Source organism: Lynx canadensis, chromosome D1 (genome assembly GCF_007474595.2).
Source record: "Lynx canadensis isolate LIC74 chromosome D1, mLynCan4.pri.v2, whole genome shotgun sequence".
NCBI lineage: Eukaryota > Metazoa > Chordata > Mammalia > Carnivora > Felidae > Lynx > Lynx canadensis.
The window spans coordinates 63,965,080-64,037,168 of record NC_044312.2 but is presented as its reverse complement, the minus strand read 5'-3'; the positions used below and the strand labels follow the sequence as shown (position 1 = coordinate 64,037,168).

General features: G+C 36.9%; 4 protein-coding genes and 1 long non-coding RNA gene across 5 annotated transcripts; 2 read left to right on the top strand and 3 right to left on the bottom strand.

Moving 5' to 3' along the window:
• The first annotated feature begins 9,093 nt into the window (after window positions 1-9,093).
• LOC115525875 (olfactory receptor 2D2) lies at window positions 9,094-10,041 on the top strand. Its single transcript, XM_030333282.1, has one exon. It carries the CDS (start codon window positions 9,094-9,096, stop codon window positions 10,039-10,041), a length of 948 nt encoding a protein of 315 aa, XP_030189142.1.
• A 2,330-nt stretch (window positions 10,042-12,371) lies between these two features.
• Window positions 12,372-13,319, bottom strand: LOC115525681 (olfactory receptor 10A4). The gene has a single exon (XM_030332968.1). It carries the CDS (start codon window positions 13,317-13,319, stop codon window positions 12,372-12,374), a length of 948 nt encoding a protein of 315 aa, XP_030188828.1.
• Window positions 13,320-18,034: 4,715 nt separating this feature from the next.
• On the top strand, window positions 18,035-35,901 carry LOC115525621. The gene is made up of 3 exons (XR_003972407.1): window positions 18,035-18,054; window positions 20,394-20,399; window positions 35,817-35,901. It is a non-coding gene; the product is annotated as an uncharacterized LOC115525621 (long non-coding RNA).
• Window positions 24,609-25,571, bottom strand: LOC115525620 (olfactory receptor 10A2). Its single transcript, XM_030332871.1, has one exon. It carries the CDS (start codon window positions 25,560-25,562, stop codon window positions 24,609-24,611), a length of 954 nt encoding a protein of 317 aa, XP_030188731.1. The 5' UTR covers window positions 25,563-25,571.
• Window positions 35,902-41,567: 5,666 nt separating the features above from the next.
• LOC115525717 (olfactory receptor 10A5) lies at window positions 41,568-42,530 on the bottom strand. Its single transcript, XM_030333019.1, has one exon. It carries the CDS (start codon window positions 42,519-42,521, stop codon window positions 41,568-41,570), a length of 954 nt encoding a protein of 317 aa, XP_030188879.1. The 5' UTR covers window positions 42,522-42,530.
• Window positions 42,531-72,089: the final 29,559 nt, after the last annotated feature.

The following is a 72,089-nucleotide window of genomic DNA, read 5'->3' as shown; positions in this document are numbered from 1 at the left end:
GGACGCTCAACCGACTGAGCCACCCAGGCGCCCCTATTTCCACTTCTAAGTATTATGAATAGGGCTGTTATAAAAATCCTTGTACATACTTGGGGTGGATATAAATACTCATCCCTATAAGGTATATATACCACAGAGGAGTGAAACTACTGGATTATAGAAGGAAGACATATTTTCAAGGATAGTTTTCAAGGATATTTCCAAATGGACTTTTTGAACTGATTGTACCAATTTATGATCCCATCAACAATGTAAATTGCTCCACATCCTCAAACATTTTAATACATTTTTTTCTTCTTTTTTTTCTTTAAAAAAATTTTTTTAATGTTTATTTATTTTTGAGACAGAGAGAGACAGAGCATGAATGGGGGAGGGTCAGAGAGAGAGACACACACAGAATCTGAAGCAGGCTCCAGGCTCTGAGCTGTCAGCACAGAGCCTGACGCGGGGCTCGAACTCACGGACCGTGAGATCATGACCTGGGCCGAAGTTGGACGCTTAACCAACTGAGCCACCCAGGAGCCCCTTTTTAAATCCATTTTTATGAAGCTTAGTGGTATTTCACTGTGGTTTTTTTAAAAAAAAAATTTTTTTAATGTTTATTTATTTTTGAGACAGAGAGAGACAGAGCATGAACGGGGGAGGGGCAGAGAGAGAGGGAGACACAGAATTGGAAGCAGGCTCCAGGCTCTGAGCCATCAGCCCAGAGCCCGACACGGGGCTCAAACTCACGGACCGTGAGATTGTGACCTGAGCTGAAGTCGGACGCTTAACCGACTGAGCCACCCAGGCGCCCCTGTGGTTTTAATTTATATATTCTGGTGGCTAATTATGTTGTGTGCCTTTTCATATGCTTATTAGCTACTGGAGTTTTCTGACTTTTCTTATTTGTGGGATTTCCTTATATATTCTGGACATTAAGTCTAAAATTTAGCATCAGGTTATTAAAATAAAATAGTTAAAATGTTAATCATTGAAGAATTCATTATTATCTGGGACACATCATATTCACATTCTACAAATGAAGTTCCTCAAAATCATACATACATTATGTAATAGAACAGGGTTGCAACCTACAGCCTAGAAACCAAATACTTAATTGCAACAATAAAACACTTCCCAAAAGAGAATACAAGTAAGAAGAACTGGTTGATAATGGGGCCGATAAACAGAGATGTGAGTGCTAACTGCATGTTATTTCCTGTTCTCCTTATAACCATTTGGGAACCTCTGAGAGGAAACACAGCTCAAGATCCACTGTAATGATCCAGAATTCTCCCGAGCCCTTCAGTCACTCCAGAGACTGCTCATAGTATCCTTCTGTTGACCTCCTTTAAATGGAACTATGCACAGTATGCCTGGTAGACAGAACACATTTTCCATGTGGGGATTTCCCTTTCTGCCTTGTCCTTGATCTTGACTTGGAGATTTTACTGAGCTCTTTGACTCAGATGACTTATGACAAAATGCCCACTGTCTTGTAGTCTCCACTCTGCCCCTCCTGCAGCCAACACACCTGCAGCAGTTTCCGCCTCAACAGTGAGATGTTTTTACTGGCTTTGACATGCTAATTTGATCTTTTTTCCTCCACCTGATGAGAAAATGTTGGTAAGATTATTGAAGGGATGGAAAGAGAAGGTGCAAGTTGAAAAAAGTAATAACCTAGTATATTTTGGGAGTGGGTTGGTTTCAATCACTTCATAAATTTGATTTTTAAAATTCAACTAATTTTGTCCAATCAGATTCTTAGGGCTAAGTCTTCTGTAATAAATCTAGCCAAGGTTTTTCCCACAGTGGATCTACCTTATCAAACCACAACTACAATGTCAAATTTCCTGTGAAGAAGAATCATGGTCCTCATCCAGGGGAGACATAACCCGAACTTCCATGGAGTCAGTATTGATCCTTTGAGTGGGAATTCTTATGCCTCTGTTGAGCTGGGCTTGGAAGACTATAAATGGATATGGAGGGTAGGGAATAAGTGATTTTGAGCACAAAAGATCTAGGAAACAAAACTGAAACTTAGTATTTTTTCTTGGTTCCTATGGATTCCCTCAGAATCTTCTTCCTAAAAATAATTTCAGATTAGACACCACATGGCTCTGTGATCCTACCATATTGTTTGATTCATAATATATGTCACTTTTAGAGAAATGAACTTAAAAGTTGATGTCAAATCTAGGGAAAAGGCAGAATAAAGGAGAGGAAGTTTGACAATATAAACATGATTTTCTTTCAGAAGCTTCCTGACCCTGGGGGCAGATTCACAGTCACCTGGGGGAACATTTTCTCCTCCACATTTGCATTAGAGCATAATATGCTTTTAAAAACAAATCAAGAGAGGTCAGGGGTGTAGGCTTCTACTATGGTGCCAGAATCAGTGAAAGCTCCTATCTGACAGATCACAAGTCACACTCATCTCTGACTCACACTGACCTCTCTGTCTCCTGGTATTTTGGCTCAGGTCAAATTAGCTCAAAAGACATGTATTGTACACTTACTCTGTACCAGCATTTATCCTATTTTCTGTGAATAAAGATGAGTCAGATGTGGTCCCTGCCCTTGAATATCTTACCATCACAGAGAAAGAAAGTAATTTCAATGTAACGTTATTAGCTATGATGGAAGTAAATATATGATGGTGAAGGTACACTTATATATTTAGTTTGTGAATGTGTTTAGTTGTGTATGCCTATACCTATATGTGTTCAGAGTGAGTGGGAGTGGGGAATGGGAAAAATGTGTGGATCAGAAAGTATTCCCGGATAATATTTTTCTTGAATGTAATCTGTAAAAACATGTAGGTATAAGCCAGATGAAGCTATAGAAATCAGCAATATTCTGTAGCTGCCCTTTCATTAAGTCAACCACTGATTATAGGCATCACTTAAAACTTTGTGACAAATGTTTAGTTTTATGCTATTTTCATCAAAACTGAGAATATTTGCTTACCATTTAATTTTCCCTGAGATTTAGAGACATGCATTAATTTCTTCCCTGGGAAGTGTGTGAACTGTGGTAGAGAGAGAAGCAAAGTCCAAAGGACCTGGGGGAGACTCTAAGAACTAATCAGGTTAATACCTTCCACTAGATGGAGGTAATTCTGAAGTTACGTATCTTAAAATAGTGTGTGGTCTCAAAATGTATTTTTTTTAAGTTTATTTACTCACTTTTGAGAGGCAGAGAGGGAGAGAGAGAGAGAAGCCCAAGCGGGTTCCACATTGTCAGCGCAGAGCCCAACATGGGGCTCGAACTCACAAACCATGAAATCATGACCTGAGCGGAAATCAAGAATAAGATGCTTAACTGATTGGGTCACCCAGGTGCCCCTCAAAATGTATTTTTATGTCAGCTATTTTGGCAATGGACTACGTTTTTCTTTAGAAACAATTCTATATTAGTTTGATTTAAGTAATTGTTAGATAATACAGACTCACTTGGCCCAGTACATTCATTCATTAAACTATTATTTTCTGTGAATCTATGATGTTCCTGAGACCATATTGTCACTGAGGATAAAACATGACTATAGTTTGATTCCTCCTATCTGAGATTCTTTGGCCTTAGGAGCTTGGTTTGTTTGTTTTTTTCCCCAGTACCAAACGTGTTTGGCTAATAACATTTGGCCAACAAATAAGCTGACTGAACATTCAAAGTGTGATGAATGTTCAAGGAAAGTGATGCTAACTCTAGTAGTGGGCACACATTTGAATAAGGGGATGATGCCCTACAAAAATCAGTGGGGTATAAAAACACAGTGTGTCCTACTTATGTGGCAAGAAAAGTGGCTGGAAAGGTGGCCTGTGGTCACATAAGGGAACCATAAATGTGATTGTTTATATTAAGGATTTATTTATTCATTTATTCTTTCAGTGATGAATTGGAACCTTTCATCACTGACTCACAGACCTATCCAGATACCTAAGACTCCATTATCAAATTACATAGAATGTAATACTATCTTTTTGAGAAAACTGGGAATTTCTTTAGCCTAGGAGTTCTTAACTTAAACTTCAGAGTGTTCTTCAATTTAGATGTGAATGGTACTTCTTTATTTCTATTTTACTCTAACAGAAATTCAAATTTTCTTTCTTGTTTGAATGTTGGTAATTAAGCCAAACTATCGTTAGCAATATCTATGACTTTATCACCAACAGAAATTAGAGGTATTTTTATATCACATTGTAGTTGTTAAAGATACCTCAAAATATCCTTTAAGTTCATTATTTTGAAATTAAGGTGGTTATTAGACCTGTCACAACATTTTGAATTTTAATGTGTTAATAGGGAAGCACATGTGTTATTGTATATTTGCTTTCTAAAATGATTTTAATAACTGTACTTTAATGTACTTTAATGTCAGCATAATCAAGGTCCATCCATGTTGTTGCATATGGTATCATTTCCTTGTTTTTTATGACTGAATAATATTCCATTGTATATATATCACAACTTCTTTAGCCATTTATACATTACTGGACACTTAGGTTGTTTCCATGTCTTGGCTATTGTTTTTGTTTTTTTGTTTGTTTTGTTTGTTTGTTTTCAAGTAGGCTCCATGCCCAGCACAGAGCCCAAGACTGGGCCCAGTCAGGGGCTTGAACTCATGACCCTGAGATCAAGACCTGAGCTGAGACTGAGTTGGACACTTAACAGACTGAGCCACCCAGGCATCCCCATGTCTTGGCTATTGTAAATAATGCTACTATGAACATGGGGGTACAGATATCTTTTCAAGTTAGTGTTTTTATTTCCTTTAGATATATTCCCAGAAGTGGAATTGCTGGATCATATGGTAGTTCTATTTTATTTTTTGAGGGTCCTTTATACTGTTTTCCACAGTGGCTGTACCAATTTACAATCTTACCAACAGTGGATAAGGGTACCCTTTTCTCCACATCCATGCCAGCATTTATCTCTTGTCTGTTTTTGATGGCCTTTTTAACAGGCATGTGGTGATATGTGTCCCTGTGGTTTTAATTTGCATTTACCTAATGACTAATGGTTGTATGAGTTCTTTATATGTTCTGTATATTAACCCCTTGTCAGATATACAGTTTGCAAATATTTGTTCCCATTTCATAGGTTGGTTTTCACTTTGTTGGTGGTTTCTTTTGCTGTGCAGAAGCTTTTTAGTTAGATGTAGTCCCACTTGTTCATTCTTTTTTTGTTGATTATGCTTTAGGTGTCATATCCAAAAATTCATTACCAAGACCTATGTCAAAGAGCTTTATTCTTGTTTTCTTCTAGGGGTTTCATGATTTCAGGACTTACATTTAAGTCTGATCCATTTGGAGTTAATTTTTATGAGCGGTATAAGATATGAGTCTATTACATATGAATATCAATTATCTCACTGCCATTTACTGAAAACACTGTCTTTCCTTCAATGAGCATTCTTTATTCCCTTGTCAAATATTAGTTGTCCATATACATTTGGGTTTAATTCTGGGTTCTCAATTCTGTCCCATTGGTTTATTTGTCTGTATTTATGCCAGTACCATACTGGAATTGATGACTATAGCTTTTGATGACTATAGCTTTATCATATAGCTTTTTAGCTTGAAATCAGGAAGTGTGATGCCTTTTGCTTTGTTCTTCTTTCTCAGGATTACTTTGGCTATTTTGGGTCTTTTGTGGTTCCATATAAATTTTAGGAGTGTTTTATATACTTCTGTAAAAAATGCCATTGGGACTCTCCATAAGGATTGAATCTATAGATAGCTTTTTGTAGTATTGACATTTTAATAGTATTAATGCTTCCAATCATGAACATGGGATAGCTTTCCATTTATTTGTGTTTTTGATGTCTTTCATCAATGTCTTGTAGTTTTAATAATAGAGAATTTTCACCTACTTAGTTCAATTTATTCCTAAGTATCTTATTGTTCCTGATGCTATTGTAAGTGGGATTGATTTATTTGTTTTCTGGAAAATTTGTTAATTGTGTATAGAAATGCTACTGATCTTGTATATTAATTTTGTATCCTGCAACTTTACCTAAATTCACTGATTAGATCTAACTTTATTTTTAATTGAGTCTTTAGGATTTTCTATATGTAAAATCATATCATTTGCAAATATAGACAGTTTTACTTCTTCCTTTCCAATTGTGATACCTTTTATTTATTTTGCCTGATTTCTCTGGCTAGGATTTCTAGTACTATGTTGAATAGGAGTGGGCACCTTTGTTTTGTTCCTAGAAGAAAAGTTTTCAATCTTTCACCTGAGTATGATCATCTGAGTATGATGTTAACTGTGAACTTGGTCATACATGGCCTTTATTATATCGAGATATGTTCCTTCCATGCATAACACGTTAAGAATTTTTATAACAGTGTCTCTTCCATATGGCTATTCCTGAGTTATATCCTTTCATAATAAAATGGTGATCTAAGAAATAAAAAAAGAGTTTTTTTTATCACAAATGGATGTTGAATTTTGTCAAATGCTTTTTTCTGTATATATGGAGATGATCATATGATTCTTTTCTTTCATTCTATTAACATAATGGGAAATGTTCCACTGTCTGAGAATAGTTGGGTATGACTGCTTTCTCAGTTCCCTACCCAAGTGAGGGTGTAGGATGGGCTCTGTGGTTGCCTGGATTCTCTGGTCAGGCTTACTAGATGATCAGGTCTGGGTATTATATTCAGTAATAGTATATGAAATAACTTCCCTGCACTGGCAGGGCAGCAGGACAGAACCCACTGTACAACTCATTGTTTAAGGACCCCAATCAATCCAGAGTGTGCACTGAATTCCCTGGTCAAGTGAGGTCATCAGTTTTGCTCTGCAGATGAAAGAAGGCACAGCTGTGCTCTCTGCTCAAGTGCCACTGCATGTAGGGCTGTTGTATGGGCTATGCAGCTTTCAGCGTGCTCTGGTTAGCTTCTTTGGTTGGACAAGCTGAAAGCTATATTCAGTGATAAATGGGGCCACAAATTAGATTTCTTGCCTGAGCACAGTGAGAGAGCAGCTCTAAAGATGATTAAGTCTTTTGTTTGTTGTCTTTACATACCCTAAGTTTCCGGATGGAACAGACCCACCAGCCTCTGCTCTACAAACTCCCAGTTCTGCCCACCTGCCTCTTAGCTTGAGTGCCCCTGGACTGGACTGCTTCTAGGAGTTGTCACCAGCCCTTTCAGTGAGGTGGTGCCAGAAGAGACTCTTGACAGTGGGTGGGCTATTTTCTAGCTCTCCAGCCTGGGTGGGAGGGGAATGGCCCACTCAGGCTACTCTTAATTTCTCAGGCAGTCTCTTTAGTTGGGAAGGGCTGGAATTTACCTTCAGCCCAAGCTATGAATTAATGCCACTGCCTATATGTAGCACAAGAATGTTCCACTGGTATTGGCTTTGCTCTGGATGCAATCAGTTGTGCCCACCCACTTCTCAGCTTGAGTGCTGCTGGACTGTGCCACTTTCAGGAGTTGTCATCAGCCCTTCTGGTCAGGTGGAGCCAGAGGTCTCTCTTCACAGCAGGTAGGGTTGTGATTTAGCTCCCTTTCTGGGCATGAACAAACTAGGCTCTAGGGCCATCAAAACTCCTTTGAGAATCTGAAACAAGCAGATCTGCACCCACCTTGTTCTCTGGTCAGAATGTTCCCCTTATGTGGTTCTACAGATGAGCAAAACTGCTGGTTGGGATTAGTCTTTGGGCAGTGTAGGTATGAATTTGATCTGCCAAGATCTGTGTGCTGATTGTTGTGAGTCCCTCCTTCCTTCTCTATCACAATCAGATTCCCAATAGTTGAGCCCCACCGATTCCTCTGTAGTCCCTGTGGTGTGAGATCAGAGTAGGGTCTCCCTTATAAAGCAACCCACAACGTTGAGGTGGTGCAGACAGTCTCCCCTGGGTTTTCTTTTCCTACTAGAGGAATAGGAGGCTCAGGTGAGACCTCTTCACATGGTGCTGCGCTGGCCTGGGGGAAGGACAATGCAGTCAACAGGAAGCTGCTTCTCTTACCTTTCTAATGCCATCTTTCTTGGTCTCTGTGGTGCAAGGGTTGCTTCAGCCTCACCACTGTGTTCTAGGTTTCTCTCAGTGGTGTCTTATTCTTGAATAGTTGTTGGTTGTTCTTATTGCGAGGGGAACAAAGTCAGGAACACTCTATGTTGCCATCTTAATGACATGAGAATCTGGTAGGCTTTTTAAACAACTCTACCAAACCATATGATCAGATTATTTTTATGTACTTTAATTAATAATAATTGATCAAATAAATCCCTATGCTATGTCTTAAAAAGGGCACAAAAATGAAAAAGATATAGTTTTCAAAGGACTTTTTAATCTCTCGGAGGAATACACAGATAATGCAAGGCAATGAGAGAAGGTGGATTAGTGCTATTTAGTCTGAACACAGAAAACTAGCCAACCTGGTGGCTTCAGATGGAAGTGTTGTGATGGTTTGTCTGCTATTTTGGAAGTTTACTGATGTTTAAGATCGATATTTGGGAGTTCCAGCCAAAGCTTGGGATGGGATTGCCAAAGAGCTTATGGCACACCACTCAGTTACTCCTTGGTTTCCTGAGTGTTTCAAAAACAGGTTATTTTCTCCAAGAAAAATGTCATTTCTGCAAGGCACTTTGGCTCTTTTTGATTTCTTATACCTTAGTGACTGTCTTGTCAGGGAAGAGACAACAGGAAAAGTTGTACACCCAAAGAATTAAAAAAAAACAACAACAATCTATACCATCATAAGACGGGAGAAGTGTGTCAATAGCCACATAAGACTCAAGGGCTTTAGTTGATAATGAAGTGAAATTAAATGCCGTCACTTTATATACTAATTGAATCTTTTTTTATTATTAGAATTTTGATATTCAGAATAAAGAAGATGATTATTTTGATCTACTCTACATTTGCAGATGACACTAAAAATGAATGCACCATCTTAGAAGCATTAAGTTTTGCGACACTGAAAATGTTCCAACTAAAACAGCATGATTATCTATATAAAGGGGATGCTTGGAATGGCTGGTAGTGATTGAGGGCAATTCTGTAGCCCTCCAAATCTGAATTATATAGTTTTATAATAGTTATAAAACTACATGCTGAAAAAAGAGACTTCTTACTGAAAAAAGAGACAAACTATGAGAGAAACAAATCAGACACAGGTAACAGAATTCCTCCTTCTGGGACTTTCTGATGACCCACACACCCAGAAGTTGCTATTCATTTTATTCCTAGGTGTCTACCTCATCACTGTGCTTGCAAATCTACTTCTCACGTACCTTGTTCAGGTTGACTCCCGGCTTCACACACCCATGTATTTTTTCCTCTGCAACTTATCTCTGGCTGACTTCTGTTTTTCTACCAACATCGTTCCCCAGGCCCTAGCCCACCTGCTATCCCAGAAGAAGGTCATTTCATTCACACGTTGTGCAACTCAGCTTCTATTCTTCCTCATTTTTGGGTGCACCCAGTGTGCCTTTCTGGCAGTGATGTCCTATGATCGGTACGTGGCCATCTGCAACCCTTTGCATTACCCTAGCATCATGACTTGGAGGGTGTGTGTCCAGCTGGCTGCAGGATCATGGACCAGCGGCATTCTGGTGTCTGTGGTAGATACCACTTTTACACTAAGTTTACCCTACCAAGGCAGCAATAGTATTGCTCATTTCTTTTGTGAGGCCCCTGCACTGTTGATCCTGGCATCCACAGACACTCATACTTCAGAGATGGTCATTTTCCTCATGGGTGTTGTGATTCTCCTCATACCTGTTTCCCTAATTCTGGTATCCTATAGTCACATCATAGTGACTGTGGTCAGGATGAAGTCAGCTGTGGGGAGGCTCAAGGCATTCTCTACCTGTGGCTCCCACCTCATGGTGGTCATCCTTTTTTATGGGTCAGCAATTGTCACTTACATGACTCCAAAGTCTTCCAAAGAACAGGAAAAACTGGTGTCTGTGTTTTATGGAGTGGTGACACCTATGCTTAATCCCCTCATCTATAGCTTGAGAAACAAGGACGTGAAGGGAGCTCTGAGAAAAGTAGCCACAAGGAATTTCTCATGCAGGCTTGAAATCTTCCACTGACAGTGAGACCCTCTTGGCTCCCTACTTATAAGACTTGCTGAGTAGTTCCCTTAGCAAAACTGGAATATTGTAAGATCCTGGGGGCTTGTTGTGGACCCACCCTCCATCCTTCATCTAGCACTTCCTTTATAGAAGAGGAAGGACAATAATTCATGGAGCAATACAATGAGGGTCTGCTCCATTCTTGTTGTTGTTTGTTTTTGTTTTTTTTTTGGCATCTAAGAGTTAGGAAACCCTGCAAGAAACATTCACATTTTATAAACTCTGGAACCTGTAAAATCTGTCTTTTTTAAAATCATGTTTTATGTTACCAGCAATCTATCTCAGATCCTACTCCATCTCTTTTATCTTTTGAATCTCTCTGCATCATCAAATAATCAATAAATTAACAAACATTACTTAATCACTTACTATGAGCTAGGTGCTAAGTATATATGTGCCTGCACATGAGTCTGTATGTGTGTTTGAAGTGGGTAGTGAAGAGCATGGGTACAATGAAGCAGAATATATGAGTTCTGCTGTCCTTCTCACACTCTGCTCACACCCCTAATAAGGGACATGAATATTTTATCTATAAGATAAAGGTAAAGACAGGGTTTTGGAAGCTAACAAGAGATAGTGACATCCCAGGGCTAGGAAGAGTAAGAAAGAAGCTGGTACCAACCCTGGGCCTGAAGGACAATTAGAACTTGTAAAGGGTAGCTGTCTGAAAGCCACCAGACAGGAGCTGTGGGCTTAGATGTATGGAAGTGAGAAAACCACAAGAATAAATATTTCAAGTTCATTCTCTACCTATCTTCTGATTTCCTGTTACTGTATTAAAAAAAATCCAGGATCACCCCCCCCATCTGAAGATACTTATTTTAATTCTGTATGCAAAGTCCTTTTTCCTATGTGAGGTAATATATTTATAGGTCCTAGGGATTAGGACATGGACATCTTTGGGGGACCATTGTTCTGCCTACCATACAAGGACAAATAAAATAAATGTAAAGGAGCAATTAAAGTTTGGCTAAAACTGGAGATTATAAATGTATAGTGGTGTCAATCTACTTAGCCGTGTGAATGCTATTATCCAAACAGAACCCCATGATCTATATTTTCACTTGCAAATTCTTGTAGTAATAATTTAGAATGTGCTGCCTTTCTAGATCTCTTGCTACATGAGAGCCCTTGATACCTGTTACCCCCACAGCACACAGAGTTAGTTATTTACAGAGTTTGTGGAGAGGATATGTCTATGCACTGAATACTATTTTACTCTGTTAATTTCACTAATTAACACAAAGCTGTGGTGCACGCATCCCAAGTCTGCTATTTTCCTGGAATCCAGAGTTGGACTATGTTCACTGGAAAAAACCATAAAGACAGGCTGCTATACTGGTTGAGTGATATGCAAGCTTAAAAAGGACAGTTGATTTCACCCAATCACAAGATTACATACAAAATTTAGTAAACAAAGAATCTTTGGGTTATTCTCAGAAGTTTCCTAGAATTATGTCCATTTATACTCAACTTGGGATTCCTTTACACACTTTTTGTCAAGCAATTCTCATATCCAAGATGAATAATTTGAGATTGAGGCAGTGTCCATGTGGAGTAGTCTTTCTCCAGATACTGTACAGACCAATTATTGTAGTAGAGGAAGAAGTCCTAATTTGCTATTCCTCTGAACATGGGTACTTTCTAAGCCAGTAGAATTTTTTAAGTATTGCTTTATTATTTCGCTTTCCCACTAGAACATAAATTCCACAAGATAAGAAATTTGTCTATTTTATTCAGCAATCTGTGTTCAGAGCCTAAACAGAGTCTGACACATGCTGACTGATGAGTAAAAGTGCATTGAAATTTTGAGTTCAAACTCAAAGTTTGCTGAAAAAAGTGAGTGAAGGAATGAAACAAAACTCTATTATTTATTATCATCACTATCATAAATTTACCTTATAAGCAAAAAAGATCCTTGAAAGTTGCAGGTAGAGTTTTTAGACAAATAGAAAAATGTAAAGCTGAAGATTATAAAAAGATATGGGTGAAGAAGTTCAAGAAAAGTTAAAACAAGTAACGAATGGCAAATTGTAGCGATGTTATCAACCTCCAGATAGGCTCCTAATCTGTGTAAACTGGCGACATCCTCAGATGCATTGGTACCACAATCCCACAGAATCCAAAGAATCATGATCTTTCATTGAGAAATGGATCCTAGTAGAGTCCAAAATTCTAGTGGATAGAGCATCACTCCTAGACTGAAGAGAGACCAGAACCCATTTGAGGAATTATTTTCTCTCTCCTTTGTCCTTGCCTTCCACCCCTTCAGTTTCCATGTCAGTCAATCATAGTTTCTGAGGGCCCAGGGTCCTGCGGATGACTCGCCTCAGTGCAGACTTCACTTCACTGTTCCTTAAGCTGTAGATGATGGGGTTCAACATGGGAGTCACTACTGTGTAGGAGAGCGACAACAACTTCTTGCTCTCAGGAGAGGTGCTGGACCGGGGTCGGAAGTATGTGAGGATGGCAGTGCTGTAGAAGAGGGACACAACCAGAAGGTGGGAGGAACAGGTGGAGAAGGCCTTGCGTTTCCCCTCAGCTGAGGGCATCCTGAAGATAGTGGAAAGAATGCGGACATAGGATCCCAGGATCAGCAAGAAAGGAAAGAGGATGAATAAGACAGTGGCCGTCAGAGCCTCCAGTTCAAACAGAGAGGTATCAGCACAGACCAGTGCAATGACAGGGGGGCTGTCACAAAAGAAGTGGTTCACTCTGTTGGGGCCACAAAAAGGGAAGCTGAAAATCCATGTGGTTTGCACGGTGGCCACTGGAAACCCTGAGAACCAAGAGGCAGCTGCTAGCTGGGCACAGGCCTTGCGGTTCATAATGATTGGGTAGCGCAAAGGGTCACAGATGGCCACATAGCGGTCATATGCCATTGTGGCCAGGAGGCAACACTCAGCAGCCCCAAAGAAGAAAAAGAAATACATCTGAGAGGCACAGCCAAGGAAGGATATGGTTGTGTCTTGGATGATCAGAGTCCCCAGCATCTTGGGCACAATGACCAAGTTGAAGCCTATCTCCAGGAAGGACAAGTTCCTGAGGAAGAAGTACATAGGGTTTTGTAGAGCAGAGTCAGCTGTAGTGACCAGGATGATGAGAATATTGCCCATTAGAGTAACCAGGTAAACAGTCAAAAAAAGGAGAAATAGTAGAGCTTGTAGCTCAGAGGATAAGGTTGAAAAACTCACAAGGACAAACTCACTGACAATTGTCCAGTTTCCCCACATCATTCTTCTGTCCAGGATTTCATTGACATTCATGCTCCAGGAAGGTAGAAGTCTCCATATGTTATTTAGACTTCTATTATACCCTTAGAAAACCTCCCATGGCCCCATTCTCTACCTTTCTTGTTATACTTGTTGCAAATCAAAAGGTGTACTTTCCAAAATGTAAAAAAATAAGCCTGTCTATGGGATTCATAATTTTTGGAAGAATACTAACCTTTTTTTCAGATTGAACTGAGGCACACCATATACCTATATACCTCCTGACTTTGCTCTATAGAGATCAAAATCACAGCTTCATGTTGGGACTCCTACCTTATCTTTCTTCAACATTCAGTGGTACTAAAAAAGCAGCCAAGCCAAGCATTTCTGAGGAGAAGGGTTTTAATGCACAATGAAAGCTGATGAGGTGAGCCAGGGTATGTTTTCTGCAAAATGAAAGGGTAGGAAAGAGAAAATCAAGGAAAGTTACCAATGATCCTGAGGAAGAGAACTGAATGCATCGTAATCTCAAGCAGCCAACCCTCAGGATGATTTCAGTATATTGGAGGAATACTCAATATATTCTACATTCAATGTAAATATATTCATTTCTAAACTCAGAATATTGCAATTTATACAAGGAGACATGAAATATAGAGACTGTGGTTTATTTTGATCCCTGGGCTAAATATTCTCTGTGTAGCTATATGTGATCAGAAAAGGGAACACAGACTCAAGACAGGGTCAGACCATAGAAAGAATCTAGATGTATTGCACATAAACCCTTTCATCAGTTTCTGTTGGTTGACTTGCATCTTGATTTTCAAGAAATATCACTTCAAGTTTTACATGTTAATAAATAAAGACCAACTCAAATATGCAGACTAATAATATCAAATCCTGTGAGAAATAAGTAGAATGTTTCATCATGGCATCAAGAACTAAACTTCAAAACTGAGACCTGAAATTGTGATAAATATAAACTTAAATGAAGGAATAAATCTAAAGCACTTGCATGTAACTGGTACATAACACATGCTAACCATTGTAGTTATTATGAGATAATGCTAGATCTGTCTTCCAAAATCTACTTCTTATCTCCTTATCTACTGCCCAAACTCACTGAAGTCCCTACTTTTCAATCCTTAAGAGAAAAGAATAGTCTATTCAATGAATACTGATTATCTTCTCTGTGCCAGACACTGTTTTAGATACTAAAGATAATACATCAGTAAACATAACAAAAAAAAAATCTCTGCCCTCATATAACTCACTTTCTAGTAGAAAAGACAGACTGTAAACAAATCATGTAAATAGGATGTATAGTATGTTAGGTGGCTGAAAGAACAATGGAGAAGAATAAAACAGTGGAGAAGGACGTAGGCATTTGGGGTGTGGGGAGTGTCAGAGAAGGCTTCCCTGAACAGATAATATTTAAGTACTGAGCAAGTGCAAGACATGGTCAGGGTGGTGAAGGAAGGAGGGAAGTAAACAGCAAAAACAGCAAGAGGGGCATCTGGGTGGTTCAATCACTTAAGTGTCCCACTCTTGTTTTCAACTGAGGTCATTCAGCTCACATCATGATTTCATAGTTCATGAGTTCGAGCCTCACGTCAGGCTCTATGCTCACAGCCTGGATCCTACTTGGGATTCTCTGTCTCCCCCTCTCTCTGCCCTTCTCCTTATTCACTCTCTCTCAAAAATAAACATTCAGAAAAAAATAACAGTGAGAAAATGCTATTTAAATTTTTTTGCTGATTCATATTCATGTTTTTTTTTAAGTTCATTTATTTTGAGAGACAGAGAAAAAGAGAGAGAGAGATAGAAAGAGTGAGAGTGAGAGTGAGAGTGAGAGCAAGAGTAAGGGAGGGGCATAGAGAGGGAGAGAGAGAATCCTAAGCAGGTTTTGTGCTGTCAGCATGGAGCCTGATGTGGGTGTTGTCAGTGTGGAGCCCCATGTGGGTCTCGATCCTATAGTTAGTGAGATCATGACCTGAGCCAAAACCAAGAGTCAGGCACTTAACCAAATGAGCCACCCAGGTCCCACATGTTTTCTTTGAAAATTTTGATACTTTGTCAATTTCCAAGTAAGAGTTAACACTTAATGAGCACCAGGTAAGTGCCAGACACTATTCTAAGTGGTTTCCAAGCATTATGTTAAGTCTTGCAACAAACTAAAGATATACAGGTTATTAGTAGGTCCACTTTACAGCTGAGGAGGCACAGAGAGGTTGAATAATTTTTCCAAGTTACACAGCCAGCAAATGTTGGCATCAGGATATGACTCCTGCGCAGTTTGTCTCTGAGTCATGGCTTTACCCATCAGGCGACTCACCCACTCTGAGAATGGAAATGAGTCTAAGCTAATAGGTGAGAGCAAACAGGAGTTTTTGACATAAGATGTTAGTAATAGAGCAAAAAGCAAAACAAATTCTAGAGAAGATCAGAAAGTTTCAAGGTATTAGCAACACCCACTTTCATGGACCTAATATTAGAATAATTGTTAACTTATGTCTCCATCTCATATTTTAGATGGTATACTACTTGAAAGTAGAAACTGTGTAGAAAATTTAACTTTTTATCTCAATTCCTAGCAAGGTAGATGCCCATTAAATTGTGACCCAATAAATGAATGAAGAATGAACAAAATATAAAAAATAGTCATGGAAATATCTGTATAGACAGAGTGTAGGCACAGCGATCCCCATTCAGAAGGAATTTAGATGCAAAGACTACACACATCAATGATACAGCCTCATATAATTTACACAGATTTAAAGAGTGATAAGGGTTATAAATTACACCCATCATCTTCCACTACCCTAAGCCTCCTCCTTTTATCTAACTCATTTTGGAAAATGACACCACCCAGGCTGCGTGATGCAGGAGTTGGGACAAAAATCCTTTCATTTAACCCCCAAATTTATTATTTTTCCAAAACACCGATTCAGTGTCACCTTCTACATCACTACTCTTATCTTCTCTGGCCTGGAATATTGCAGGAACCTGATTCTAGTTCATTCTCTACAAACCATCCTTGACTTGTGTGTGATCTGATAGCAACCCCAATTAAGTTACTCATCTGCTTAATGTCTTCAGTCACTACCTATTATCCCTGGGAAAAAGTACAGTACCTTTAACAAGGTCTTTTTCTCTGGTATCTGCTTATTTTTCCAGGTCCAAATCCCCTACACAGTTGGTGCTCTGGTTACACAAAAATACTCTCTGTTCTGTGCATACCTCATATTCTCTTACCCCTTCTTGTATTGTGCATGTTACTCTCTGCTTTTGGAAACCTCTTCCTGCAATTATGTATAATTTCTTCTGGTCTTGCAAGTCTCAGCTGAAACATCATTTTGTTTGTGAAGTTTCCCTTCACTCCCTTAGCCTAATCAAGGGATTATTCCTTAAGTCTCTTATAACACTTTGTGTAAAACTCTATTAGAGCACTATACAATTGTGTATGTGTACATATATTTATATCATCTAATAGTTAATGCCAGGAGGGAAATCTATTCATCATTGTATCTTTTGCACCTAGCAGAGTGCTTAACTCCAAGTGCTTGGTAAATAATGTAGTCTAAGGTTTAATCATTTTTATAGCAGTTTGATGATGCTATTGGGTCTCAGTTGAGTCTACAGTTAAGACTTCTGAATGTGTGTGTGTGTGTGTTTTATAGGTTGTACATTTGGTTTTGTTTTCCAATATATATTTATTTAAAAATGTATTGCTATGTTCTGAGAAGATATTTTAAAAGCATTATTATAACAGCTTTACATCACTCACTGTGCCACAGATGTCCACTCCCCTGAAATATTTAATCAAAATGTTTCCTAGGACAGAGCCATGACTCTGGGGCACACCACTTAAGCCATATCCTAAAATGAGTTGGCACCAATTTTTTAATCTCTACTTTTTGGGCTATTCAGCAAAACTATTTTTTTTTCTATAAGTAACTTCAAATAATTTCAGACATGAGTTGGGTATAAATAAACAGTTATATGTACTGTTACCTGGACTATATCTGTTTAATGTAGTAACAAAGATCTCATGAAAAAGTTCATCAAGTGCCTTAGTGAAATTCAGATAAACCATATCAAATACTCATTCTTTAATCTAAGATCTAATGTCAGCTTCTTTGTGAAGCTTTTTCTGACAATCTCCTTCCCCAAATGGATAAATTACTATCTCTGTTGTGTTCCTCAGAGCATTTTAAAATACCCTTATTATATCAATGGTTTTATATTATAATTATTTTTATATTTGTCCTCTCCAGCTAATTGTGTACTCCTTAACATAAACCAAATGATATGCATCATTGTATACACATTACAATGCCTGGTACCTACAAAGTAATGATCAACATTTATTGAATCACTAAGTAACATTTATCTTAATGGCATTAGTTAATTGGTTTAACATGCTGATATTTATCTTTAAAAGTTAACTACGTTTTTAGTCATGAAATTCTTAGTGAATCCATGATGGAGCAAAGTAATCACTATTATTTTTTAAGTGTTTGTAAAAATATTTTTTCTTTTTTTTAAATTTTTTTTTTAACGTTTATTTATTTTTGAGACAGAGACAGAGCATGAACGGGGGAGGGGCAGAGAGAGAGGCAGACACAGAATCGGAAGCAGGCTCCAGGCTCTGAGTCATCAGCCCAGAGCCCGACCCGGGGTTCGAACTCACGGACTGTGAGATCGTGACCTGAGCTGAAGTCGGACGCTTAACCGACTGAGCCACCCAGGCGCCCCTGTAAAAATATTTTAAACAATGTTTTAAATTATTGTTTGGTAAGAGATGTGGAAATAAATGTACAATTATAAAACACTACACAAATTTGCATTCTCGCCATCACCACCACCACCATCATTATTATTATCGATATTATTATAGTCTTTATAGTTTCAAAAAGACTAAACCAAATCTTTTGGTAAAGCAGTTAGATAGAAAAGAATCCAATAAAGTGTAGCTTTGATAGTTGAAACTGGAGAAAAACGGCAACATAACATAGTTTGAGAATTTCCTAAGGATACAACCAGATGATGCTACTTAGACACTGGCCAATGTGTAACAAAAGGCAAGGACGGAAAATGGTCTCAGGTCAAAAGTTCAGATGTTATCAAAGAAAATCTCAGTTAACTGGGGGGCCTGGGTGGCTCAGATGGTTATCTGACTTCCTGGGTCATGATCTCACAGTTAGTGAATTCGAGCTCCAAGGCAGGCTCTGTGCTGACAACTCAGAAACTGGAGCCCCCTTCGGAGTCTGTGTCTCCCTCTCTCTCTGCCCCTCCCCTTCTCGTGCTCTATCTCTGTCTCTCCAAAATAAATAAACATTAAAAAAACTTAAAAAAAAGAAATTCTCAGTTAAGGAAGCTGAGAGAAATGCATATTCATAGCACTAGTTTTTATGACTTTTAAAGCAGAGATGACCTTCCCTTTTCTTTCAAACCACATCCTGCAGAGAATCTCAACACTTAAGTCCAAAGAGGATGAGTAAGGGCAGAGGCAGGGGCTCAGAGCCCCACTTGCTTGACTTTCACTTTTCTCTTCCCCTGAAAGAGCCCCCTAATGCTTCTTAGCGCCCTAGGGGTGCACAAAACAATATGAAAATGTGATTCAAAACCTTGCATCTGCCTCCCTCCCACAGTTGTAACTCCATATTTTCCTTCATTTGTTTTGATCCTTCTCTAACCATCCCTTTACATTGCCTTCTTTTGATGTAGCCTTTCCTCTCTTTCTCTTCCATCTCTTTCACCTTTCTCTTCATTTTTTAAATTTCTGTTTTCCCCTACTAAGCAGGGGAGAGATGGTGGAAGGGAGTTTGCTGGGATGATATTCTAAAGAACGGATCTTCCTGTAGCTCCATTAATGCAGGTGAGGTTGTCAGGATGTTATTGATGAGGTATAATTCAGCTACTGTTTTACTAATGGTCTTGCAAGCACAGAGCCTTGGATAAATGTAGTTGTGTTTGCAGCCATCAGAAGGGGAAAGAACTCTAGGGAAAGGGAAAGTATGCAGAAACCTAGCTGAGGTGGACTGGCCAGCTACACCTCTATCCAGAGTGTCTCCTTTCTGTGGTAACATATTGAAGATTCCATGCACGGTTTCAACAAGAAAGAACAAGATAGCATACTTAAGAAAACTTGTGAAAATCCCACCTAAATGATAGTTTGAGGCCACATAGTTACAATAGCAAGGACTTTAGAGTAAGAAATTCAGAGTTAAAGTTCTAGTTATTATTTTTTATCTGTGAGTCACAGAGCTACTGACATGACATTTTCTGAGTTAGGGTTTTCTCAACTGTAAAATGACTATTATTACAGATGCCCTATCCATCTGAAGGGTGGCTGTGGGTGTGAAATGAGATAATATATACTCAAGCGCTTTGAACATTCTAAAGCCTAATACATAATCATTGTTTTCCATCCTTTCCCAGATTACCTAATTTGTCAAAAACTTCTGGTTATTTACTTGAGACCTCTGATCTCCTTTCTTGTTTCCTAGAAATGTGTCAAAGGAGACATATTTTCTTTGTAATAAGCCATCATCCTCTTCACAAAAGAGTTCAAGTCTGTGCTCTGTCCACTTTGCTCTCTACTTACCTCCTGTGAATGAAATTGGCATCACATTCCAGAGAACCCCTGGTCTGTGTCAGCTACCCTAGGCTTAGACTAGACTATGTTTGAACAAGTGACTCCAGGGGAGTCCTAAAATATAGCTATATCTGTGCAAGTCACTTCAGAAAAGCCCTGGGCTGTGTCTGTGCCAATCATCCCAAAGGTACTCTGGGTGTGTCTCAGTCCTCATTGCTGGTGAACTCTGGGGTTCTGCCTTGTCACATTCTCAAAGAAGCTTTGTCCAGGGGTGTGCCAGACACCCCAGATAAATCCTGTCAGTCCCTATAAAGAAGTTCTGAGTTGTGCAGCATTAGTCACTTCAGAGAAGCTCTGGGCTGGGCCTGTGTCAATCACTCTAGAGGATTCCAGGCTGGGTCTCAGGACTATTTTAGTCCCTGGTGTTTACTGGAAGGGAGTGATTCCCCCAATGCTTCCTCTTCCTCAGGTAAAGTCATAGGTTCAGTTTCTGACAGGTGTGAGTTTTGAGGAATTCCCAGACATGCAAAAATTCATGAAGATTCTGCAATCCCATAATTGGAGGAAGTGCTTTGCTGCGGCTCCAACTTTTCCTGCACTCGTGAGGCTACAAGAGCAAGGGAAAAAAACAGTGGTCTGTCTATTCTCCAAGGTTTGCACCAGAGAGAGATCAGAAGAGCATGCCAGTATTCTTTTTTCCCCTCAAGATTATTGAGATAAAATTGACATATAATGTTGTGTAAGTTTAAGATATATAATGTGATGATTTGATACATGGATATATATATATATTGAAATGATTACCACAATAGAGTTAGTTAACATGTCCATCGCTTCACATAATTGTCTTTTTGTTTATGTGTGTGGTGAAAATATTTAAGATATACTCTCTTAGCAAGTTTCAAGTACAGAATACAGTATTGTTAATGATAGTCACTATGTTGTATGTTTGATCCCCAGAACTTATTCATCTTAAGTTTGTACCCTTTGACCAATGTCACCATACCCCCGTCTCTGATAACCACTATTCTACTTTCCTTCTCTCTGAGTTTGGTTTTTTTAGATTCCACATATAGATGAGATCATACAGTATTTGTCTTTCTCTGTCTGACTTATTTTACTTAGCATAATGCCCTTGAGTCTCATCCATGTTGTTGAAATAGCCAGATTTCCTTCTTGGTTATGGCTGATTAATATCCCATTGTATATATGTATACATATGCCATATTTTCTTGATCCACTCATCTGTAAATGGACACTTAGATTTTTCCCATGTCTTGGCTATGGTGAACAATGCTACAATGAACATGGTAGTGCAGGTATCTCTTTAAGATAGTGATTTTATTTCTATCATTCCAGTATTCTTTTACATCTTCCTTCACTTTTGATTCTCATTGGGCTAATTCTTTGGGAGTGTTTCCGATCTGGATTCGGAAGTTTTCATGCATGGAGAGGATAACTCATTAATCACTGTCTAAGCCAAGTGGAGAAGCAGTTGGCAGGGGATACTGTTGGCTGGGGAGGCTAGTAACTCCTGGATAAGGTGAAAACAAGAAAGTCTGAATAACAGTCTGAAAATCCTAACACTTCTTGAATAAGAAATGAAGTTGAGGGAGTAAGATGATGTCCATGCTTTGTGACAAAATTTTCCCAAGGTGATTAGGGCTTCATCCGAAGACTCTAATGCATGTCTGAACATTTTTTATAGTGTTTCTGAAACAGACATTTGACCACATGTTTCTTACTAAAAGCAGTAACCATACCTGACTTTTTCATTATTGTTTGCTTAATATTTAGTGAAGTGCCTGCAAATATGTGCTTGCATTTTTCAACAAGCCATATTTAAAATACTGACCTTCTGCATCATACTTCACCTATATGACCTGTGATTTCCATTTTAATTAATTAGGATGGGACAGTCATCTTGCAGTTTGTTGTAGGGAAGTATACCACATTTCCAACAAAAGTTGGAATAAATAATAAAGGTGATTCACTGGATAAAAAAGAATAGCTATTTATTCTTCCCCTTCAGTGGTCCCTGGGAGTTTTAATTCTCCCTATTTCCTACTCTACAGTCTGCCAGTAGCCAGTGGATGACTGAAATGGGAGTACAAAAGCCTACTTCTTTGGCATGAAGCAGAACAAACTAAGCTTTATTTATTCCCTGGAGTTCCCTGCTGGAACTGCTGAGTCTGGAATTGCACCCAAAATTATATTTTTGCTCAGCTTCTTCTCTATTCCTACTCTACTACATTTAATGGTTTCTCCTTAATAATTCACTTGCACTTGAGTCCTTGGCTCCATATCTGGTTCTGGGATAACCCAGTGAAATCAACTGATCCTGAGGCAAGATCAATTACTGTAAGTTTGGAGAAGATGTTTCTAAAAGGTAAGAAGAGATTCATAGCAGGGATATGAAGGAAAAGGTTTAACCTTTCTGGGAATAAAACCTCTTTCATGCCTCTTTAATGGATCTTCTCCAGACTTTCAGAATATCTATACTTTATTGCAGGAACTTGAGCACTGTATTTCCTCACATGCAATCCACCATCAACTCCTATCAATTCTTCCTCCAAAAATTATTTAGAATTAATTTGTATTGATACTACTCTATTCCAAGTCACCACCACTTCTCAACTGGATTACCCATTCGTTTGTTCATCTTCATACACTATTGAAAAACTATAGAATAATTTCATTGTAATGTAAAGTTTGCATTGGGCAAAGCAAACCAAAATATAACCTTCAACACTAAATGTCAAAGACCTTGCCATCAGGAGCTCTCTTACCTGTTTTAAAGAAAATTTTAGAAGTATGACTATAATTGAAGCTCCATTCACAAAGAGAAGCATCTCTTGTTTTGTGCAGCTTCTGACTTCTGGAAAGTGGCACTGATTCCCATGACCATATAAGAAGCTGCCCCACTGGTTCAGAGCATCATATCAACTCCATTATCTCAGTACCAAATACTCTTTTACTAAATAAACCATCATTGTCATTTTCATTCTATTGTTATAATGCTTGTTAAATATCTACTGTGGCAACCTTCAACATCACTGAACTGCATATCTGAGCAGTCTACGTTGTCTCTCCAGGTACCAGCTGTTGTTTCTGTTAATGCTCTGGCTTCAAACTTGCATATATTTTGAGTGGTATTCCCTAACCCTATTTTTCCATAGTATTTTAAATGCAGAGTTTTCCAGAACATATGGTTTTCAGGAATTCTCATGTCATGTTAAAACAAAAATAATTGTGCAGCTTTAATTTTTAAAGACTTACAGGTACACTGGGAAAAGACAAACATGTAAAAACCAGTACAGCATAGTATATGCAAAATTTAACTTATCTGTTGATAAAATTGGAATAGATGCATATAGCAGAGAATAATTTATGCTGCTTGAGGGATCACACTAGGGCCTTGAAAGATGAGATGGATCTGGCTAACGTACAGATGGAAAGAACTTTTCAAACAGAGAAAATGGAGTACCGGACATCACCAGCTGCTAATCATCTAAACTACTAACACAGAAGTATGAATGAAATTCACTATATTCTCTAATTTACTCAATCATTTCTTCCATAATCTTCAAAATTTATTTCCTTCAAATTAAAATTTTAGTTATTTTTTACCTATTACGTAAGCAAAATTTCAAACGTTTGATGACAAATGTTATTGATGGGACAATAGGGAAAGAAGAACCCTTGTAAATTTCTGGTGGGAAGGTAAAATGGTATAATCAATTTGGAGGGAAATTTGCCAATATATAACAACATGGTACATGTATTCACCCTTTGCCCAATTTCTAGATTTCCATCTGTCAGATACACTGGCAAAAATATGAAAATGCTTGTGTATAAAGATATTTTTTACAGCATGATTTATAATTGTAAAAGAGTCATTAAATAAACTATGGTATATCTAAAAAATAGAGTACTATGAAATCATAAGAAGAATGAGAAATATTTTTGTGGTTAAGGAAGAGCTATGTTGCAGTTAGCTAGATCCATTTTAAACTTTGATGAAAACAGTATCACAATAGAAATTTATACTACTACTTCAACAAGGCTTAAGAACCTGAGTATGGGATAGAAAGCTTGTGAAAGCTCAGCTCATTCTTCCTGGGAAAACAGTAAGGACTAAAATGTATGTGGGGTTATAAAGGTGTAAGTATGGGCATTATCAATCCATGTTTCTATATTTATATCACATACCAGTGAGATTAGAAGAACTAACATGCTTCAAGGGCATGCAAACTGAAATAAGACAGTGATGACAGTTATGCATTGGTAAGGATTACAGGGTTTTCTCTCTGATGAATGGAGTCAGATCTGCCCGATGGAAAAGAAAGTGACATGATGATTTTTCACTGGTCTTGTCCTCTGTTATTATGTATCCCCACAATAGGATTATAAGCAGTTTCATGCTGTACACAATGTGGACATAGTAATGTGAATATCCGGAATTATATGGCACAGAATTATTGAAATACCAATAAGAAAAAAAAACGTATGCCTACAATGAACAGAGGAGTTTTCCAGGAGGTAGAAACAGGGCCAACCTACTTCTCTGCTCTTTTCCTTCTTCTGAGCTTCCCAATAGTCATTTCACAGCTGGGTTTCATCCCACCAGAGATGGCAAGGGAGGCAGAGGAATCCCAAATATGAAACTGATTGCTCCACATTGAGTACACTTTACTCTCCTTTCTTAACGTTTATGGGATGCAAAATCTAAGGCCTAAAGCCTTGCGGAAAGTCCGGCCAAGGGCATTCTTCACTTCATTATTTCTCAGGCTATAGATGATGGGGTTCAACATGGGAGTCACAACAGTGTAGGACAATGACAGAAGCTTTTTGCTCTCAGGCGAATTATTGGATTTAGGCCGGAAGTAGGTGAGGCTTAATGACACATAGAAAAGGGAGACAACAAGGAGGTGGGAGGAGCAGGTAGAGAAGGCTTTATGCTTCCCTTTAGCTGATGGAATCTTAAGGATGGCAGCAGCAATGCGAAGGTAGGAACACAGGATCAGCAAGCAGGGTATCATGATGACCAGCACAGTTCCAACAATCGCATAGATCTCAAACATTGCTGTGTCTGCACACACCAGTCTCAGCACAGGTGGGCTGTCACAGAAGAAGTGGTTCACCTTGTTGGTGCCACAGAATGGAAAGCTGAAGAGCCAAGTGGTCTGAACAGTAGCTACGGGAAATCCTGGAAACCAGGAGGCAACAGCCAATTTGGCACGTGTCCTCTGGTTCATGATGACTGGGTAGTGCAAGGGATTGCAGATGGCTACATAGCGGTCATATGCCATGGTGGCCAGGAGGACGCATTCAGCGACTCCAAAGAAGAAGAAGAAATACATCTGCATGGCACAGTCAAGGAAGGAGATGGTTGTGTCCCGGGCAAGCAGGGTCCCCAGCATCTTGGGCACGATGACTAGGTTGAAGCCAATCTCCAAGAAGGACAAGTTCCTGAGGAAGAAGTACATGGGGCTGTGCAGCATGGGGTCAGTCAAGGTAACAAGAATGATGAGGCTGTTTCCCAATAGTGTGACCAGGTAGATGATTAGAAATGTCAGGAAGAGTAGTGACTGTATTTCAGTAGGTAGGGAAGAGAAGCTCATGAGGATAAACTCCCCAACTCTTGTCCGGTTTCCTTCAGCCATCAATACAGAAATGAATCTCCAGCTTCAGTCATGAAGAGAAATTCTTGATTGGAGGAATCAGAATCTTGGTTTGTTTATCAGACTCCTTTTCAGTGTCAGGAAAAGAGGCTGGGTCGGAATCTCAGTTGGAAAAGGAAGGGCCTTGAGCTGTCTAAGAATAAGACACAAGGAAGAATGGCCAGGGCTTAAGTTCTGAGTTGGGCCTGGGCCACCTTCTGGAAGAGTTGATATTTCCTTATTTGTACATTAACATGTACAGAATGGTCATACCAAATCAGAACCATAAGTCCCTGAAGGAGCCATCAAGGGGCACATTTTGGAAGAAATTATATTCCTGAAAACACCTCAACTTTTGAGATACAAGCCCAAAGTTCATGATTTCATTAAAAACACATACATGTGAATTTATAAAAACTTTAGAAATGTATTTAAAATGCAGAATTTATATATTCAATGCAGAATACTGCATCTAATAAGTTTTCTACTCTTCATGAATCTTTCTTGCTGGCTGTAATTTGGGAGGAGCATGTATTGAGGACAATTAACACATGCCTGTGTTTTGTCCTTTTATATATGCATTTTATAGGGGAGGCAACTTATCCCAGAGAAGTTAAGGAAAGAGTGAAAGTGGTAGGTCTCGAATCCAAACCACATCTGTTGAATTCCAGAGTTCTCAGACTTCCACTGGACTGAGATTCATTGGACTATTCTACCTTGATCTGAGGACTAACTCATTAATGCTTAAGAAAATAAAATGGGAATTTCTGCAAAATCACATTTTGTATGATTTATTTCTAATTTTCAACTTATTATCATATTCCCTTTTTTCCTCACTATTTTGGTAATCTAGAACATTGAATTCTAATGGAGGAATTATGAGATGAAGTTGGAAAATAAGTAATAAAGGAATTGGATGTGGTTAGGAAACTATTATACAAAAAATACAAGCTTAAAAACAGAAATAAAAACATTATTAAGAGCACTAGAAACCAGAATTGCAACAAAGTAAAAGAGAAACAAGCTTGTGGTCCTTGTTTTGGATACGTTACATCAATAGACTTTTATTGTATGCTAAGGAATTTGGACCTTATTCTATAGATAAAGAGAGCCGCCTGAATATATGAAGCATGGGAGTGACATTGTTATATATGCCACATACAACACATAGAAACATCACTCTGACATTGAAAATGAATGGTATAAGGTGAATTAGGGGAGGGATGAAATCTGTATACCTGGGATCAAGAAAATCAGGTGGTATACTCATCCTCCGATTTCATATACAATCCATTTTTAAGCAATAGACAAACCACTGAAGCTCAATATTAGTCAGGTAATGGTGAGTAATTTGAATTTGAAGGTTGTATTTAAAACTCCAAAACATCCATGAAGGAAGAGAAAGTCATTCTTGCCAAAGAATAATGATCAGACTGATCTAAGAGTTCTCTGAAGCACTAAAAATTAAATGAAGCAATGTCTACAGTTTTGAGATCAACTTCAGAAAAACCAAATACAAGTTTCAAAAATTAATAATAATAAAAAGATCATTGATGCCACAAACAAAGAATCTTAATTAGAGACTCCTACTGTCATTCAGTACAACTCAGCCCTGTGCTTTTCAGAGTCAGTAGAGAAAGTCATGAGAGGTATGAAGACACAATTCAAATTAGTGGAGGGCGCCTGGGTGGCGCAGTCGGTTAAGCGTCCGACTTCAGCCAGGTCACGATCTCGCGGTCCGTGAGTTCGAGCCCCGCGTCAGGCTCCGGGCTGATGGCTCGGAGCCTGGAGCCTGTTTCCGATTCTGTGTCTCCCTCTCACTCTGCCCCTCCCCCATTCATGCTCTGTCTCTCTCTGTCCCAAAAATAAATAAACATTGAAAAAAAAAATTAAAAAAAAAAAAAAAAAACAATTCAAATTAGTGGAATAAATCCGAGACATGAGAACAGTTGTTCCCTTTCTCAAGAAAGAGTCTGAACGAAACTAAAGACGCGTTGATTGTTTTCAATATGTACTCTCAACAAAGCCCCATAAGATATTGAGTATTGAATAAGCAGTCACTAAAAATAACAGCCTTAGGTCAGAAAAGACCATGGTGGTTGGGGCAGAGTGGGGATGAGAATGGCAAACCATGATTATCAAATTAAAAGGTTGTGGAGTGGAGTGCTAGAAACTTAAGAAAACTGAAGTGATGAATTAGAATATAAGTTTGAGAAATCATGCCCACATCACTGAGAAAAATTTTGAAACTATGAAAATAATGAGAGTAATAATAAAGGAAAATACAGGAAATACAATCAACTTGCTAGGCATTTCAGAATGACATGACAAAAAGGAAAGAGAGACAATACTCAGAGAAGTACCAGGGGAAGAATAAATGTCTCTGAGCTAAAGGAAGGCATGACTTTGAACTGAAAGAACCCCTAAGCACAAAACAAAATAAATTTTAAAAGATTTACACGAACATTTCCTTATATTAGTGAAAGTTTTTTTTTTTTTTTTAATTTGAAGATAGGGGAAAATTCTGTTAAGTAACTGACTAGAAAATGGTAAAAAATAAAGCAAAATGAATTTTAAAGACCCCTATAAATCACAACCAAACAGAAACGTTAGCACAACTGCAAAGGAAAAAAATAAATCAGAGAACTCTTTCTAGGAAGAGAGGGGAGATATGTTTTTCCTTATTCTTTCCACTAAGTGTCACTAAAACCCCTAGACGTTATATGTGAAAGAAACAAAAGAAGATTCTGAAAGATGGAGAGAAGTTGGACCAGCTAGATATCTCAGAACCCAAGGAAGGTCATGGTAGTTAAGTTCCCCAGGATTTCATTTTTCCTGTATAACCCAAACTACTTTCTCAATACAATCTGGATATCTATGTAAAAATAATAGACAACACTACACTTACAAGTAAAACATTAGAGCAGAGATTCTTAAATTTGGAGGATGATGCAACCTTTTGAGATTCTGACAAAAACTATGGAATCTCTGTCCTTCAAAAAATATATAATATTGAATGTATTTTGGAGGAAGCCTCAGATCTCCCGAAGTCCTTCTGAAGATTCCCAGCTTGGTTTCACAATAAGTTTTGGAATTTGGGCCAATGTAATAAGACTAGGAAAATAAATAAGAAATAAATATTGGAAAGAAAAAGATAACATTATTATAGAGGAAGATGAAAAACTATCAATATTAAAAATTCAATTGGTTGACTAGTCATAGTACGAATATATCAAATAAGTGGTTTTCCAGTATTCATGAAAACAAATGCTAACTAAAAAAAAGTTTCAGTGTATCATTAACACTCAAAGTACATTAGAATAAGCATTTTAAAAATAGACATGCTCTTATGGAATGTAATGAACTGATATAACTGGAAAAATGTCTTGGACAAATTGAATGCCATATTGTCTTCATGAAGAAACAAGTAGTATTATAAAGATGTCAATCACCAACAAATTAATAGTAAATTTAATGTGGTTCCAAAAACATTAAGTAGAGCAAGAATATATATACCATTAGATATTAAAACACATGTTAATACTATCTCATAATATTTTGTTGTATTCTCTCATAATTTTAAAATACTTTAATATGTTTACTTGTGCATGCTTCGAAGAATTGTACGTTAGGCAAATAATTGAAACAAAATGAATCCTAGGAGCAGTGCGTATATAAAAGGAATTCAGTAAACAGCTCTGGGGCAACTTGAGGGGAAAATAAATGTTGCATTCTCACCTTAAACAATACAACAAAATACATCCAGTATGGATGATTTAAATGTAAATACAAAGTCATAGTTGAATTTGAAAAAAAATGTATGTTAATATTTACTTTAGCTTTCTGAAGGTCTTTCTCAGCATAAACTTTAAAACAGAACCTAAAAAAGGTAAGATCCACTGATTTGAAAATATAAAATTAAATGTTTGAACATTAAAAGCCTAACTGAGAAATTAAAGACAAATACCAAATGAAGACAATATCTAGAAGATAAATTTCAAGAGATTGTTGCAGATTATCTAAGAGAAAATTAAGCAAAGTTATAGTCATTCAATTCACATTACCAGAAATCAAATGCCAAAAAACCTGTAAAGAAGGCTCAAAGTCATCAGAAATCAAATACAATTTAAAAAGAAGAGATTATTTTTCTTAAATATTTAAAATATTATATATTTATTTTGGGTACAAGTGAAAGAATATAAACATTTGAACACTGTAGGTCCAGATGATAAGCGGATTTCACTGTATGTTTATAGTCTCTTTGAACTGTCAATTCCATGTCTACAATTTTAGATTAAGATTATGTGCAAATTTTACCTATCAGAATGCTCCTCTCAGTTTTATTTACAATAGAGTACTTAAAACAAAGAAACAGTAAAGAGTATTCTAGACATATAAAAATAGATCAGTGAAATAAATTGTATTACATCTATACTACAGAATGCTATGAAGTAATTTAAAGTGTATTATAAGAATATCAAATGGCATGTGAAAATATTCAATATGTTTTGCTAAGTTGATAAATTAGGCTATAAAATAGCATACTCAATGTAAGACATTTATTTCAAAATGTATATATATATACACACACATACATACATACAAATATACATGCATATATATCCATATAGCAATCTTCAGTTCTATTCCTTTGTTAATATGTTAGTGGTGCAATTACAAGTGCTTTAAATTTCTTCTTTGTATTTTATATTTTTTATCCTATCTACAGTGAAATATATTGGTTTTTATTTAAGAACACTTGAATATAATAAAGAATAAAATACATATAACACAAAACAACCCATAAAAAAAGGGAAAGATGAAAAATAGGAAAATATTTGCAATAACAGCAACAAATAATAAAAAGCATTTGTCTAATTGATAAATAATTAGCCATATAAGTAAATTTTTAAAAGACATGATCTCCCCAAAAGAGAAATAGAAGACACAAAAATTTATTTCACCAAAAAGTGCCAATGGCCAATAAGCATATAAAAATTGCTCTATTTTGCTAGTAATAAAATTAAAAATTAACATATAAATTAAATTTCTTCATCATCTTTGAAATATTTAAAAACATGATATTCAGTGCTAGTCAGGGGTGGTGTAGTAAGCCATATCTTATTTTGTTTAGGGCTTTATAATTAGTATAATCTCTTTAAAAATCAATTTGGCATACTTGTGTGAGGATCCTTTACTGCTCATACACTTTGATGCAAGAACTCCTCTGGTAGAAGAGATGGAGGCAATGATTCTACATGTAAGTTTGTGCAGGGCCAACCATCATGAAAAAAGAAGATGCTAACACTGCACACATATGATAAATTTCTAATTTTGGAAATATATTCTTGTAGAAAGGCTGAAAGGGTACATGCAAAATTAAAAACTGGTCTACTTCAAGTGGTAAAAAGTGGGGATTTATTTTATTTTTATTTTCCTGGATTTCTAAATCTTCTACAGTGAGCTAGCTACATTTGCTATATAATAGCAATAAAAATATTACAAGTGAAAGTGTTGATAATCATACTCATGATGAAGCTGGAAATACCGACTGAATATATAAGAGATTTATGGTTTGTGCTTTATATTCATTCTTTCATTTTCTTCTTACAGCTATGATTTAAAGGCCATCATTATCGTTCCTATTTATTTATTTATTTATTTATCTCTTCCTTGTTGTCAATTTGGCTAACATATAGTGTGTAAAATGTGCTCTTGGTTTTTGGGGTAGATTCCCGTGGTTCACCACTTACACACAACACCCGGTGTTCATCCCTACAAATGCCCTTTTCAATGCCCATCACCCATTGTCCCCTCTCCCCCACTCCTCCAGCCACCCTCAGTTTATTCTCTGTATTTAAGAGTCTCTTATGGTTTGCCTCGCTCCCTCTCTGTTTGTAACTATTTTCTCCCCTTCCCTTCCCCCCATGATCTTCTGTTAAATTTCTCAAGATCCACATATGAGTGAAAACATGATACTAGTCATCTTCTCTCTTTCCTATATGTTTAAAAATATTTCAGTTATTCAGATATTATAATTACCTATTTGCATCTTGATCTGTAAACTCCTCCAGAAAATTAACTGCCTCGGTCATCATTACAGGAGGAAGCCCAGGGATTAGCCAGATATGTGATTTGAGATGATTGGATGAATGAAAATACGAATTTGACAAAGTTTATTCTCTCTGGAGTTTCCATTCATCATTGAAATTCCTACTTTTCTCAGTGACTGCCCTCCCTTTAGTCAGAACTCCACTTTCACTGGAAGCTCCATTTCAGGACAAAGTATAATGTTTTGTGCTGGTGAGGAGGATTGGGAAGGAAGAGGGAGAAGAGATGAAAGGGCCCACTGGGTTCCCACAGAACTTCTGGAAACTACCAGGGAAGAAGAGATGGCACCCTGGCCTAAGACTGAGAGACATCACACAATCTGGTGGTCACGGCTGGCCCACAGGCTCCTTCCAAGTCCCTCCAGAACTTCTGCAGGATCATCCTTCTGCTAATCATTAGCCTGACTACCCCAGGAGTAGGAGCCCACTCTTCAAGGCCTTTTGCACCCATAAAATTGCCCTAAAGAAGTAGCATGCTCTGATGTGCTCTGCCTCATGAATGTCCCACTGAGGCAAGTCTTCCCCAAGTAATCAGAGGAAAGTCAAACTTGGAGAAAGTTTATGTCCTGTGGAGGCTGCAAGGCTGGGTCAGAAAGCTTTAGAGGATAGAACTGGGAAAAAAACTAGTAATCTCAATCTTTTTGTGGTCTCATATCTCACTTATGACATAGAAAGAGAGGAACTTATGAGATCTTCCCAGTGTGGACACAAGAATAAAATGAGGTGTCCCTCCAAATCCTGCCAAACCTGGTCCAGTTGAGCACCTGAACTTGGAGAAGAGTCCCAGGCTAATCTGACCATTGGTAGAAGCCTTACCTGTGCCTAATAGGGATATCTGCCTTGTTCAGCTCTGCCTGACACCCATGCTTGCTTCATGCCTGCCCTAGAGTATTGGAAAAACTCTGGCTCTGTTGTCAGAAGAGCCGAAAGAGGCACCAGGGAAGTCTTACTTTCTATTCTGGATGAGCCATTACTGTCTGGACTCAAAGTCAGGTCCCTGCTGCCTTCAGGCATGAGTGAGCATATCTGTGAGCAAACATGGGTTGGCCATGCATTCAGTCCTGACAGGAGAGTTACTCCCAGCTATGTCTCTTTTATACTCAGGACCAGGTGAAGGGCTGGCACTTGCATATTCCCCCCAGGAATTATTGGGCTCACCTTAGCTGCTCTTTCTTCCCTCCCACAAGGGTGCCTGACCTTTCTTAAATCTATTGTCCTTTGAGACCATGATGAATTTCAGATGCCTACAGGAAAAATTTCAAGAAAACAAAACAGGGGCGCCTGGGTGGCGCAGTCGGTTAAGCGTCCGACTTCAGCCAGGTCACGATCTCGCGGTCCGGGAGTTCGAGCCCCGCGTCAGGCTCTGGGCTGATGGCTCAGAGCCTGGAGCTTGTTTCCGATTCTGTGTCTCCCTCTCTCTCTGCCCCTCCCCCGTCCATGCTCTGTCTCTCTCTGTCCCAAAAATAAATAAACGTTGAAAAAAAAAAATTTAAAAAAAAAAAAAAAGAAAACAAAACAAAACAAAACAAACACACAAAAGCATCCTGGCTAGGGGACGTAGGATTTTGTAGAATAAAGCACTAAATTTGAAGTCAGAGTAACTTAAATTTAATCCTAGCACTAGATCTCTCCAGTTTGTTATACTCAGCAATTTTTATTTTTAAAGATTTTATTTTTATCCTATCTTTACACCCAACTGTGAGGCTCAAACCCACAACTCCAAGATCAAGAGTTGAGTCTCCACCAACTGAGCCAGCCAGACTGCCGGTGTTTTGCAATTTTTTAAAGTATCAATGTAAAAAACATCATATACATATCGTACAACTGCATATATTTTATAGAAGAAAATCTCAACGGGCACCTGGATGGCTCAGTCGGTTAAGTGTCCTATTTCGGCTCAGGTCATAATCTCACCATTCCCAAGTTCCCAAGTTTGAGTCCCGCATCAGGCTCTGTGCTGATAACTCAGAGCCTGCAGCCTGTTTCAGATTGTCTCTCTCTCTCTCTCTCTCTCTCTCTGCCCCTCTCCCACTCACGCTCTGTCTGTCTCTCTCTTCCTCTCTCTCTCTCAAAAATAAACACTAAAAGAATAAAAAAAAAGAAAATCTCAAATATGTAAATAAAATTTATTATTAGAAATTTTCTGTAAAGATATATAGAAAATTGATGAGTTACCTCTGGGCAGGGAAATAGGGTACCAGAGGTCAGTATTGAGACAGATATCTACTTTTGATTGTATATAATTTTATATTGGTTGAATTTTTGACTTAAAACATTTTTAATTTTGAAATAATTTTAGATTTATAAAAGAGTTGCCCAGATAGTAAGAATTCCTTTTTACACTCCATGCAGGTTTCCCTAGTTTTAACATCTTACATGACCCTGGTTCATTGCTCAGAACTTAAAAAATTAACATTGCTACAATACTATTAAGTAGACTACAGGCCTTATTTGAATTTGATCAGTTTTCCCACAAATGTTTCTCTTCTTTACCAGGATTCATTCCATGCAACTGAATTGCATTTAGTTGTTATATATCCTCACTTTTCTCTAATCTGTGATGTTCTTAGATCTTGTGTTTTCATGATTACATGGGTTTTTTGGTTTCGTTTGGTTTGGTTTGGAGAGGCGGAAATAATACCAGAGAGTGAAGTGCCTTTCTCATCACATCATATCAGGATGTACAGGATATAAACATGACTTTTCACTATCCCCTTTCCACATTCTATTCCTTCAATGTGGGTTGCTAAGTCCAAGCCACATACAAGGAAGAGAAATTTATCTCCACCTCCAAAAGGAAGGAATCTGCTTGAATTTTTATCACGTGAAAGTATTTGGGTTATTTTTTTTTAATAGAAAAGAGATATTTGAAACAAATATCTAAACAAAACTAACATTCTGGTTTCTTTCACTGATTCCTAACCTTGTGACCTGGAAAAAATTATTCTGCGTGTCATTTTCATATGCATGAGATGCCCAGTACCTGTTGTGAGAAGAAAATGAGATAAAGTGTAGAAAACATGCTAAGCCATGACAAATGTCGTATATGGTAAGATGCTATTTGACCTGGGCCTTGAAGGTTGCCATCAAAGCGGGGAAGGAGTATGCCAGTTGACTACATGATGACTAACATTACTACTAATACTGCTACCAACACCATTTCTGCAGTTACTGACTTAGATCTTTGTATATACAAATCCTTTTGATTTGTATATTATTCCTCTTTATTTTTAATTGGCTAACTCCTACACACTCTTCTGATACCACTTTAAATATCACTTCCTCGAGAAGAAGGAAATCTTGCCATGCGCAACAACATGGATGGAGGTAGAGAGTATTCTTCTCATCGAAAACCTAATCCACTAACCACTAACCACTAACAGCTAACCACTAACCCTTAACCCTAATCCTTTATCCTAACCATAACCTTGCCTTAAACTTATCCCTCTGGAGATGTCTCTAAGCTGCAGGATAATAGGTCCATACCCTCATACTGGCACTAATCTTAACCCCAATCCTTATCCTAGCCCTAAAGCAAACCCTTATCCTAGATATGAGGGAAAAAATATATATATATATATACATATATACATATGTACATTTATATACATATAATGGAAAAATACTCAGCTATAAAAAAGAATGAAATCTTGCCATTTGCAATGACATGGATTGAGCTAGAGAGTATGATTCTAAGCAGAATAGGTCTGTCAGAGAAAGACAAAGAGCACGATTTCATTCATATGTGGAATTTAAGGGATAAGTGTGCAAAGGGGAAAAAAAAGGGAGAGGCCAACCAAGAACCAGACTCTCAACTATAGAGAACATATTGATGGCTACCAGGGGGGAGGTGGAGGGGGGATGGGTTAAATAGGTGATGAGGATTAAGGAGTGCACTTGTGATGAGCACTGGGTGTTGTATGGAAGTGTCAGGTTATTATATTGTACACCAGAATGTAATATTACACTATATGTTAACTACCTGGAATTAAAATAAAAACTTTAGAAAAAATGTCACTTCCTTGATGAGGTCTTCTCTAGTCCAAATGCAAATTAAGACTCCTTCCTTTTATTCTTTCTCAGAGCACTAGGTTCTTTTCCTTCATAGCAATGATATCAATTTGTAACTACATATTTATTTGCGCAGTTCTTTGTTTAATATCTCTCCTGTCCAGGGGTGCCTGGGTGGCTCAGTCAGTTGGGCATCCGACTTCAGCTCAGGTCATGATCTCACAGTCCGTGAGTTCGAGGCCCGCGTCGGGCTCTGTGCTGACAGCTCAGAGCCTGGAGCCTGCTTAAGATTCTGTGTCTCCCTCTCTCTCTGCCCCTCCCCTGCTCATGCTCTGTCTCTGTCTCAAAAATAAATAAAAACGTTAAAAAATATATCTCTCCTGTCCATTGGACTATAATGACCCCAAGGGCAAGGACTGTCTTTTGCTCATCCCTGTAAATCCTGTACTTAGTAGTGAGGTTAAGGAGGATTGGGAAGGGAGCATGGAAGCAATGAGATCAGTGAGGAGGCTCTTATAATAATAGTTTAGAAATAAGGGCCTGGCTTGTGGTATGTAATGACAGGGACAATGAACATAGCAGTTGAGCCAAGGTTTAAGTAGGAATTTTGCCATGAAAGAATGAGCAGGATTAGGAGACGGGTTGAATATTTCCATGACAGCGTTTATCAAAGTGCAGAATTATGACATAGTGCAGCACTTTGTGTGGCACTTTTTGTTCTACAACTGTTTGTGTACTTGTCTACTTTTTAAAAAAAATTTTTAGTATTTATTTATTTTTGAGAGACAGAGAGCTTTTTCTCCTAACTTTTTTATACTTTCTGCCTTTATATTTTGGAGAAGGCACATGCTATACTGACAAGAACATGACATTTTGGGTTCAGGTAGACCTGGATTCAAACATAAGCTCTGACACTTATTGGCTTTTTTTTGTTGTTGTTCTACACTGTACATCCTGATAATACCTGTGAAGAGTAAATGATACTTAATTTATAAATAGGTAACTCATATTTGACAGTTATTACATGCTAATTCCTTTCTTTACCCCGCTCTCTGGGAAATGGAGAGAACCTAATAATTTCCCTGTGTTACAATTAGTAGCAAACTAATTGAGAATGCTGCATAATTGACAATCTTACTTCAAACTGCAAGAAATAATGAAGAATAGACTCACAAAGTTTTACAAGTGGAAGTGGCTATTTGCTTGGTGCCTCTGCTGCCAGAGCATGATTAGTTTTAACACTTTCATGGCAGGTTTCATTGTTCAAATTTTCATCTTATCAATTCCATGAGGTGGGTATTATCACCTCATTCAAAGATAAGGAAACTGAGGGCTAGAGATAGAGAATAATTTGCATAAACATACATAGCTGGTAAACAGCAGACACAAAATTTGAACCCAGGTTTTTCAAAATGCTAATTGTTGAGGGGAATAAAAAAGACTAACTTTAGAGAAAGTGGAAATGCATGGTGTACGGGGAAAGAAAATAGTTCAGGACGGCAAGAGTTGACTATTCATTCAACGATATGGTTGAAGTATGGTAATAACTGAAATTGGAAAAATAAAGCTAGAGCTGATGTACAAAGGGGCTCATATTATAGAAGAACATTAATTTCATTCTGAAGATGAGGGTGGATTGTAAGGATTTTAAGCACGAAAATGACAGATTTTCACAAGCACACTTAGAAAGAACTCTAGAGATGAGACGGTAAGGAGGATGGATTAGAATGAGGTGCATATGTAAATCTGCAGTATCACTGGAGGCTGGGAGATCAGCTAGGAGGCTCTAGGAATAATCCTGGTGGGAGATAGAAGCCAATACCCAAATTTAATCTCCATAAGGAGGCTGCATCTCCACAGGATTTGTTGAAACCCTGGCAATGGATGGGATCTCTGAGATAGTACACATGGAAGATGGAAGAAGAGGGCCAACCTCTGAACTCCCAGGACAAGGATAGTTCCAAAGGACTTGAGAAATAATACAAAAGAGTCTGCACTTGGACGTGTGTGTGGAGAATAGCATGGAAATTCATGGTTATGGAAAGCAAGGCAACAAAAATTCCAAGGGCAATATTCCATTTACGCAAGCATCAAAGAAAACCTGAAAAGTATCTGATTTCCTCAAGAATCTCTGGCCCAAGTCTGAGATCACTGGACTCTGTTGTAATTCCTCCCCTCTCAGGCCTTGGCCCCTCCTGACTTCTAGCTGCAGAATCAGTCTCAGAGAGCTCCAAGAGACCCTGGAGGCCTGAGAGTGAAAGCCTAGGAGTCTCTGCTCTGAGGCAGCTCTAATGCAGGCTGAGCTCTGTTCTCACTGGCTTCTATCCTCAGACTCCTCCACCCTGGGGTTGTAGGCTAACCAGCCTATTAATGAGCAGTCATAGCCTGTGACCTCATTAAAAAGTTGTTAATGAGGCACACTGCTGTTTAGGGAGCAGTTGACTGAGGCACCCAGTGGTCTGTCCCAGGGGCCAGAGGGAAAGCTTATGTGAATAGGTAGGAGCAGATCTGGGGAGAGGGCTAATGAACTCAGGCTGCACAGCCACACCTCCTAAGGAACTCATCTTGGAAAGCAGGCCAGCTTTGAAGCTCAAATCCCTGCTGGCCTGCATGTTTACAGGAGTAGATGCAGTCCAGACCAGGAATGAATTTACTCTGATCTGTCAGCTCTGCTGAATGCCTGCTCTGCTGACCCATTTTGATGGAGGACTTCAAATTCTGAGATTAAGAAGTGGTTTTCCTTGCACTGAATTTTGGTCTTATAATCTTTTAACTCCCCAATTACAAAGGTCTTCTGACTGGTGTCTATCTTATAGATTGTGTCCCTTTACCACCCACTTTTCTCATCATTGCCAAGTACTATTTCTCAAATACAGACTTGATTTTGTCCTTATGCTGAAAACCATTCATCTGACCTCTCTTGTGCACAAAATAGTGTTCAAGCTCTTTGGCATGGAAGGCCTTTCATGATTTGACTCCTACCAACTCCTCCCCTTCATCTCCCTCCAGTTTTCCCTCCCATGTCATAATTTCTATTATTCTCACTATCATCATCACTTCCCCACCCAAGAATCAGAGCTTTATAATGGCTAACATTTCTATACAAACTACTATGTGTCCAACATTGTTCCTTAATGATTCACATATATTAACTCATTTAATCCTCTCCACCATGATGAAAAAGGGGAAGAAATAGGTGTTATTATTATCTTCACTTTACAGAAGAGGAAACTGAAGCAGAGGGGTGCAAAATAACTTGTCCTATATCACCAAGCTGTCAAGTGGCAGAACCAGGATAAAACGTAGGCATTTTAACTTCAGAGTTCATGCTTTTACCCAGATGTTAGCAAACTATAGCCTACAGGCAAATCCCACCGTCCACTGGTCTTTATTGTATATAGTTCATGAGTTAAGAATGGTTTTTACATTTTTAAATGGCTAGAAAAAATCAGAAGAAGAATATTCCTTGATGTACAAACAGTATATGAAAATCAAATTCTAGTATCCAGAAATGTTTTATTGAAATGCAGCCATGCTTGTTCATTTATATATTATGGCTGTTTTCATCCTACAACAGTAAAGCTGAGCAGCTATGTAGAACTCCTACAGTAGTGGTGCCTTCATCTGCAGCTAGGGGTATTACATTTTTTTAAGTTTATTTATTTATTTTGAGAAAGGCAGAGAGCGTGAGTGAGCAACGGAGAGACAGAGAGAGAGGGAGAGAAAGAATCCCAAGCAGTCTCCATTACAACATGGAGCCAGGTGTGGGACTCAATCTCATGAACAATGACATCATGACCTTTGCCAAAATCAAGAGTCAGACAACCAACTGAACCATCCAGGCGCCCCCTGTTTAGGGTGTTAAAAACCACAGTGATGCACAAGAAAAAAATATTTAACTATGTGAGGTGATGGATGGTAACTGAACTTACTTTGGTAATTATTTTGCAAAGATACATATGTAAAGTCATTATCTTGTACATCTGAAACTTCTATAATATTATGTGCCAATTCTATCTCAATGAAAATGAAAAAAAAGTTTCCAGGAATCAGGGCAGGTGAACATAGGAGAGAAATGGTTACAATTTAATTAGTCCGTCTTGTTGTAGCTCTTGTCAAATTATAAGAGTGTGAACATGGCGTGGTTTGCTGCTAAGAGTAAATGACTCTTGCAAAAAGTAAGTATTAATAAGTTAAAAATTATACAGTGATGCAGTTATTACTTGACAGCATTTTGAGTGCCACAGGTGTCTCTACACTTCAATACTTTATTTACTTATATTATTACCAGTGCAAGCCCACGATGTCAAAATCAGAAAAGGAACTAAACTTCAAATGTCACATTTTAAAGTACAGTAGAGTGTTACTGGCTACTTATTCAAAGAATACAAAAATGCTAATTCGAAGGGATACATGCACCCCTCCCTGTGTATAGCTGCATTATTTACAATAGCCAAACTATGGAAGCAGCCTGAGTGCTGACTCATAGATGAATGGATAAAGAAGATGTGGTACATATATACAATGGGATATTCCTCAGCCATAAAAAATAATGAAATCTTGCCATTTGCAATGACATGATAGAGCTAGAGAGAATAATAGTAAGTGAAATAAGTCAGTCAGAAAGACAAATACCATATGATTTCACTCATATGTGGAGTTTAAGAAACAAGCAAATAAAAAATAGCAAAGGGGAAATGGGAGAGAGAGAGAGAGAAACTAAGAAACAGACTTTTAGTTATAGAGAACACATTGATGATGAACAGAGGAAGGGAGTCAGGAGGATGGGTAAAATAGGTGATGGGGATTAGGAAGTGCACTTTTTATGATGAGCACTGGGTGATGTATGGAATTGTTGAATATTGTACACCTGAAACTAATATAACACTATATGTTAACTAACTGGAATTAAAACAAAAACTTTAAAAAAGCATGGTGGGATCAGATTATTCTGTTATCAAATTGGATGATAAATCATTGTGTTTATTATGTAATGATACTCTATGTTAAAGAATACAGTATACGTAGACATCTCTAGATGAAATACTTATTGAAATTATTACCCACTGACAGAAAGAATCTCTAGATTGAATATTTATTGAAATTATTTACAACTCACAGAAAGTAACAGACAAATCTGAAAACTGTAAATGGAGTATCTAAAGTAGAATTTCTTCATAAAAATATAAAACGACAATGAGTCTGAAAGTAATTTAAGTTTCCAAGGGCTTATTTGTTAGCCAAACAAGGAAAACCTTTGCTGATGATGAGTTGGTAATAATGAGTATCATGTAATATTACCTGGGAAAAATAGCCTGAGGAATGAATTGAGTAAGGCCCGTGGGGTTATAAAGGAATATGCATGGAGAGTACTGTTCCACTTCCTCTATCCACATGAAACACCAACTAACTTAAGAGCCAGTACTGCCTCAGAAGCATACAAAATGAAATGAATAAATTATATAAACCGGGATTATAGGCTTTTTTCCAATGGAATGAAGTTAGACTTGTCCAAAACAAGATAAAGTGCCAAGATGACTTTGTGTCTCCCAAGTTCATACTACAAGCAGTTTCATATTGTCTCCCATGTTTGTCACATTGACACACATTAACAAAGTCAATACCAGGAATAGGTTAGTCATAGAAGTGTCAAAGTGCCACTGTACCAATAAGAAAAATAATGTAAACCTACAATGAACAGAGGAGTTTCCAGGTGGTAGAAACAGGGCCAACCTACTTCTCTGCTCTTTCCCCTCTTCTGAGCTTCCCAATAATCATTTCAGCAGCTGGGTTTCATCCCAACAGAGATGGCAAGGGAGGCAGAGGAATCCCAAATATGAACCTGATTGCTCCACATTGAGTACACTTTACTCTCATTTCTTAATGTCTATGGGATGCAAATTCTAAGGCCGAAAGCCTTGTGGAAGGTCCGGCCAAGGGCATTCTTCACCTCATTATTTCTCAGGCTATAGATGATGGGGTTCAACATGGGAGTCACAACAGTGTAGGACAATGACAGCAGCTTTTTGCTCTCAGGCGAATTATTGGATTTAGGCCGGAAGTAGGTGAGGCTTAATGACACATAGAAAAGGGAGACAACAAGGAGGTGGGAGGAGCAGGTAGAGAAGGCTTTATGCTTCCCTTTAGCTGATGGAATCTTAAGGATGGCAGCAGCAATGCGAAGGTAGGAACACAGGATCAGCAAGCAGGGTATCATGACGACCAGCACAGTTCCAACAATCGCATAGATCTCAAACATTGCTGTGTCTGCACACACCAGTCTCAGCACAGGTGGGCTGTCACAGAAGAAGTGGTTCACCTTGTTTGTGCCACAAAATGGAAAGCTGAAGAGCCAAGTGGTCTGCACAGTAGCTATGGGAAAGCCTGGAAACCAGGAGGCAACAGCCAATTTGGCACGTGTCTTCTGGTTCATGATGACTGGGTAGTGCAAGGGATTGCAGATGGCTACATAGCGGTCATATGCCATGGTGGCCAGGAGGACACATTCAGCGACTCCAAAGAAGAAGAAGAAATACATCTGCATGGCACAGTCAAGGAAGGAGATGGTTGTGTCCCGGGCAAGCAGGGTCCCCAGCATCTTGGGCACGATGACTAGGTTGAAGCCAATCTCCAAGAAGGACAAGTTCCTGAGGAAGAAGTACATGGGGCTGTGCAGCATGGGGTCAGTCAAGGTAACAAGAATGATGAGGCTGTTTCCCAATAGCGTGACCAGGTAGATGATTAGAAATGTCAGGAAGAGTAGTGACTGTATTTCAGTAGGTAGGGAAGAGAAGCTCATGAGGATAAACTCCCCAACTCTTGTCCAGTTTCCTTCAGCCATCAATACAGAAATGAATCTCCAGCTTCAGTCATGGAGAGAGATTCTTGATTGGAGGAATCAGAATCTTGGTTTGTTTATCAGACTCCTTTTCAGTGTCAGGAAAAGAGGCTGGGTCGGGATCTCAGTCGGAAAAGAAATGACCTTGAGCTGTCTAAGAATAAAACACAAGGAAGAATGGAGCCTGAGCTCTGGAAAGAGTTCATCATTTCCTATTGTTACTCTTTTATGATGTATTTTCTGCTTTTTTACCATATTTTCTAAAACAAATCATATCGTATTTACCCATACCCATTTACTGTTGCACACTTAATACCTTTGAGATGGTGTTAAGAGATATTTGCTCTCCCATGTTTATTGTGACATTAGTCACCATACCTAAGACATGGAAACAATCTAAATGTCCGTCAGTGGATGAAAGGATAAAGAAAATGTCACACACACACGCATACACACACACATGCACACACACACACACAGGAATATTATTCAGTCATTAAAAAAACAACCTGCCATTTGCAACAAACAGCATGGATGAGCCTTGAGGGCATTATGCTAAATAAAATAAGTCAGACAGGGAAAGACAAATAATGTATGATCTCACTTATGTGTGGAATCTAAAAGAACCAAACTCGTAGAAACAGATGGAGGGATATTGGTTAAAGGGTACAAATTTCCAGTTATAGGATAAATAAGGGGATATAATGTACAGTGGTGGTGGTGACTATAGTTAACAATATTGTACTATATACAATACTTGCAAGAGCAGATTTTAAATGTTTTTAAAAATTTTTAATGTTTATTTATTATTGAGAGACAGACAGACAGACAAAGTGCGAGCAAGAGAGGAGTAGAGAAAGAGGCAGACAAAGAATCCAAAGCAGGCTCCAGGCTCTGAGCTGACAGCACAGAGCCTGACACAGGGCTGGAACCCACAAGCCATGAGATCATGACCTGAGGCAAAGTTGGACGCTTAACTGACTGAGCCACCCAAGTGACCCAGATTTTAAATGTTTTTAAATGCATACAAACACACCAGGTAATTATGTGAGGTTTTGGATATGTGAACTAACCATAATGTGGTAACCATTTCACAATACATTCATGCATCAAATCATCATACTGTATACCTTACACAATGTTAAATATTAATTATATCTCAGTAAAGCCAGAAATAAAGGAATTCGGAAGAACAACATATTTCTGCTGACAAGAAACATGACAAAACACAGTACATTCAGGTTAAAAAAAATTTGTAGGGGAGAATTAAGACTTTTTATTATACCATAAAAATAATTAAAATAAATCAACTTGGTTTTCCAATCATCTAGAAAGCAAAATAGACACAGAAAGGAGGAAATAAAATTAAAAGCAGAAATTAATTTAAACATTGTTAAATTAGTAAATTATATCTAAGTTTATCCTTTGAAAAGTTAAAAATGGAGATAAATTGCTGGAAAATCTAATAAAGAAATAGAGAAAACAAAAATATGCAATAGTAGGAATAAGAAATGGAAAATAACCTTAGAAGTAGAATAAAAAATTTTAAATTATAAGAGAATAAAATTATATTAATGTGTAATTTTAAAATGAAATTGATGGTTTTCTACTAATAGGTAAGGTTCACTTTGATTTAAAAAATGACAAGGGATTCCTGGGTGGCTCAGTTAGTTGAGCATCTCAATTTTGGCTCAGGTCATGGTCTTGCAATTTTGTGAGATCAAGCCCTGTTTCAGATCAGGCTGTGCACTAACAGCGTGAAACCTGCTTAGGATTCTCTCTTTCTCTCTCTGCCCTTCCCCAACACGCACTCTGTCTCTCTCTCAAAAAAAGTAAATAAACATTAAACACTTTTAATGATAAAATATGAGTGGGTTAGAGTAATTTTATCAAAATTTACCAAAAAGGCCATGAGCTGGGATAGTTTAATGGATGTAATTCAGTCCTTCAAGAAGAGATAAATCTTGTGATTCAGAACAAAGAAAAAATGCAGTGTTTCCCAATTAACATTATGACAATTACATATACCTGTTTTCAGAAGTTGAAAATATAATACACCAAAAAGTCCGAAGATCAATCTTATTTGGTAATACCAGTGCAAAAATATCAAGTAAACTGAGACCTTTGTTAATCTAAAATTATCTGTAATGCCAGTAGGACTTATTCTAGAAATGCAAAATGCAAATATGGTTTGCAATTTTAAAACAATCAAACATAATTAATCCCATCAAAAATTCAATTGAGAAAAATATGTTAATCTCAGTAGATCCCAAAAATGCTTGATGAATTCAACATTTACCTCTTAAGGGAAAAAAAGTGCAATCTAGCAAATTTTACTAACTCATAAATAGAAGAATACTTTCTCAATGCAATCTGAATATTTATATAAACAATAGCCAATTCTGAGCTTCAGGGTATAATATTAGAGAGATGGTTCTAGACATCTGCTGTACAATGTTGTTCTTATAGCCAACAATACTGTATTGCATAATAAAAAATTAAAGAAATATATCTCATCTTAAGTGTTCTTATGACAATAAAAATCTTTTTAAAACATTGAGAAAAAAATGGAGGCAAAGGATATAATCATACATTTGAAATCAGAATGGCTATAAAACATAGATAAAATATAAGAAGTTACCGGCAAGTAGATGGAAATCAAAATAAGATTTTTAGGAGCACCTAGGTGGCTCAGTTGGTTAGGTGTCCAACTCTTAATTTTGGCTCAGGTCATGATCTCACAGTCCATGAGATTGAGTCCTACATGGAGCCTGCTTGGGATTCTCTCTCTCCTTCTTTCCGCCCCCTACCCTTCTTGCCCTCTCTCTCGCCTCAAAAATAAACATTTAAAACAAAATTTTTAGTCAGACTGAGAAAGACAAATGCCATATGATTCCACTCATAAATGGAATCTTAAAAAATGAATAAATATGAAGCAGAATCAGAACTATAAATATAGGGAAAAAACTGATGGTTTCAGAGGAGGTGGGGAGGAGGAGTTGGGCAAAATGGGTGAAGGGGAGAGAGAGATAGACGCCTCCAGTTATGGAGTAAGTCATGGAAATAAAGAGCAGAGCATGAGGAATGCAGCTAATGATACTGTAACGCGATGTAATGGGACAGATGGTAGCTACATTTGTGATGAACATAGCATAATTTATAAACTTGTGAAATCACTAAGTTGTACACCTGAAACTAATGTAACTAATGTAAATATCCATACATAGAAAAACTGTAGTTGTATTCATTTAAATGTCAAAATCTTCGTGGTGTTAATGAGTGTCTTAAATTTCTTCTTTATGTTTCGTATATTCTACATTATTCATCTTAATGATGTATTATTTATATTGAGATAAACACATATTATTAAGAATACAATACTTTTGTAACTAAAAACAACTCTCTCTTTAGGTTTCTTTTTTTTTTTTTAAGTAAACTCTATGCCCAACATGGGGCTCAAACTCATGACCCCAAGATCAAAAGTTGCATGCTTTCCCCACTGAGCCAGCTGGGTGCCCTGGTAACTCAAAACAACTCTTAAAAAAATTAAATACAAATGGAATAGTATTTGTAGTTATTCAACAAATAATTAAAAGCGTCAAATGACTCGTAAAGAGGTCATACACATCATTAAGGAAAACCATTATTTCTGCCCACAAAAACTAGAGGCCACAAAGTTTTGATTTGCCAAAAATGCCAATAAGGAATAAGCATATAAAATTATTCAATTTTCCTGGTAGTAAAAATAAACAAAAATTAAACATATCAGTAAATAACACAGAAATTCAATTTTTCTCATCACACTTAGAAAAGTGAAAATAATCATAATGCTCAGTGCCAGTGAGAGGGATGGTACAGATTTTGGCTATAAGTCAATATAATTTTTCTGAAAAGCAGTTTACAAAATGTGTATGAAGTCCCTTAAAGTTTCATACATTTTGCTTCAAGAATTTCCTCAGGGTTTCTAATGTAGGGCAATAATCAGAGCCATAGATAATGAGTTCACATATAAATGTATTCTGTGTTGTATCATTATAATATCAAAATTGGAAAAAAACAGTAATCCATAATGTCTGGGTCAACTATGACTCAAACGCTTAAAATAACATGTGATTATTTTTGAAGGACATTAACTGCTATTCATATGATAGTATATATGATAGTACCTATCATATAATACTAAATGAGAAAAAACCCCAAGAATACACATGTGCATATGTAAGATTCCAATTTCATAAATATGTGCGCAGAAAAAAATAGACTAAGAGAATGTGAAAAATTTTAGCAATAATCACCTTTAAGTGGTAGAAAAAGGGATGGGATTAGCCCATTTATAACTTCATTTTCTGGCTTTCTAAACATTTTACAGTGGGTTACATTTGTTATATAGCAGCAATAAAAGCAGTTGCAATAGAAATGAAAATGATGACCATATGTTGGTAGTATTTACTGAGAACATAATAGAATTACACTGCGTATTTTTATTTTTACTTTTAATTTTTTCATGTTCTTCTCACAACAGTCTGGTTTAGATGCTATTCTTATCCTCCCCAAATTGCCAATGGATGAACTGAAGTTTAGAGAGATTAAGTAATTTGGTACTTAAGGAATCTGGTAAATTGTCTGCATGGGCAGGACAAGGCAGAGACTGCACTCAGAACCATAATCAGAAAAAATATAATAGAAGCAACACTTGGGTTTTCAGCAAGACACATAATATGAATACAGAATAGTTCTTCATTCTTATCTTTTGCCTCCTCCTCATCCAAGCACCATAATCTCCACCAATACTGAGTCTCTTACCATTTATTGATAATTACTTTGTTTCATGATTCTATACCAGAAGTCAACAAAGTTTTTCTGTAAAAGGCAAGATATAAAATATTTTAGGCTTTGTGGATCATGTGATTTCTGTGGCAACTGCTCAATATCTAAACAAATCTACACACACACATTTAAAATACCTAATCTACAGGTAAGCAAATAAACATTAGGTATACAAATATATGCAATATGTAAGCAAATGAGTATGGCTGAGTTCCAATAAAATCTTATTCATAGACATCAAAATTTGAATTTCACGTAATTCTCAGATGCTATGCATCATTATTCATTAGATTTTTTTAACCATTTAAAAAATGTCAAAGTCTATTTTAGCTCTGGGCCATATAAAAGTGGATTTCGTCCATGGGTTATGGTTGGCCAATCTCTGCTCTGATATCTTTGCATATAACATCATCTGTGTTTGCACATGTCCCCTCCTCTACCTGGTTAACTTCTTCCTTCTCATTTTCAAAACTCAGATGTTTCCTCTGTGATGCTTCTAAATAGGGTTATTTCTGGGTACTTTTTAAAAGATGTAGGGCTGGCATCTGTATTTTCCCTCAGGTGTTATTGGGCTCATATTAGCTCCGCTTCCTGCTTTTTCTCAAGGGTACCTGAACTTTCTTGCATTCACTGTCCTTTGAGGCCCTAAAATATATCAGATGTCAATAGGATAAAGCTCAAGAAACAAAACCCATACTCTAGGAATGTATCATTATGTAGAGGAAAGCACAAAAGTTTTGGATTCTGAGTGACCTCAGTTTAATTGTAGCACTGGAACTCTGATTTGTGATGCTTAGCAATTTTGTTAAACTCTCTGTATTTCTGTTCCCATATTGCTGAGACAAAGATAAAATGTTTATTATATAGGGTTGATATGGTTTCATGGGATATATTATTAGCTTTGATGTTCATATATTATATTACAACATGTCTTAATATAACATATGAATATAATGTTACAATGACCTATCATATAGCCAATAATTGCTCATCAGCAAGTATGTATTGAGTGATTACTACATGCCAGGCATTGCTCTATACCCTGAGAAAGAGAAATGAACAAAACACTGTCCCTGTGCTCATAAAGCTTACATTTGAATGGGGGAAGCCAGAAATCGAACAAATAAACAATTAAGCTTGTAAGACCAGGAGAGAAGAAATAGGAAACTGCTGAAAGGATTCAGTCAAGTAGACTTCCTTTATTTCTTTTAATTAATTTTTTTTAAGTTTACTTTCCTTATTTTGAGAGAGAGAGAGAGAGAGAGAGAGAGAGACACAGTGAATGGAAAGGGAGAAGAGAGGGACAGAGAGAGAATCCCAAGCAGGCTCCATACTGACAGTGCGGAGCTCTTGATGTGGGGCTCATATCCATGAACTATGAGATCATGACCTGAACTGAAATCAAAAGTCGGATGCTTAACAGACTGAGCCACCAAGCCACCCCTATTTCTCTTTTTAGACTTCCTATATAATATAGGATCTTTTTTGTTGTTGTTGTTAATACTAGGCTTGTCAAGGAAGATGCATAAATGGAAGATGTAATCCCTTGCCCAAAGGTTGATCAAGTAAATTGAGGCTATCTGCTTTTGAAAAGGCTGGTGAGCAGTATAAGATAGAGACAGTCTACAATTTCAGGCACACGAAAGATTATAACTATTTTATTGTAGCACAATTTTTAACAGTAAAATAATGGAAAATTATCTTAATTTCATCAATAGGGGGCTGATTAAAAATTACAGATTTTCCATTGGAATACTATGTAACAGTGAAAATATTATACTAACATGGAATAAACTCCCAGATAAGATTTTATTTGAAAAAGAAAGGTGAAAAATATTACACACACATTATACAAATTTTATATATATATTTTATAGAAATAGATACACACACAGGCATATAAAACATGTAAATAGTAAATTTCTGATAAGATACACAGAGGTTGATCATTTCATTGCCTTTGAGGCAGAAATGTGGGGAAGCACATTGGTCAGTATTGAAAGGGAAATCTTTTGATTGTATGTTATTTTATACTTAACTAATTTTGTCATGTACATTTCTTAAATTTGTAATAAAAATGAAAGAGATTGAAACAAAATAACACTTTCATTCTGGTTCCTTCCCTATGAATTTCTAGCATTATGACCTAGAGGAGGATATTAAAATTACTCTATGTCCCAATACCTGTTGTGAGAAAGAAATGAATATAGAAAACATGCCAAACCCTGGTGAATGTCATATAAGGCAAGCTTTTATCAAAATACTATTTAATGCAAGACTTGAAGGTTTCCAGCAAAGAGGGGAAGAGGCATTCCAGCTGACTTTATAATGACCAACATCACTGCTATTACTGCTATCCACATTATCTCTGCAATAAAACCTAATTTTTGCAAATTGACTACTTTCTTTTTTCATGCACCAAATACACCAAATTCCTTCCTGCATTAGGATCTTCGCATGGATTAATCCATTTGTTTCTAATGTTTTCCTCCTAATCTTCACCTAGTTAATTCCTACTCAATTTTCTGATACCACTTTCTGATATCCTGTTGTTACTTCCTCTAAAAGGAGTTCCCTGACTCTCTTGTATTATTCCTCAAAGAATTTTGTTCTTTTACTTCACAGTAATAGTAGCATTATATAATTATATATTTATATATTTATCTATGAATTCTTTAATTCCCATGTAAATGGACTGTAGTGTCCTTGAAGGTATGGGCTCTATAAATCCAGTACTTAGTAGTGAGTATAAAAGGGACTATTGGTAAGTAAGCGTGGAAGCTGTGAGAACAGTGAGAAGACTTACGTAATTCAGGGATAAGGGTCTGGCCAGGCCAACGGCAGTGGCAAATGGCAAAATGGGAATCGAAACAAAGAATGAGGAAGAATTTTGCCAAATAAGACTTAGCACTTAGAGACGGGTTGAATACTTCTGTGATAGCAGGATTAAATGTAGAATTATAACAGAGTAAAGCACTTTGGCACTTTTTGTTCTGTAGCTGTTTAATTACTTGTCTGTCTCCTTAAGGAGCTAAGCGCTCCTAGAAAGGCAGTATCTTGTTCATTGTTGTATGAGCAGAATTCGGTACATAAATGTTCACTGGTAAAGTGAAAGAATATGTCAATGAAAGTGGAATCAAAAAGAGGAATGAGTCATAAGGCCAATGGCAATGGAAATGGAAATTAACACTACGGGATGAATAAAAAGTGTGTTGCCAAGAAAGAATGTAAGGAGTTGAAGGCTGGTTAAATACTTCTATGACAGCAATTATTAAGTTGCAGTGCATTGAATAACATTTTAGTTTTATAATTATTTCTCTTTCTGAAAGAGCACCAACTAAATAGCAACATCTCGTTCACCATAGTACTCTCAGAATTCAGTATATAACCTTTCCTTGGTGGAATATAAAAATAAATAAATGAATTGAATCAAAAAGAGGAGTAAACTGGGGTACCTGGGTGGCTCAGTGGGTTAAGCGTCTGACTTTAGCTCATGATCTCAGGTCATGATCTCATGGTTGGTGAGTTCGAGCCCTTCATGGGGCTCTGTGCTGATAGCTCAGAGCCTGGAGCTTATTTCAGATTCTGTGCCTCCCTCTCTCTCTGTTCGTCTCCCACTCACACTCTGCCTCTCTCTCTCTCTTTCTCAAAAAGAAATAACCATTAAAAAAAAGAGAGAGAGAGGAGTAAATAGGGCCACCTGGGTAGCTCAGTTGGCTAAGCACCCAACTCTTGATTTAGACTCAGGTCATGATCTCACCATTTTTTTTGTGAGTTGGAGCCCTAAACTGGGCTCCACATTGACAGAATGGACTCTGCTTGGAATTCTCTCTCTCCCTCTGTCTCTGCCCGTCCCCCACTCACATACATATACATGTGCCCTGTCTCTAAATAAATAAACTTTTTTTTTTTAAAGAGGGGTAAATAATAAGAAAATATTGTCCAGTTTTGGTGATTGGAAGAATGTATTTGTGTTTTATTCTAAGTAAACCTTGAATTCAGGATGTCATCATGTAAGCATACCACACAAGGGATTAGAGCTGCTTTATGGTCTGTATGTGATCCTCAGCTAACTAGCTCAGCACACTCCTGATGAGCTCTGATTCTTGATCCCAATGTTTCAAGGTTTGAACTTTTATGCTAAGTAGGGTGCCTAGGTGTTCAAGTGTATCTTTCTCCCATCCTATGGACTCATGGTTGCATCATTCACATTTTGATTGGTGATATTCAAAGTCTCCTCACAATTACATTATGGGTAATTAAGATGTTTACAAGTTTGGACTATAGTAGATGGTTATCACTTCGGGGTGAGTTGTTTATATCAGCATATGCAAATAAATCCTCACAAACAACATACACTTATCAGTAAAGGGGTAGCCATGTTTACATCTTTTGGCGGACATTTTGGACAATTCTGGTAGGCATTTTGGGTTAAAATTTGGGGGCTATAAATGAAACAAACCAGCTAGAGAAAGACAAATACCATGTGATTTCACCCATATGTGGAATTTAAGAAACAAAACAAATGAACAAAGGAAAAAGAAAGACAAACTAAAAACTAGACTCTTAAGTATAGAGAACGAATAGATGATTACCAGAGGAGAGGTGGGTGGGGAGTGAAATAGGTGAAGGGGATTAAAAGTACACTTATCTTGATGAACACTGAGTAATATATGGAATTGTTGAACCACTATATTGTACACCTGAAACTAATATAACACTATATATTAACTACACTGGAATTGAAATTAAAAAAAAAATTTAACTGTTAAAAAATTGACAGGATCTTTTGAGAAAAGCACATTAATAATCAAAACATAATGTATGGTAGGAAATTACTTAGTGGAAAACATATTTCCTGTGTTTATTGTTATTCTTATTGGGGAGAATGAAACATTCTCCATAAAAATGTATTTCACACATTATAGTTAGGGAGCACGGTAGTAGATAGATACTTTACTGCCTAAGCAGAAATGTCTTAGAGGCAGCTAGAAACTTGAAACTCACATTTGGGTGAGAGGTCACTGCTAGAAATAAAGATTTGGGATTTGATCATTCATTTCAATATTTATTGAGTATTAGTGAGCTCCAGACATGGAATGTGAACATATAAGAGGTTGTCCTTATACTCAGCTGATAGATATGCATGAAAAATACAATTAATTACATTGTCTTAAGTGATTGGCAGCAATTTGTCTAAGTTATATGTGTGACAAAGGTAACTGAACTCACCTTTGTCTAGTGGAATCAGAGAGGGTTTCTAGAAGAAATCATTATAATTGTATTCCAAAGAATCGAATTAGAGCTGTTGAAAGATAAGTATACGTTGACTTAGTATAGGGATGAAGTGGTGAGAGGGAGGAATTTTAGAAAAATTGTGTAAAGACATAAAGCCTACTGTAAGACATAGTAAAGGGGACTCTTTGAGTGGAAAGGAGAGACCAAAAGTGATCGTATAAAGGTAGGAAACACAAAAGCAGTAAAAATGAATCTTTCTGTAAAAAAATCAGTTAAGGAACTCACAAAAAAGTATATAAAATATAACAACATATACCTGAACATTGGGGAGGTGAGGAGAAAAGAATGGGTTCAAATTTAAAGGACCATTAACAATATAGACTGCTATGCCCAGAAGAGGTTATAAACAAACCTAATGGTAACCATATATCAAAAACCACTAGTAAACATGCAAAGAATAAAGAGAAAGATATCCAAATATATCACTAAAGAAAGTCAGAAAAACATGAAAGGAAGATAAGAAAGGATTAGAGAAAATCTTCAGAAACAACCAGAAAACGAGTAATAAAATGGCAATAAATACATTTCTATTAATAATTACTTTGAACGTAAATGGACTAAATGCTCCAATCAAAAGACATAGGGTGACAGAATGGATAAAAAAACAAGAATCATCAGGACTCCTGGGTAGCTCAGTTGCTTGAGTGTCCAACTTTAGCTCAGGTTGTGATCATATGGTTCATGGGTTCGAGCTCCAGGTCAGACTTTGTGCTGACAGTGCAGAGCCTGCTTAACATTCTCTGTCTCCCTCTCTCTCTGCCACTCCCCCACTTGTGCTCTTCCCTCAAAAATAAATAAGCATTAAAAAATTATTTAAAACAAACAAAAAAAATCCAAGACCCAGCTATATGTTGCCTACAAAAGACTCATTTTAGACCTGAAGACCCCTGCAGAATGAAAGTGAGGAGATGGAGAAGTAGCTATCATGCAAATGGGTGTCAAAAGAAAGCCAGAGTATCATTACATATTTCAGACAAAATAGACTTAAAAAAAGACTGTAACAAGAGACAAAGATGGACACTATGTAATAATAAAGGGGACAATCCAACAAGAAGATAGAACAACTGTAAATATTTATGCACCCAACATAGGACACCCAAACACAAAAAACAGTTAATAACAAACATAAAGGAAGTAATCAATAATAATACAACAATAGTATGGGACTTTAACACCCCATTTACATCAATAGACACATCATTTAGGCAGAAAATCAAGAAGGAAACAATGGCTTTGAATGACGCATCGGACCAGATAGGCTTAACAGATGTATTCAGAACATTCCAGCCTAAAACAGCAGAATACACATTCTTTTCTAGTGCACATGGAGCATTATCCAGAATAGATCACATCTTAGGCCACAAAACTAGCCTCAACAAATTCAAGGAGACTGAAGTCATACCATGCATCTTTTCTGACTACAGTGCTATGAAATGCTAAAAGCCAACCATAAGAAAAAATCAGGAAAGATCACAAATACATGGAGGTTAAATAACATGTTACTAAACAATGAATGGGTCAACCAGGAAATCAAAGAAGAAATTTAAAAAACATGAAAAAAAATGAAGATGAAAACACAATGGACCAAAACCGTTAGGATGCAGCAAAAGTAGTTCTTAGAGGGAAGTTTATACCAATAAAGGCTTACCCCAAGAAGTAAGAAAACTCTCAAACAACCTAGCCTTACACCTATAGGAGCTAGAAGAAAAACAACAAACAAAGCCTAAAACCACCAGAAGGAAAGAAATAATAAAGATTAGAGCAGAAATAAATGATTTATAAACAAACAAACAAAAAACCCAGTAGGACAGATCAATGAAACCAAGAGCTGGTTCTTTGAAAAAAATCAATGAAATTGATAAGCCTCTAGCCAGACATATCAAGAAAAAAAGAGAAAGGACTCAAATAAATAAAATCACAAATGAGAGAGGAGAAATAACAGCCAACACCACAGAAATACAAACAATTATAAGACAATGTTGTGAAAAACCATACGCCAACAAATTGGAATATGGAAGAAGTGGATAAATTCCTAGGAACATATAACTTATGAAAACTTAAACAGGAAGAAATAGAAAATTTGATCAGACTTATAACCACCAAAGAAATTTAATCAGTAATCAAAAAACTCCCTAAAAACAAAAGACCAGGTTTCACAGGTGAATGCTACCAAAGACTTAAAGAACAGTCATATCTAGTCCTCTCAAACTATTCCAAAAAATAGAAAAGGAAGGAAAACTTCCAATTCATTCTATGAGGTCAGTATTACTCTGATATCAAACCAGATAAAAACACCACTAAAAAAGAGATAAGGCCAATATTCCTGATGAACATAGAGGCAAAATTCCTCAATAAAATATTAGCAAACCGAATGCAACAATACATTTAAAAAATTATTCACCATAATCAAATGGGATTTATTCCTGGGATGCAAGAATGTTTCAATATTCACAAATAAATTAGCATGATACATCACATCAATAAGAGAAAGGATAAGAACCATATGATCATTTTAATAAATGCAGAAAAAGCATTTCACAAAATACAACATCCACTCAGGATAAAAATCCAACAAAGTAGGTTTAGAGGGAGCATACCTCAACATAATAAAGGCTACATATAAAAAACCCATAGCTAACATCGTACTCAATGGGGAAAAACTGAGAGCTTTTCCTCTACGGTCAAGAACAAGACAAAAATATCCACTCTCACCACTTCTATTCAACATAGTACTGGAAGTTCATAGCCACAGAAATCAGACAAGAAGAAGAAATAAATAGCATCCAAACCAGTAAGGAAAAAGTAAAACTTTCCCTATTTTCAGTTGACATGACACTGTATATGGAAAATCCAAAAGACTACACCAAAAAATTGCTAGAACGGATAAATGAATTCAGTAAAGTCAAAGGATACAAAATCAATGTACTCTAGAAATGTGTTGCAATTCTATACACCAATAATGAAGCAGGGAAAAGGAAGTTAAAAGAAAAATCCCTTATACAGTTGCCCTCAGCAAAATAAAATACCTAGGAATAAACCTAACCAAGAGGTAAAAGATCTGTACTCTGAAAACTGTAAACACTGGTGAAAAAAAAAAATTGAAGCTGACACAAAGAAATGGAAAGACATTTCATGCTCATGGATTGGAAGAACAAATGTTGTTAAAATGTCTATACTACCCAAAGCAATCTACATATTTAATGCAATACCTATCAAAATACCACCAGCAGTTTTCAGAACCAGAAGAAACAATCCTAAAATTTGTATGGAACCACAAAAGATGAAGAATAGCCAAAGAAATCTTGAAAAAGAAAAGCAAAGCTGGAGAATTCCAGACTTCAAGTTATATTACAAAGCTGTAGTGATTAAAGCAATATGGTACAGGCACAAAATAGACACGTGGGTCAATACAACACAGTCGAGAACTCAGAAATAAACCCACAACTACGTGGTCCATTAATCTTTGACAAAGCAAGAAAGAATAACCAATGGGAAAAGGACAGACTCTTCCACAAATGGTGTTGGAAAAACTAGACTGCAACATGCAAAAGAATGAAACTGGACCACTTTCTTACACCATACACAAAAATAAATTCAAAATGGATTAAAGACCTAAATATGAGACCTGAAATTAAAAAAATCATAGAAGAGAACACAGGGAGTAACCTGTTTGACATTAGCCATGGCAACTATTTTCTAAAGATGTCTCACAAGGTAAGGAAACAAAAGCAAATATAAACTATTGGGACTACATCAAAATAAAAATCTTATGCACAGTGAAGGAAACCATCAACACAACTAAAAGCAAACTTTGGAAATGAAGAAGATATTTGCAAATGACATATTCGATAAAGGGTTAGTATCCAAAATATATAAAGAACTTATCAAATTCAACACACACACACACACACAAAGAATCCAATTAAAAAGTGGACAGTATATATGAATAGACATATTCGTATGTCTTTTCCAAAGACATCCAGATGGCCAACAGACGCATGAAAAGATGTTCATCATCACTTACCATCAGGGAAATGCAAATCAAAACTACAATGAGGTATCACCTCATACCTGTCAGAATGGTTAAAATTAACAACGCAAGAAACCACAGTGTTGGTGAGGATTAAAGAAAAAGGAACACTCATGCACTGTTAGTGGGAATGCAAACTGGTGCAGCCACTGTGGAAACCAGTATGGAGGTTCTTCAAGAAGTTAAAAATAGAACTACCATATATCCAGAAATCACACTACTGGGTATTTACCCAAAGATACAAGAACACTAATTCAAAAGAATACATGCACCCCAATGTTTATAGCGGCATTATTTACAGTAGCCAAATTCTAAAAGCAGCACAAGTGTCCATCAATTGATGAATGGATAAAGATTTTATATATATATATATATATATATACACACACATACATATACACATATATATGTATATGTATATAATTTATATAAATATACACATATGTTAAAATATAAATACACATACATATAATGGAATATTAGTCATAAAAAAGAATGAAATCTTGCCATTTGCAATGACATGGATGGATCTAGAGAGGATAATGCTAAGTGAAATAAGTCAGTCAGAAAGACAAATACCATATGTCTATTATTGTCTAATATGTGGAATTTAAGAAACAAAACAAAAGACCAAAGGGGAAAGAGAGAGAGATAACCCAAGAAACAGACACTTAATTATAGAGAACAAACTGATGGTTACAAGAAGGGAGGTGGGTGGGGAAATGGGTTAAATAGGAGTGCATCTGTGATGAGCACCAGGTGATGTATGAAGTTGTTGAATCACTATATTGTATCTCTGAAACTAATATAATACTGTATGTTAACTAAGAGGAATTAAAATAAAAACTTTAAAAAAAAAAGATATGTCTTGATAAAAATTTCTACCATTTATTGACCACTTACTCTGTGCCAAGTATATTTTTCATTCAGAGAATAAAATAACTTTATGAATACTTCTAATGATCCCAAACAAATAGCTCCTCACACAGTAGATCATATCATTCTTATTTAAGTTGATGTCAACATTGTGTTTTCTTCTGTTTTGTTCCATTTGCTCCTTTCACTCTCCTAAGAGCTCTTTTAATCTGTGTTAAATTGTTTCATGTTAAAATTATTTTATTTCCCCTTCTTTCTAGTTTCTATTTCTATATTTTAGAGAAGGCATTACGCAAAAATTTTAAGGTACATGATTTTTAGATTCAGACTGTAATTCCAGCTTTGACACTTTAATAGTTGACTGTCGAACAAGCTACTTGCTCTTTTGAAGCAAATACCCTATTTTACCAATTGTGATAAAGCCTGTGAGGAACAATTGGTAATTCATTTAAAAGTATTTAAACTCATATTTGCCTGTCAATAAATGTTAGCGACCTACTTATCCTGTTCCCTGGGAGGAGGTAGACTTTATATGGATTTCTCACGCTATAATTGCAGCAAACATCCATGAGAATTCCGCATAACTGATCTCCCACGTTGAACTGAAAGAGATACTAAAGTATAGAAAGGCTCACGAAGCAACAAGTGAAAAGAGTTGGCTTATGTAATTTTGATTTTATCATTATTATATTATTATGTGTTAACTTATTTGATTTTATCATTTTATATTATTATATGTTAAATATTGTTATGTCTATGTTGTAGAATTACATTATTATATCTCATATATAATTGGGATATATAAGATTGGGAAATATAAGGATAAAAATTTAGAGTAATTTCTATGAATTTGCATAGCTGTTAAGTACCAGATATGGGACTTAAACCCCTGTCTTTCAGACTGTAAATTGTTGAGGGGAATAAAAAGGATTATATTTAGAGAAAGTAGAAGGGCATGATATGGAGGGAAAGAAAGTTCAGGAGGGCAAGAGTTGACTATTCATTCAACGATATGGTTGAAGTATGGTAATAACTGAAATTGGAAAAATAAAGCTAGAGCTGATGTACAAAGGGGCTCATATTATAGAAGAACATTAATTTCATTCTGAGGATGAGGGTGGATTGTAAGGATTTTAAGCACGAAAATGACAGATTTTCACAAGCACACTTAGAAAGAACTCTAGAGACGGTAAGGAGGATGGATTAGAATGAGGTGCATATGTAAATCTGCAGTATCACTGGAGGCTGGGAGATCAGCTAGGAGGCTCTAGGAATAATCCTGGTGGGAGATAGAAGCCAATACCCAAATTTAATCTCCACAAGGAGGCTTCATCTCCACAGGATTTGTTGAAACCCTGTCAATGGATGGGATCTCTGAGATAGTACACAAGGAAGACGGAAGAAGAGGGCCAACCTCTGAACTCCCAGGACAAGGATAGTTCCAAAGGACTTGAGAAATAATACAAAAGAGTCTGCACTTGGACGTGTGTGTGGAGAATAGCATGGAAATTCGTGGTTATGGAAAGCAAGGCAACAAAAATTCCAAGGGCAATATTCCATTTATGCGAGCATCAAAGAAAACCTGAAAAGTATCTGATTTTCTCAAGAATCTCTGGCCCAAGTCTGAGATCACTGGACTCTGTTGTAATTCCTCCCCTCTCAGGCCTTGGCCCCTCCTGACTTCTAGCTGCAGAATCAGTCTCGGAGAGCTCCAAGAGACCCTGGAGGCCTGAGAGTGAAAGCCTAGGAGTCTCTGCTCTGAGGCAGCTCTAATGCAGGCTGAGCTCTGTTCTCACTGGCTTCTATCCTCAGACTCCTCCACCCTGGGGTTGTAGGCTAACCAGCCTATTAATGAGCAGTCATAGCCTATGACCTCATTAAAAAGTTGTTAATGAGGCACACTGCTGTTTAGGGAGCAGTTGACTGAGGCACCCAGTGGTCTGTCCCAGGGGCCAGAGGGAAAGCTTATGTGAATAGGTAGGAGCAGATCTGGGGAGAGGGCTAATGAACTCAGGCTGCACAGCCACACCTCCTAAGGAACTCATCTTGGAAAGCAGGCCAGCTTTGAAGCTCAAATCCCTGCTGGCCTGCATGTTTACAGGAGTAGATGCAGTCCAGACCAGGAATGAATTTACTCTGATCTGTCAGCTCTGCTGAATGCCTGCTCTGCTGACCCATTTTGATGGAGGACTTCAAATGCTGAGATTAAGAGATGGTTTTGTGTTGTACTGAGTTTGTGGCTCATGAACAGGTAGATAAGCCTTTTGACTATTCTCTAGCCAAAGGCTTTGTCCCAGGCCACTCATTCTCCATACTACTGCCAGGACAGGCTTTCCAAACACATAGCTTTGTTAATTCACGCTTAAAATCTTTTAATAGAAATAGTGATGAAAAAGAATGAAATCTTGCCATTTGCAAAAACATGGATGGAACTTGAATGTTTATGCTAAGCAAAATAAGTCAGTGAGAGAAAGATAAATATCATATGACTTCACTCATATGTGGAATTTAAGAAACAGAATAGATGAACATAGGGGAAGAGAAGGAAAAATAAGCAAAAGGCAGAGAGTGAGGCAAACCATAAGAGACTCTTAAATACAGAGAAGAACCTGAGAGTTGCTGGAGGGGAGGTGGGTGCGGGGATGGGCTAAATGGGTGATGGGCATTAAGGAGGGCACTTGTTGGAATGAACACTGGGTGTTATAGGTAAGTGTTAAATCACTGGGTTTTACTCCTGAAACAAGTACTAGACTGTATGTTAACTAATTTGAATTTAAATAAGTAAATTTAAAAAATGATTCACAAAATAAATTAAGTCTTCAGCATAGAAGTGCTTTGAATATTTGATTCCTGTCTATCTCCCTATCCCAATCTCTTCCAGACTTCTCTTCCATGTTCTCATTTTCGTCACCACTTCATTTCATTTCACTACTATCATCATCACCATTATAATGGTTATCATTATTATAATTAATATTTCTATAGTTCTTATATATCTTGCAGCATTTTACATATATTAATCATTTAAACTTCACAGCAACTCAATAAAGTAGGTTAGGCTATTAATCATCTCCATTTTATATAGATGACCCTAAGTCAAGAGATACTGTATAACTTGTCCAATGTCTTACAGCTTACTCAGAAAGATGAAGCCAGCAGCACCTGGATGGTTCAGTTGGTTAAGCGCTCAACTCTTGATTTCAATTCAGTTCATGATCTCACAGTTCGTGGGATTGAGCCCCATGTCAGGCTCTGCACTCACAGGGTGGATCCTGCTTGGGATTCTCTCTGTCTTTCTGTCTCTCTGTCTCTCTCTCTCTCTCTCTCTCCCCCTCCCTCCCCCACTCCCTCTCTTCTTCTCTCTCAAAATAAATAAACAAACATTAAAAAAGAAAGAAAGAAAGAGGGGCACCTGGGTGGCTCAGCTGGTTAAGCATCTGACTTTGGCTCAGGTCATGATCTTGTGGTTTGTGGGTTCAGGCCCTGCATTGGGCTCTGCGCTGACAGCTCAGAGCCTGGAGCCTGCTTTGGATTCTGTGTCTGCCTCTCTCTCTGCTTCTCCCCCACTCACACTCTGTCTCTCTCTCTCTCTCTCTCTCTCTCTGTTGCAAAAATAGAAAGAAAGCAAGAAAGCAAGCAAGAAAGAAATATGGAGCCAGACTTACAAGCTCAGGCATTTTGGCTTCAGAGTTTACACTCTTACCCATTTGAAGATATAGGCTTCTGCACCTTTTGCGCTTACTACTTATTTGTCTTGCAATTTCTTATTTTACATGTAATCTTAAACCTTGGCTGTCATTCCTTCTCTTATACTTCTTGGTTTGCTACTACTTCCAATCATTAAGCATATATTATTATGCAGAATTCTGATGTTTGTATGTCTGTCTCCCCACTGGACTGAAACTTCTTGTGGACCAAAGATTGAGTTGGGTTCAGTAACTGTTATTATGGTTTTACTGAATCTTTTACTATTTATTATATTAGTTTTAACATACACAATGCTATATTCATTTTGAGAAACTGCAAAGTGAATTCTTGACCTTTCTCTTGCTGCCCTGCCTCTACTGCCATATGTGCTCTTCCTACCTCCTTTTCAATCTCAATAAAAGGAACATCTAACAACATGTTATTTATCCCAGAAATATATATGTAGCTTTGGTACCTATACAAAAGTAAACTATCATCAGCTCTCGCCTGGTCTACTGCCATTCCTGCTAGTCTCTCTCTATACTCTTGCCACCTACAATAAATTATCTACCAGTAGACATACTTATCTTTTTTTTAAATGCCCCTTGCTGAAAATGCTTCCATTGTTTTCCATTGCATTTATATTAAATCCAACATCTATAGGGATGCCTAGGTGGCTCAGGCCGTTAAGCATCTGACTTTGGCTCAGGTCATGATCTCGCAGTTCGTGAGTTCAAGCCCCATGTCAGGCTCTGTGCTCACAGCTCAGAGCCTGGAGCCTGCTAAGGATTCTGTGTCTCCCTCTCTCTCTGCCTCTCCTACGCTCATGCTCTCTCTCTCAAAAATAAAAAAAAAAGAATAAAAAAAAAAACATTAAAAATCCAACATCTATAATATAGTCCAAAAAGCTCTGTATAGTCTGACCTCTTTTTACCTGTATAATCAATTTTACTTCTCCTGTCCTTATTCATACATTTCAACCAAATGGATTTTTCCTGATTTTGATTTCATGGTTAATACTAACCTCACAGGTAAATTGGAAAGTATTCCCTCCTTTTTAATTTTTTTGGGAGAGTGTGTGAACGATTGGTTTTAATTCATCTTTAAAAGCATGGTAGAAATGAGCAATGAAGCCATCTGACTGTGGGCTTTTGTTTGTGGGCAGTTTTTTTTTTTATTATTAATTCCAGTTCTTATTATTGGTCTATTGAGATTTTCTGTTTTATTTTAGTCAGATTTGGTTTGTGTGTTTCTAGAAATTTTCCCATTTCATCTGGGTCATCTAAATTGTTTCCATGCAGTTATTCATAGAGTCCATTATAACCCTTTTTATTCTAGGAAGGTTGGTGGTAATGACTTCTTTTTCATTCCTGTTTTTAGTAATTTCAGCCTTCTATTTTTTTCTAGAACAGTCTACTTAAATGTTGGTCAATTTTAGATGTATTTTCCAAGAAATGACCTCTGGTTATGTTGGTTTTCTGTATTTTTATTCTATACTTCATTTCTGCTGTAAAATTTTTAGTATCTTATAAAAATCTTTATTATGTCCTTCCTTTTGCTCACTTTGTGTTTATTTTGCTCTTCTATTTCTAGTTTCTTAAGATGGAATATCAGGATATTTGTTTGAGATCTTTCTTTTTTATTGCAGTGTAATTGACATAGAACATTTTATTAGTTTAAGGTATGCAACATAAAGACTCAATATTTGTGTATATTCTGAAATGATCACCAAAATCAATGTAGTTAACATCATCACCATACATAGTTGCACGTTTTCTTTATTATGAGAATTTCTAAGATTTACTCTCTTAGCAACTTTCAAATATGCAATGCAATGTTATTAACTACTGTCTCTATGCTGCATATTATATCCCATGACTTATTTACTTTATACCTGGAAGTTTGTACCTTCTGACCCCCTTTACCTATTTTACCCATCTCTTACCCTTCTCTGGCAACCATCAATCTATTCCCTGTATCCATGAGTTCAGTTTTTTGTTTTTGCTTTTTTTTCTTTTAGATTCCACATATAAGTTAAGTCATACAGCATTTGCCTTTCCCTGTCTGACTTATTTAACTTAGCATAATGCCCTCAAGGATCATTCATGTTGTCACAGATGACAAGATTTTCTTCTTTTTAAGGCTGAATAATATTCCACTCTGTATAGATATCTCATCTTTTTTATCCATTCATCCATTGATGGACACCTAGATTGTCTCCATGTCTTGGCTATTGCAAATAATGTTCCAGTAAAAACAAGGGTGCATATATCTCTTCAATTTATTGTTGTCTTCCTTTTTTTTTTTTTGGATTAATACCCAGAGGTGGACTTGCTGGATTATATGGTAGTTCTATTTTTAAATTTTCAGGAACCTCCATACTGTCTTCCATCGTGGCTGCACCAATTTACATTCCCACCAACAGTGGAGATGGGTTCCCTTTTCTCCACATCCTCACCAACACTTGTTATTTATTGTCTTTTTGATAATAGCCACCCCACCAGGTATGAGGTGGTATCTCATTGTGATTTTGATTTGTATTTCTGTGATAATTAGTGATGCTAAGCACCTTTTCATGTACCTGTTGGCTATCCGTATGTCTTCTTTGGAAAAATGTCTACTCAAGTCTCTGTCCATTTTTTAATCACATTGTTCATTTTATTACTGAATTGCATAAGTTCTTTATATATTTTGGGTATTGATCCCTTATGCAAAATATTTTCTTATATTTGGGTAATGATCCCTTATGCAAAATATTCTCTCCCATTCTGTAAGTTGCCTTTTGGTTTGGTTGATGGTTTTATTTGCTGTGCCAAAAGCTTTTTAGTTTGACATTGTTCCACTTGTTTATTTTTGCTTTTGTTGCCTCTGTTTTTGGTGAAAAATCCTAAAAATCATCACCAAGATCAATGTCAAGGAACCTACCACCTAAGTTTTCACCTAAGAGTTTTATAGCTGATGAATTTACATTCAAGTCTTTAATCCATGATTGAGTTAATTTTTGTATATGTTGTAAGATAGTAGTCTAGTTTCATTCTTTTGCATGTGGTTGTCCAGTTTTCCCAACACAATTTATTGAAGAGACTATTCTTTCCTTGTTGTATAATCTTGGCTACTTTGTCGTAAATTAACTGACCATATATGCATAGATTTATTCCTGGGATCTCTATTCTCTTCCATTGATCTATGTGTATGATTTTATGGAAATACCATATTGTTTCATTACTGTAGCTTTGTAATATAGTTTGAAATCAGGAAGCATGATGCCTCCAGTTTTTTTCTTTTTTTCCTTTTTTAAATGTTTGTTTGTTTGTTTGTTTGTTTGTTTTAAGAGAGAGAGCATAAGCAGGGGAGGGGGTGTGGGGAGGGGGAGAGAGAATTCCAAGCAGGCTTAGCACATGGACCCCAATGTGGGGCTTGATCCCACAACAGCAAGATCATGACCTGAGCCAATATCAAGGGCCAGACTCTTAACTGACTGAGTGACTCAGGTGTCCCTGTTCTTCTTTCTTAAGATTGCTTTGGCTGCTGGGCCTCTTTTGTGGTCCCATACAAACTTTAGGATTATTTGTTCTGTTTCTGTGAAAAAATTCCATTGGAATTTTGCTGGGGATAACATTGAATCTGAAGATCACTTTGAGCAGTATGGATATTTTAACAATGTTAATTCTTCCAATTCATGAGCATGGAATATCTTTCCGTTTATTTGTGTCTTCAATTTATTTCATGTCTTATAATTTTCAGTAGACAGGTCTTAAAACTTCTTGTTTAAGTTTATTCCTAAATATTTTATTCTTTTTAATGCAATTGTAAATGGGATTTTTCTCCTTAATTTCTCTTTGTAATAGTTTGTTTTTAGTGTATGGAAACACAACCAATTTTTTATGTGACTTTGTATCCTGCAGTTTCACTGAATTCATTTATTAGTTCTAATAGTTTTTTGGTGACATCTGTAGGTTTTCATAAGATATGGTGTGATACTTTTTCTTCTTCCATTCCAACTTAGATGCCTTTTGTTTCTTTTTCTTGCCTAATTGCTCTGGCTAGGGCTTCCAATACTGTCTTGAATAAAAGTGGTGAGGGTGGGCATCATTATCTTTTGCCTGATCTTAAGAGCTTGCAGTTTTTACCTTTGAGAATGAAATTAGCTGTAGGCTTCTCATATATGGACCTAACGTTAAGTGCATTCTCTCTATGCCTACTTTGTTAAGAATGGATATGAATATTGGCAGTTTTGAATACTGTTAGATGCTTCTGCATCTATTAAGATATTCATGTAATTTTTATTCTTTATTTTGCTAATGTGGTTAATCATGTTGATTGATTTGTGGATGTCAATCATATTTGCTTCCCTGGAATAAATCCCACTTGATAATGCCATGATCCCTTTACTGTATTGTTGAATTCAGTCTGCTAATATTTTGTTGAGAATTTTAACATCCATGTTCATCAGGAATATTGGCCTCTAATTTCCTTTCTGGTGGTGTCCTTGTATTGTTTTGGTATCAGGATGATGCTGGCCTCATAAAATGAATTTGGAAATCTTCTCTTCTCTTCTATTTTTTGGAAGAGTTTGAAAAGGATTGGTATTAATTCTTCTTTAAATGTTTGGTAGAGTTCACAGGTGAAACCATCTGGTCCTGAACTTTTGATTTTTAAGAGGATTTTAATAGTTGATTCAATATTCTTACCAGTAGTCAATTTTTTTCAGTTTTTCTATTTCTTTTATGATTCAGCCTTGATAGATTGTATGTTTATAGGAATTTATCTATTTCTTTTAGGTTTGTTATCATGTAATTGTTCATAGTAGTCTCATACAATCCTTTTTATTTTTGTGTATGTCAGAAGATGCCTAGTAGTGAGTCAGAACTTTGGCCACCATCCAACAGTAATGAGGCCACCCATTGTGGTATCAGTGGAAGGCATATAGGAAGCAATAAGTAAGCAGTCTTACTCCTCCTGGGAAGGTGTCAGTGGAATAATGGGTAGCTAAAACTCCCAAGCTTGCCCAGCTATAGTGAGAAGCTCCACATTTGGATTTTAATGGAGGGTGAAAAATGAATCAAGAATTCTACCCAAACCTGGCAATAACAAGGTCATCTCTTTCTCATGTAGGAGAAATGTCAGAGAAAACCAGTTACAGCAGAAGGTTTAAATCAGATGAAAGTCTCATAAGAGAATACCCAATATACGCTGGTTTCAATAAAAAATTACTCATCATACCAAGAACAAGGGAGATCTCAAACTAAATGATAAAAACCATCAAGGGATGCTAATTCTGGGATTATAGAAATGTTAGAATTATGGAAAAAGATTTTAAAGTAGCCATTATAAAGAGGAATTATGAACACAAAACAAATGAAAAATAGAATCTCAGCAAAAAAAAAATAGAACATGTAAAGAAGATACAATTGAAATTTTAGAATTAAAAAACAAAATAAGGAAATAAAAAAGCTCAGTGGATGGGCTCAACATCAGAATGCAGGGGAAAGAATGGAGGGGACTGGTGAGATTATAACAAAAGTTCTTGACATTCAGATTATCAGAGTCCAGAAAGGGGAGTGGCAAGAGATTGGGGCTGAATAAATACTCAAGTAGTAGCTGAAAATCCCCAAATTTGGCAAAAGACAAATCTAAGGATTCAAGAAGCTGGGTGAACCCTAAATAGAATAAGCCCAATGAAATCCACAAGCCATACCTGAGACAAATTTATGAAAACTGAAGAGAAAAAAAATCTTTAAAGCAGCAAGGGAGAAATACTTTGTCTACAGGGGAAAACAATTTGAATGACAGCAAATTTCTCCTCAGAACCCATGGTGGCTAGAAGGAAAGAGCATACTAGCTTTCAAATGCTGAAGAAAAGCAGTCAACTTTGAATCCAATATCTGGTGAAAGTCATTCAAGAATTAGGGAGAAATCTAGACATTCTCAAATAAAGGGAAACTAAAAGAATATGTTATCAGCAGACATACCCTTAAATAATGGATATAAAAAGTTCTCTAACTAAAAGGAAATGATGAAAGAAGTTTGGAATAAGAAAGAATACAAAAGCAAAGGCATGGGTAAATATAAGTCACTTTTTTCTCTTCAGTTTTCCTTTTTTTAGAAAAAAATTGACCTATAAGTGACATACTACATTCTGTATGTTTCAGGTGTACAGTGTGTTGATTTCATAGCATTTAAATATTGCAATGTGATTACCACCATAGCATTAGCTAACATCTGCATCATATAACATAAGCTACAGTAGTCAGTACTGTGCGTAATTTATGGAGGAATAGACATATAGATCAATGAAACAGAATGGACAATCTATAAATAGACTCATAAACATAAGCTAATTGACTTTTGAAAAATGTGAAAAAGAAATTCAATGGAGAAAAGAAAGCCCTTTCAACAAATGGTGCTGGAATATTTGAGCATCCATGGATGAAGAAAACTAACCTTGACCCAAGTCTTACACCTTATACAAAAATTAAATGAGATGGAACATGGACTTAAATATGAAATGTAAAACTATAAAACCTTGAAGAAAGACACAGGAGAAAACCTTTGGAACTAAGGTAAGACAAAAAATTCTTAGAATTCACACACCAAAAAATTCATAAAAGAAAAAATTAATAAATCAGATTTCATCAAGAGGAGGAATTAAATTGGTGGAAGAGTAGGGAGACCCAAAGTTCATCTTGTCCCTTGAACACAGGTAGAAAGTTATCAAATCATTCTGAAAACTGAAGAAATCAAGTGGAGGTCTGAAAGAACAAATCTGCAAGACTACAACTGTGACCACCTTTTGAAAGCTAGGAGGTGCAGAGAATTTACTGGGGGAGGATTTGCTCTGTGTATTGGTCTGTTTACATGGGGGAGGCCATGGGGAGGGAGCCTGTTTACAAAAGCTACCGCAAAAGAGTATAAGCAGCAGAGCGCAAAATTTGAACTTTTAGCGGTTTGCTGCCACCATGGGGGAAGTGCCTGGCTTAAAGGTGCTCAAGTGGTGAAGCAGGGTGGAATCCCAGGACTGACAGCATGATCTGAGGATCCCTTGGGGTTACAAGAAATATGGGTCACACCAACATGCTGTGCTGTTTCCAGGCATGAGAGAAGAGACTTGCTCTAGCTGAGGGCAGAAAGCAGGGGTGTTGTCTTTCTGATCTGTTTTGACATAAACTGAACAGTTTCATAGTCCCACCACTGTTTTCTTAGCACAGGCTGACAAAACCATGATGAGGCCCTCCCCCAGAGGAAAAAGGTCTGCTCTCACAGGAATCCCTAAAATTTGGAGTTTTGAAACTCAGTCCCATGCCTGAGGTAAAAAAGCTTGGACACAGGCTGGGTGAACATAGAGTTTTGATTGAAACCAGGGACACAGAGGGGTGATTAATTGCTCTTCAGTAAGGTTTCTCTGAGGAGCAGGGGGTGTGAACTTTCAGCTCTGGGCAAAAGAGTAGGGCGCCACATATTCATTCTGCCCTTCAGAGCTGAAAGCTTTCAGGGAGAAAAACAGTGCCACTTAGTGGAGGCCAGAGCCACTTACACCAAGCCCTGCCTTCTTTTGCCCAAGGAAGCACATTTCTGCTGAAATAAGTCAGCATGAGAATCAGCACAGCAGGCCCTCCCACAGAAGACAAGCACAAACAACTCACTTGCACCATGTGTACTGATCATAGACTTCGGCTCTATAGGAAATAGGATCAAACTTCCATTTTGCTTTTATTATTTATGTTTTAATTTTTATTTTTTCATTTATTTTCTTATTTTTAAATTCCTTTTTAAATTTTTTACTATTACTATTTTTTATTTTATATATACATATTATTTTATTTTTTACTTTATTGTTTATTTTATTTTATTATTTTATTTTATTTTTCAATCTAGATTCTTTTAACAAGCAGACAAAAACACACCTAGGGTACAGTTTTCATGTTTTTTTTAGGTTTTTATCTTTGTTTTCTTGTTTTTTTTGTTTGTTTGTTTCTTCTTTTCTTTTCTGGACAAGATGAGAAGGAGAAATTCACCTGCCAAAAAAAGAACAGGCAGTAGAACTCACGGCTAGGGATTTAATCAACACAGACATAAGTAAGATATCTGAATTGGAATTTAAAACCATAATTATAAAAATACTAGCTGGGGTTGAAAAAAGCCTAGAAGACACCAAAGAATCTCTGCAGAGACAAAAGAACTAAAATCCAGTCAGGCTGAAATTTAAAATGCTATAACTGAGATGCAATCTCAAATGGAGGCCATGACGGTGAGGATGGACAAAGCAGAGCAGTGAATCAGTGATACAGAAGATAAAATTACGGAAAATGATAAAGGTGAAAAGAAGAGGGAAATGAAGACAAAAGATCACAAAGGAAGACTTCCAGAACTCAGTGACTTATTAAATAGGAATAACATTTCCATCATAGGAATCCCAGAAGATGAAGAGAAAGAAAAAGGGACAGGCGGTTTATGTGAGTAAATTATAGCTAAAAACATCTCTAACCTGGAGAAGGACACACATATCAAAATCCAAGAGTCATAAAGAATTCCCATTAAATTCAACACAAGCTGACTATCACCAAGGAATACCATAGTCAACTTGACATAATACTCAGACAGGGAAAGAATCCTAAAAGCAGCAAGGGGAAAAAAAGTCCTTAACCTACAAGGGAAGATTAATCAAGTTAGCAGCAGACCTGTCCACTAAAATTCGGCAGGCCAGAAGGAGTGGCAGGAAATATTCAATGTGCTGAATGGGAAAAATATGAAGCCAAGAATTCTTTATCCAGCAAAGCTGTCATTCAGAATAGAAGGAGAGACAAAGAGCTTCCCAGACAAAGAAAAACTAGAGTTTGTGACCACTATACCAGCTCTACAGGGAATTTTATGGGGAACTCTTTGAGTGGAGAAAAACAAAACAAAACAAAAGACCAAAAGCAACAAAGATTACAAAGGACCAGAGAGGATCACGAGAAACCCCAACTCTACAGGCAACACAATAGCACTAAATTCATATTTTTCAATAATCACGCTGAATATAAATGAATTAAATTCTCCAATCAAAACACAGAGTATCACATGGATAAAAAACAAGATCCATCTATTGGCTGCCTATCAGAGACTCATTTTAGACCTAAAGACAAATGCAGATAGAAAACAAGGGGATGGAGAACCATCTATTATGCTAATGGAGGTCAAAAGAAAGCCAGAGTAGCCATACTTATATCAGACAAATGAAAGACCTAAAACCAACACTATAATAAAAGATGAAAAAGGGTATTATATCAATATTAAGGGGTCTAACTATCAAGATCTAAGAATTGTAAATATTTCTGCCCCCAATATGAAACACCCAAGTATATAAATCAATTAATCACAAACATAAAGAAATTCATTGATAATAATACCATAATAGTAGAACTCTTTAATACCCCATTTATAACAATGGACAGATCATCTAAGCAGAAAATCAGCAAGGAAACAATGGCTTTGAATGACACACTGTACTGGATGGATTTAACAGATATATTTAGAACATTTCATCCTAAATCAGCAGAATACACATTCTTCTCAAGTGCATATGAAACATTCTCCAGAATAGATTACATACTCGGTCACACATCAGCCCTCAACAGGTACAAAAAGATCGAGATCATACCATGCATATTTTCAGATCACAACGCTATGAAACTTGAAATCAACCACAAGAAAAAGTTTGGAAATCCCTCAAATACATGGAAGTTAAAGAACATTCTATTAAAGAATGAATGGGTTAACCAGGAAATTAAAGAAGAAATTTAAAAATACATGGAAGGAAATGAAAATGAAACACAACAGTCCAAAATGTTTGGGATGCAGAAAAGGCAGTCCTGAGAGAACAGTACATAGCAATTCAGGACTATCTGAAGAAGCCAGAAAGGTCCCAAATACACAACCTCACCTGACACCTAAAGAAGCTGTAAAATGAATAGCAAATAAAGCCCAAAGCCAGCAGAAGAAAGGAAATAATAAAGATTAGAGAAGAAATGAATGATATAGAAACAACTCGGTAGAACAGATCAATGAAATAAAAAGCTGGTTTTTGAAAGAATAAACAAAATTGATAACCCCCTAGCCAGACTTCTCAAAAAGAAAGAGACAGGACCCAAATTGATAAAATCATGACTGAAAGAGGAGAGATAACAACCAACACCACAGAAATACAAACAATTACAAGAGAACACTATGAAAAATTATATGCCAACAAACTGGACAATCTGGAAGAAATGGGCAAACTCCTAGAAAACTCATACTACCAAAATTCAAACAGGAAGAAATAGAAAATTTGAACAGGCCCATATCCAGCAAATTGAATCAGTTATCAAAAATCTCCCAATAAGATTCCTGGGCCAGATGGCTTCCCAAGGGAATTCTATCAGACGTTTAAGGAAGAGTTAATACCTATTCTTCTCAAACTCTTACAAAAAATAGAAATGGAGGGAAAGCTTCCAAACTCATTCTGTCAATCCAGCATTACCTTGATTCCAAAACCAGAAAAGACCCCTCAAAAAAGGAGAATTACAGGCCAATATCCCTTATGAAACTGGATGCAAAAATTCTCAACAAGATACTAGCAAATCGAATTCCACATACATTAAAAGAATTATTCACCATGATCAAGGGGGATTTATTCCTGGGCTGCAGGGGTGGTTCAATATTTACAAATCAATGAATGTGATACACCACATCAATAAAAGAAAGGATAAGAACCATATGATCCTCTCAAGAGATGCAGAAAAAGCATTTGACAAAATATAGCATCCTTTCTTTTTTTTTAAAAATTTTTTTTTCAACGTTTATTTATTTTTGGGACAGAGAGAGACAGAGCATGA

What these genes read in the sequence shown, in the direction of transcription:
- LOC115525875 (XM_030333282.1), top strand. Translation starts at nt 9,094, where the DNA reads ATGAGAGAAACAAATCAGACACAGGTAACAGAATTCCTCCTTCTGGGA.
- LOC115525681 (XM_030332968.1), bottom strand. Translation starts at nt 13,319, where the DNA reads ATGATGTGGGGAAACTGGACAATTGTCAGTGAGTTTGTCCTTGTGAGT.
- LOC115525620 (XM_030332871.1), bottom strand. Translation starts at nt 25,562, where the DNA reads ATGGCTGAAGGAAACCGGACAAGAGTTGGGGAGTTTATCCTCATGAGC.
- LOC115525717 (XM_030333019.1), bottom strand. Translation starts at nt 42,521, where the DNA reads ATGGCTGAAGGAAACTGGACAAGAGTTGGGGAGTTTATCCTCATGAGC.